The sequence below is a fragment of the Lynx rufus genome, unplaced genomic scaffold (assembly GCF_022079265.1).
Source record: "Lynx rufus isolate CCGP_SWC_20201006 ecotype Redwood Valley unplaced genomic scaffold, mLynRuf1.p SCAF_15, whole genome shotgun sequence".
Lineage (NCBI taxonomy): Eukaryota > Metazoa > Chordata > Mammalia > Carnivora > Felidae > Lynx > Lynx rufus.
The window spans coordinates 2,376,838-2,448,926 of NW_025814829.1; positions in this window are offsets into that span (position 1 = coordinate 2,376,838).

The following is a 72,089-nucleotide window of genomic DNA, read 5'->3' on the forward strand; positions in this document are numbered from 1 at the left end:
TATTTTTATTTTTTTAATGTTTCTTCATTTTTGAGAGAGAGAGAGAGAGAGACGGGGGGAGGGGCAGAGAGAGGGGGACAGAAGATCCTCTGAAGAGGGCTCTGTGCTGACAGCAGTGAGCCCGATGCGGGGCTTGAACCCACGAACTGAGAGATCATGACCTGAGCCAAAGTTGGACGCTCAACCAACTGAGCCACCCAGGTGCACCAAAAATTCAAATTTTAAATACAATCCAGGTAATTCTTTTTTTTTAATCTTTTTAATCTTTATTTTATTTTTGAGAGAGAGGGGGAAACAGAGAACGAGAAGGGAAGGGGTAGAGAGAGACAGAATGTGGAGCAGGCTCCAGGCTCCGAGCTGTCAGCACAGAGCCCGATATGGGGCTCGAACTCACAAACCGTGAGATCAGGACCTGAGCTGAAGTCAGACACTTAACCGACTGAGCCACCCAGGCGCGCCTCCAAGTAAGTCGTCACCTCAGTTTGTAACAATGTATGTGGCTTTCCCCAGCTGTCCTCTCAACTCCTCCGTGGAAGGGGCTGGATCGTCTTCTCCTTGTACCCTTACTCTCTGAGTATGGAATGCACCTGCTATGTTTATGAAATGAACGAAAATTCACCCTCAATTACATCTTTCAGGTTGGCATAACTACATGCATTTTTGCATTCCATATCTTACTGCTATTTAAGAAACCTTTAAAAATATTATCAACCTTGGGGCGCCTGGGTGGCTCAGTCGGTTACGCGTCCGACTTCGGCTCAGGTCATGACCTCACGGTTGGTGGGTTCGAGCCCCGGGTCGGGGTCTGTGCTGACAGCTCGGAGCCTGGAGCCTGCTTCGGATTCTGTGTCTCCCCCTCTCTCTGCCCCTCCCCTGCTACTCTCTCTCTCTCTGTCTCAAAAATAAATAAACGTTAAAAAAAATTTTGTTAACCTTAAGCAAATTTCATAAATGAATGATGAAATTCCCTTCGGTCGGCCCTTCGGCCGGCCCTTTCCATTTCTTACCCACAGCCTGTTAGCTAACCTTGCTTCCGCATCACCAAATTGCAATGCATTGATAACGCTGCCCCGTAACCATAGAAATGCTTCTCAGGGCTCCATGCTCTGTCACTTCCAGACCACGAACAACACCCACACCAAAAGCCACCCAGGCACGTGAGCAAAGGCAGGTTACTTCCCCTCTGAGCCCCCCAATTCCTCATCTATAAAATCAGCAATAACAATACATACTCTTGTTGCCGAAGGTTCTTCCCTTCTGAGTTGAACCAACAGGTCCCTGAGGTGTCCCAGCAGAAACAGTTGGGCCACCAATCTGATCGTGATCTGATGCCAGCTCTTTGCATATTGAACCATCATACATACTGAAAACTGCTTACTGGTCTAGATATAATTAATGATATTCTGCAGCCAAATTTACTTACATGGAATTTACAGACGATCACCTGCTGTCCTTTCCACAATCTCTATTTCGGAGAGATTCATGAAGTACCTAAAAAAAGTGTGCCTCACCTAGTAAGTCCTACATAAGTGTTGACTCAATATATAAGATTTTAAAATTCTGTAAATGCCCTCTATTCAGATATTCGTGGGAATTAGTGTTCGTGAGAAAAGTTGCCTAATCACAATGCAGAAAATTTGGGGGGAAAAAAAAAGGAAGGAAAATCACCTAATCCCACCACCTCTAGGATTTTGTGATATTGCCTTCCAATAATTTTCATCGATGTTATACAGGGTAAGACCATCATCATCATCTCGCTTAACATTCTTTTAGCACTTAATGCTGTGGAGAGATTACTTCATATAATTCTCACAACATTCCCCACTTAACCCTTATGGTCTGATTCCAGACCCTGGGTAATGCCTCCATGATAACTGTGGCACAGACAGTTTTCCCAACAAAAATGTGCGTTTGCTTTCCTTAATGTAGCATTATTGCCACAAAACAGCCTTCCGTCCAGGAAGGCTGCGGTTCCCACCTTGCTGTGTCTCGGGGGGGGGGGGGGGGACGTGAACTAGCTTTTGCCAACAGAATTTGGGAGTGATTTGTGCCGCTTTGGGCCTGAAGTGGTTAAGCTATAGGTTAGCTTTGCATCATGATTCCCATTTCTGTAACCTGGAAGCAAAAGACCCCGGGGTCCCACGGAAAATGGTGGAACCACAGGGCAGAAGGAAACTTAGTAGTCCCAGAATCACTAGGAAAGCTCTCCTCCAAACACCAGCATTGAAGTATTGTAGTCTGGCACAAGTGAGAAATGACCTTTTATTACAAAACCACTGAAATTTCACAGTTTATCTGTTACCCTAAGTAGTGTCTTAAATAATTCACTAATACTACATACTGACTTGCAAGAGAATATAGTTGTCATCATACTGATACCCAAATCTTCAAATTACTTTTTTTAATGATTATTTATTTATTTTGAGAGACAGAGACAGAGGGATTGAGCAGAGGAGGGGCAGAAAGAGAGACACAGAATCCGAAGCAGGCTCCAGTCTCTGAGCGGTCAGCACAGCCCGACGCAGAGCTCGAACTCCCCAACGGTGAGATCATGACCAGAGCTGAAGTCGGACACCTAACTGCCTGAGCCACCTAGGCAGCCCTCACGTTACTTTTTAAATTTTACATCATTTTGTGAATATTGCCCCATGACGCTGCATGATTGTAATTATTAATCGATGTAATTACCTGCAAAAATGGCAAGCCATTCACGGTTTTATAATAATTTCTTATTTGTAGATTTCTGTATTATTTACTTTTTGTCAATATCTATGAAATAATAGACTACTTAACTTCTCTTTTACGTAATTGTTTCTGTGTATGAATTAGGTAATGGCAAAATATTCCTACAAGTGAAATTACTTTCCAAAATGTATAAACATTAGTGTATGAAAATGTTTTCCCAAAATATTTTTACGAATTTTCTTGCAAATTCATTTCTGCACCAGAATGTGTGTTTGATCATAACTTACCAGGACTGAATAATCTTTTGGAAAAAAGATTTTCAAGTTTAATAGGTAAAAATGATGTTAGCCTTTTGATTCGATTTAGGACCCCTACTAGTGGCTGCATTTTCTTACCCTTTATGTGTTCGACTAGTAACATTGTGAACATATTTAGCATCTGTAAATGTGTGACGGGATAAAGCCCTGCAAAGGTCAGCCTGCTTGGGATTCTCTCTCTGCCTCGCTCTCTGCTCCTCCCCCACTCATGCCTGCATGCACTCTCTCTCTCTCTCAAAATCAGTGAGCAAAACTTTTTTTAAAAAGGGCAATATAAAATCTATAGGTAGAAAATACAAAGTCTCTGGCATTATTGAAAAAGCAGAAATAGTGAAATTGAAGAATCCCTCTGTATGGAGCTAGTGACACTGACACAAGGCTTGACAATGTTTATCCAGGATTTACGCAAGGGCTTAGCTGGGACTCAACATTTTGGCAGTTTTACATTGCCATTATCTAGAAGGCCAGCTGATATATCCAATAAACCCACTATCTTTTTACCTGATTTAAGGGGACAGGAACAGGAAGCTTAGAGTCCCAGAGAACCACTGCTCCCACCTTGTTGGGAACCTACAAGTATGCAAGCTGAGTTTGGTGATCCTTGCTTCTGACTTGGCTTCGGAGACAGAAAAGGCCGGAAAGAGCTGGTATTTTCAACTAGTGAAAAAGACTAGGAATAATAGGGAGGCAGGGAAAAAAAAAGCATAGCATTACCACTAAATTTGATTTCATGTGATCTCGCTGGTCACTAAGGACAAAAGAAAGCAAAGGAATGAGGCTATCAGATGGTTCAAACCCAAAATATCAAACATACCACCTATTTCTTGAATGATTTTAATGGAAGTGTAATTTTGGCCTGATTTATTCTGATAATGGTCAAATATTCCCACCCCATTTGGTTCCATAGACACAATCACAGATCTGAAGTCACTTTTGAACAGTGAGCGTAGAGAAGAAGGAAGCATTACTACATTCTGTGTGTCACAGAAATTCTCCTTACTGACAGTTCCCATTAGGAGACACTACAATACCGATTTAAATTAAACTTAGGTCAACTGGTTGCCTAGCAGTGGGAACTAACCTCAACATCAATCTGAATATAAATCTTAGTTGATATTTATTTCAAGCTTGAGCAACTGTGGTTTATTGGTTTATTTCAGGGGTCTTTCAGTGGCCTTCATATCTCTTTAGGTAAGACACTGTTCTGTAGGTCATCAACTACATTTGTTCTTTCCTAAATATTAATGCTAAATGCTCTAGAAATCCTAACATATCTTTTTTTTTTTTTTTATCCAGCACAATTGTCAAATCAAAGAAACTCTGATGGTTTAATTTTAGTTAAACCAAATCCCTCAAAGGGGGCAATGCAAGTCTCTGAACCACTGAAACAGAAGATATTTAGAATTATGGGGAAGGGTATTCATTTCAATTAATCACAAATGAGTCAAGAGTTTTAACCCAAATTGAATTACTCCGAACTTGATATTTATACTAATTCTACCACATATCATTTTGAATCATTTGCAAAACTAGGAAGGAAGAAAATAATGGGGGGACTTGGACTTATTATGGATTTTCCACATAAATATAAATGACCAGTCAACTAATCATTGATTTTCCTGCCTTGTCCACGTTGCTCCAAAACAATTAACTCAGTATAAAAACAGAAGAACCCACAATGCAGTCATTCTAACTTGCTAAATGTCATTAGAACCTCATTTATCAGAAAGAATCAAATATTCCCAAATCATGCCCCATGGTAGATGTTGTCTTTGAGATTTAAAGATATACATTTGTTATGATTTTCAAATTGTGTGAAGTTCACAACAGCAGGTGCACTATCTTGCCACCTACTAGAACATAGGGCCTCATGTTTATTGGCTTGTGGTGGGGATGAAATAATCTGTTGAATTTTAAAAATTTTACTGATATGTGGATACACATTCTAGCTTCAAAGAGAATTATAACTCTGCAGAGTTCAGAAGCCTAGATTTTGCTTTATACTCCAAATTTTATGAATTTCGAAACTACGTAAGACCTCACCAGCTGGTAAGTGACGAACATATTTTCTCGCACGTTAGATTAGAAGACTATGGCACGTTGCAGAGCTTCAACGAACGTCTTGTAATTAATTTACTTCCTGAGAGTGTTTTCATAATTTTTAACAATTCAAACTCAAGTCGAAAATGTGATGTATTGGAATTAAAGGAGAAAATCCATGCCAAGGATTTAGAGAAAATCCAGTCCAAAGATATAGACAAAAACCTGTGCATCAAAATCAATAAATATTTACTTATTGTAAAAGATAATAAAGTTTTGGGGTGCCTGGGTGGCTGAGTTGGTGGAGCATTCAACTTCAGCTCAGGTCATGACCTCACACGGTTCATGGGTTCGAGCCCCATGTCGGGCTCTGTGCTGACAGCTCAGAGCCTGGGGCCTGCTTTGGGTTCTGTGTCTCCCTCTCTCTCTGCCCCTCCCCTGCTCGTGCTCTGTCTCTCACTGTCTCTCAAAAATAAATAAATGTTAAAAAAGAATTTTTTTTTAAAGATAATAAAGTTTTCTTCTGTGGCGGGCTTTAGAAATAAGATTGAACTTAGATTTTCAGACAGATCTATAGTGGAAACTCAGCTCTTCTGCTTATTCCAAGGTATTTATATTCTTGGACACTCAATTTCTTCATCTAAAAAATTAGTATACTAGACTCTATTTCACGTGGTTGCATGAGAACGAATTTAAATAATGCATGTAAAACATTAGCGTAATGTTTGTCAAACAGGATTCCTACCATTGAACACTGTATCTTGAAATACTCAGGTCCATTTTTGTAGGAATGCAGGTAACTACATGAATTTAAAAGTAGCTTCCAAGCCCGAGACTTCTGAGTGCTTATTAAGAATTAAAGTCCCGGGGCGCTTGGATGGCTCAGGTGGTTAAGCGTTGGACTCTTGATTTTGGCTTTGGTCATGACCTCACGGCTCATCGGTTCAAGCCCTGTGTCCAGCTCCATGCTAACAGTGCAGAACCTGCTTGGGATTCTCCCTCTCTCTCTCTCTCTCCTTTGCGGTCTTCCCCTTCCCTTCTTTTGCATGCATACACTCTCTCCCTCTCAAAATAAATAAGTACACTTAAAAATAAAAGAACTAAAGTCCAGCTGAACCACTACATGTAGACCTGATCAACTCTCAATCGCATTGGTCCTATTTATTGGCTTTGAACTGGTCCATGAGGTTTCAGATTGGAATGTAAAAGTCCAGATCATAAACTGTATTCTTTATGCTCACGGAATAAATGTAAACACTTCTTTGAATCAATGTAAATACTATTATAAATACAAAACAAAATGTACCCTTACAGCATTAAATAATCATGGAAAATAGAACATAAAGCATAATTTTTTTTTTTGAAACTTTCATTTCACGATGATTCCTCCCTGGGAAAGCTCAAGTTATAAGGATATTTCTGGCACCCTGCCAAGACAATCGGAAAGCCATGATTTGGCTGGAACAGAAAAAAGAAAGCACTATTAGCTATAAGGGATCAGCACAAAAGATACTCTGCTTCCAATTCCACAGATGTGGGACTTGGGGAGCAGTTACTTGCATTCTGTGGGGGGGTCGTTAATTGTTTTCATAGTTTACAGAAAGAACGCTGATGTGCACAGGTGTCTGTATGCCAGTTACAGAAGTGTTGGAAGCTGGACCATCTCACTATGGAATAAATCCGTGATCACTTCCTGGTCTATAGACAGACCAAGATAAGGTCCTCCTACCCGTTGCTTCACGCTTGCGTAACCATCTAGAAAGATCATGACCGTGTGGTGTATCGTTAGGCCCCGTTTTCATCCCTGTTAAACTGCAGGCTCCCACTGTCTGCAGCTTCAAGAGGGGCCGGCTGCTGTAGTTTTTAAGGGATATTAAGTCAAGACAGTTGGGCACACCAGTTCTGCCAGCCAAGCAGTAATAAGGGTCAGAGTGTAGCCACCTGCCTGTTCCCTCGCCCCCCCCCATCCCCATCATGGATTGTGACACTTATGGCTAAGCTGGTCTCGACTCACTACAAAAGACTGCTTCCTATGTTTCCTTAACCAATCTGATCGTCATCAAGTAAAATTCAAGCTCGCTTCTACTACACCCAGCACAGTTGTTACTAGGTGGGCTTTTCCGACTCTTGATTTTTTTCTGTCGACCTTTGGAATGGTGCAGAGCGATGAGGTTAAAGTGTAGGCCCTTGCACAGGACAAAAGGGAGGGCACTGAAATAAAGAGGGTGCGGGATCCAGCTAATTTCAGTGGTTCTCTACTTGGAAAGGGTGGATACTTCCTGTCTACCTCTTGAGTGATTAATAATACAGTGGCTGATTCTTCTTCACCCAGAGGGTTATTGTCATCCTTGGTAGAGTTTGACATTTTACACTTTAAGTAAGCACACCCTTAGGCGAGGAGACACCAAGAGACAGATTTCCTTATTAAAAGAGGATGTCACCAAAAGAGCAAGTCAACAAATATGCCATTGCCAAGAAACAACCAACACACTAAAGGGAAAGAGGAAATAAAGCAGAAGGAAATAGGAGATTAAAGAGAGAGGGGGGAGGTGTGTGTGGATGGAGCACAACGTGGATCAAAGACAGTGATGAGCTCTTCTCAGCCATTAGGATACAAGGCAGCATACTCAACCAGCTTGTCACTGTGCAGCCTGAAAACGGGGCTTGATATTTGTATCATTTCTTTCATTTGCGTGTCAGTGGCCCTCCATCAACCCTGCTGTCATGGCCAGTTTAGGAAACAAAAAATAGATGAAACAGTTTCCGGGGTCAGGTTGTGCAGATTTAATCTGCAAGGTTTTTAGGTTGGTACCTAGAAATCCAATGGCAGTGAGAAGCTCAAGTCCATGGCACCGAGAGCAGAGCAGCTCAGAGATTTGAGGTGAGGTGTCTCGGGAGGTGGGGGGGCAAGGGTCGCACTGCAAGCTTCCCAGGAATGACTCGCCTTGACCTGTTGTGACAATCCTCTCACTGAAACGACTGCTCAGGAGTTGCTATTGGATCAGGACCCCAGCTCCCAGTCATAAATGAACTAAAATGTGCAAGGACACAAATTTGGCCACCGTGGCTTCTGCATCCATATACGTGATATTCACTGACGTCTTTCACCCTCACTGAGCTTACAGTCTTGTAAGAAAGAGATAAATGAAAGAAGACAAATAAAGAGAACATATATAATATTAGACAGTGATTAGCATCGAAGAGGGAAATAAAGCAAAGAATGAAGGTAGGAAATGCTGGGGGTGGCGGAAAAGAGACCCGAAGGATAAACGAGCAAATCGTGTGGATTTCTGGCTCAAGAGAAAAGGGCAGAAGTTAAACTGGAGACAGTAAGCTATGCAGCTCCTCATAGACTTTTATCCCAAGGAAGGGAAAGGACACAGTGGTATTTGGAAAGTGGGACAAAGAGGGTTATTGGTGTGTTTTTGCTTTGCTCTGATTTTTTTTTAATATGGGAGAAACAGCAGCAGCTTCTTGAATAGGCAAGAGTGGGGGAGGTCTGAGGGACAGATGGAGGGGATGGCGTTATGCGGGAACACAGGCAGCTCAGGGAAGCGAGATTTCATAGGCACAGGTGCTAACAAGACTGTAGACATGACAGCAATTGAGTAGGGAAGGTCTGTCGCGGTGAAGTAGAAAACAAAGTCATCAGTAGAGAGCAAGGACAGTGAGAAGGTATTAGAGATTTCAGAGCAGAGGAGAAAGCATGAAAAAATGTCCCGGTATCTAAAAAGGAATGGATACGAAAGATACAATACGATTTCTGGATAGCAGTAGGGGCCCGTCTGAGGTTAATAACAACAGTGATTTTGAGCTGAAACCAATCGACGTAGCCGGGGGTTCTCCTCCGGCCATCTCAGCTGCAAGTGAGCAGGTCCAGTGTCTACCGAGGGCTGAATTACTCACAACTGTGATTTAGCCAAAGAGATATAACAAGGAAAGTGCGAGACAATGGAAGGTTATTCAAAGGAGTGTTTGCAATGAATAACCTGAGAATTTAAGCGGGGAAGGAAGGTAAATTTACAGGGATGAGGAGGGAACATGAAAATCTGTTAGCATCAATGGATTTTCTCTATCTTCACTGGGTTCAGTACTTATAAGACTTGAGGAATCCAGGGGCGCTGGGTGGCTCAGTCGGTGGAGCACCCAACTTCAGCTCAGGTCATGATCTCACAGTTTGTGAGTTTGAGCCTCGTGTGGGGCTCTGTGCTGAAAGCTCAGAGCCTCGAGCCTGGTTTGGGTTCTGCATCCCCCTCTCTCTGTTCCTCCCCCACTCACGTTCTGTCTCTCTCCTCTCCCTCTCACCAATAAATACACAAAACAATAAAAAAAATAAAAAAAATAAAGATTTGAGAAATCCAAAGGGTCAGGGAGGCTAGGAAGATAAAAAGTAGTGATCAAAAATAGCCTACATCAAATTGAGATTGTGGAAGTTAAAATTCTAATTGATAATGACAAGATCTAGAGCATGGCCTTGGAAATTAATGGCCGGAACACAAAGGAGATCATCAAAAGAGAGGAGGACACAACTGAATAGTCAGGGCGTTAGAAGCAACATCAGCGTAGATATTGAAATGACCAAGAAGGATAAAGAAGTCGTGCTTCAGTGAGTGACGATAACACAGAAGCAAAACTTCCAGGAGTGAGTATGAATTCAAAAGAATTGGAGGGGCACCTGAGTGGCTCAGTCAGTTGAACGTCCGACTTCAGCTCAGGTCAGGATCTCACAGCTCACAGGTTCGAGCCCCGCGTGGAGCTGTGTGCTGACAGCTCGTAGCCTGGGGCCTGCTTCAGATTCTGGGTCCCCACCTCCCCCCTTTCTCTCTGATCCTGCTCCACTCAGGTTCTGTCTCTCAAAAATGAATAAATGCTAAAAGAAAAAGAAAAAGAATTGGAGCATAGAAAATATTAGTAATTGGGCTAGGAACTTCAAAATGCAGGATAATTGGTGTCAAAAATCTAAATCCATTTGTTTTCTCTTTGGGGAAATCAATTTTCACATATGTTACGATCATTTTGTCTGTATTGGGGAATGCAAAATATGCAGGCCTTTTATGTCTCTAGTAAAAGATAGAAACGGGCTTTCCTCTCCCAGAGGTGTTCTCTGAACCTATCCGTGGTGACAGACAAGAGCTTCTCAAACTGCTCTATGGGAAGTGTTCCAAGGGCAGAAGATCTCAAACATGTTCCCAGAAGTAAATTTATTGTTCACTTATCTATTTATTGATTCATTTATTTATATATTTATTTAAAATTCACGTTGCTTAACATATAGTGTAGTATTAGTTTCGGGAGTAGAATTTAGTGATTCATCTTTTGCATAAAACACCCAGTGCTCATCCCAACAAGTGCCCGCCTTAGTGCCCATCACCCATTTAGCCCATCCCCCTCCCATCTCCTGTCCAGCAACCTTCAGTTTGTTCTCTGCATTTAAGAGTCTCTTCTGGTTTGCCTCCCTCTCTGTTTTTACCTTATTTTATTTTTCCTTCCCTTGTTCTGTTACTAAACATATAATCTCCTAAATCTAAATGTTTAGTTTGTTTCTTACTCATGTCACAGTCCAATGGCTTCTTTTTAGTAGCTCCACCATCTTGGAGGGGTTTAGAATACCCCATGGGACCATCTGCCTCCAGCCAGCGCTTGGAGGGGTGGCGGGGAGAGGAAGTAAAAATTGAGAAACTTGTAGAAGTTACAGTTCATGCATGGAAGTGGTAGGACTGACAAATTCCACCCCCATTCCATTGTCCTGTACTGAGACACATGATACGCACAGAACCTCTGTGCAAGAGGAGGCGGGAAAGGAGTAGTGCTGTGTAACAAAATTGATCAAGGTATATTTCATCGTTGGTTTTGTAGACAAGATACTAGTATATGATATTCAAAATACAGTTTAAGAAATCCTTTAAATTATTCACGCTGGAGCAAGGTGGAAGTTCCAGAAAAATAAGACGTGCCGCGTTTATAGTGTGACCCTCTCATACCTCCTTTGCAAAGTCTACAGGAAGATCAGAGTGTGAGAAGAAGACAGTAATCTTCCAGGGGAAATGTCTCCCTCCGTAAATTTTCTCGGTAGTTATGATAAGCCCTATTGTGCTTCAGTTCACCTCTCTGCAAAATAGAAGTAACTGAAAATTTCATCCTCTCTAAGAGGTAATAATCCATTTATAATACAGAGGAAGTCTCTAGGAAGTCGTACGAACAACTAAACAAATTACTTACTCATTTTATACATGTGCCATAGAACTGTTGTAGCCTTTTTGTTGTTGTTCTTTCTTCTCCGGAAGTGGCTTATCTGTCATTGTCCCTGAAATTAATAACCTCCCTTTGTTTATCAGTCTGCCTTTTTCCAGATTATTGAATATTACTAGTAATACTTCATTTCCTTGGATCTGTAAGATTTGTTTTCATTTGCAAAGTCTGTTCTCTAGGAATTCAATATAAATCTCAGGGATTTTTCAACACTCATAAGGTATTTCCCTTTACTGATCTACTGTGCATTGGATAGTTGAAGCAGTAACACTTAATATTAAACAATGATAGGAAGTTGACTTCAAAATATTCAGGAAAGGTTATTTAATGAGACAACTGAATCTTCCTAATAACTGGATTGTTGGAGTGAGACTTGTATGTGAAAATCTAGGAAATGCGCTTATCATAGATTTAATTTAAACAAAAATTTCTTTTTAAACAAGAATTGGAGATAATTTCTACTTCACCCTGATTTTTAAACCTGTCAATTGTCACGATGGCGGATATAGATGTGAAGTACAAAATGATAGACTTTTGGACTCCTGGTAATCTCCCTCTAATATTTATTCTCTCTTAAACACTTACTGCTTGAAAATATTCATTTCTCACTTTCGCTTCCATTGCCTGATCCTTTCTTTGAAGGAAAGAGTGTGACTGACGGCCCAGGTAGCAGTGGGTCCAAGAGGCAATAGCAGAATCAGGGGCTGAGGAATCAATGAGACAAAGGAGGTGGCAATGGGACTAACGGCCATGGAGGCAGCCAAAGTGATTGAGGGATTAGTTACCTACAGGGGATCGATAAAATAGTAAACATATTAAGGATATGAGGGTCCGTTTTCACTGTCCAAAAAGAAATATACACATATAGGAAGGGGAAAATCTAGAAATTTCTAGGAGGTGTTGCATTGGAGTTACTGGCATAAACTTGATTTTTAAAATATATGTGGAAAGGTATGGAAGTACAAATATGTGTATACATGCATATGTATATGTATATGTTTGCATATCCATACATATAGCTCCTGGTGCTGTTTTCTGAGAGCAGAGGAAGCCATAACATGCCAATAGCCGCTTAGTACTAGAGTCTTGGTTTCTAAGCACCAGAACCAAGGTTTCTGGGGGAAATGTCTGACTCAAGGGCAGGAGCAAGGAAAGTATAAAATGATCCTTGACTACCATGTCGCTCTGGAAATGAAGGAAGTACTCAAAGAGTGATGGAGATGTATCAAAAGGACACGGAAGTAGCTTGAATGGGCCCGTGTCAATTCTGGGACAATTTGTGCATCACACAAATAACGTTAAAAATAAACACAACAAAATGAGTAAAAGAGGAATCAAGGGTACATACAGATATAAACAAATAAGAAAGACATGCAATAATAGGATGTCTTTACATAGAATGCCAACTAATGAAGAAAGAAGGAGGAAAATGATTTCCTAGAAATAGAAAATGTATCAGGCAGAAGATACCAGTGTTTGCTAAAACTAGTGGGTGGATATTTAATGAGGAAAATGATACTCACATGTTGTCAGTATCTTCTCACAAGGTAAAACCAGTTACAAAGGCAAAAACGGTGACTTCAGGGTGCTCAAATATGGCAGCCATCACCTGGATCAGGTGAGCAAGTTTAACATCACCGGTGGCGGAATGGATCCACATCACGGGCATCTGGAGGCGATACACTGAGAGTAAACCATCATTTATGGTGGTCATGCCCACTTTGCCTGATCTGAGTCTGGTCGTGAAGACTCAGCTGAGGGACACTCTACAGAATGAAATGCCTGTGATTTTTAAGACTTCCAAGGTCGGGGCGCCTGGGTGGCGCAGTCGGTTAAGCGTCCGACTTCAACCAGGTCACGATCTCGCGGTCCGGGAGTTCGAGCCCTGCGTCGGGCTCTGGGCTGACGGCTCAGAGCCTGGAGCCTGTTTCCGACTCTGTGTCTCCCTCTCTCTCTGCCCCTCCCCCGTTCGTGCTCTGTCTCTCTCTGTCTCAAAAATAAATAAACGTTGAAAAAAAAAATTTAAAAAAAAAAAAAAAAGACTTCCAAGGTCACGGTATCTATAGAAAAATTGAGGAACTAATCCAGATTGTAGGACACTGAAGAAACATGACATCTGAATGCAAAATGTTCTCCTGGATTAAATCCCGGACCAGACAGGAAAAAGAGACTTTACTGGGGCAGTATTATCTCGGTACTGACTTTACCTGGAAGATTATATCGTGGTTGTGTAAAAAGGTGCCCTTATTTGGGGACAAATGAGAGTATTAGGCAATTCTTACTGCAATTAGGTGCACGATGGGACGTTACGCTTGTAAGTTGCTCTCGACCGGTTAAGAAAAAAGAACAGAAATGCTCAGTAGTTGATTTATTCTCTCTCACCTTCAAATTCAACTTTTGTCGCCTATTTTGCAAAAGCCAATCCGGGCCTTTTAATTTTTTTCTTCGCCGGCCGGCAACAAGCTTTATCAGTAAACGGAGCTGGAGAGATAAGGCAGAAGAAAGGGGTTTTGTTTCCTGGTTCCATTGTGCTCCCTTGGCAAGGCCTTGCAAAGCAGGTGACTTCTCCAGTGCCTGGTTCCTAACCACACAAGCATTTCCTTAGCGCCCTGCTCCCCAGAGCTCAGATTCCCTCAGCCCACACCTCTTCTCCCGCACCTGGCGTCTGCAGTGAACCACAGCCATGACCTTTGCGGTGAGGTCTGGATCTCAGCCCTCCATTCTTCCTTGGGCACCTTATGTCCGCTGTAAGACCAGCGGCTGCTCCTGATGCCTGCTGTTCGTACATCGTTCCCAGTTCTCTCTACTTTTTACCAATTTCTCATTCCTACATCCCCCGTTATAGTCAGTGATTCTTCCTATTAAACTTTTTCTCTTCAAATGACTGTAGAGTCCTCTATCCCGAATGGATCTTGACACACCTATTTGGATATCCAGACCAAGGAGATGTGGCTGAAGCAAATGTGCTAAAATGTTAACAAGCGAGAGAACTCCAGAAGGTAACCTGGACATTCCTCGTCCCGTTGTTGCAACTTTTTAACATAATTTCTTAGGGGCGCCTGGGTAGCTCAGTCGGTTAAGCATCCAACTTCAGCTGAGGTCAGTGAAGCATCCAACTTCGGCTCAGGTCATGATCTCTCGGTTCATGGGTTCAAGCCCCGCGTCGGGCTCTGTGCTGACAGCGCGGAGTCTGGAGCCTGCCCTGGATTCTGTGTCTCCCTCCCTCTCTGCCCATACCCCACTCTCTCTCCCTCTCTCTCTCTCTCTCTCAAAAATAAACATTTATAAATAAATGCATACATACATACATACATACTTAATTTAACTCCTGGTGTTCTGAAATTTCACCGATGCTGTGCCTTGTTGCTATTTGAATGACTTTTGGTGTAAAATGAAAACGAAGTTTCTACCATGTTTGCTCAATGGAAAATCATTTATAAAAATGAGCATTTCCATAATATCTATCGTAATATGTAGTGTAATCAGATAAGTAACTAACAAATTCTTATTTTCATATCATATCAGTGCCACCAGCTCCTGTACAGATAAAAACAAGTGTTTACTTTTTTTTTTAAGAAATGGCCAGAACCCCAACTATGCTCCCTGAGCCTCCAGAATCTTTCCTAGAATTAGAGGCTGAGCTCTTAGAGAAGGGCAGACATTTTACTACAAATGGTTCGTAGGGTAAGAAGGAGCCTATATCCGTGACATTTGGCTAGAACCCCAAATACGGGCTTCAGAAAGACTCTCCTAGAAAATCCACTTTGATACAATATCTCTAGCCTACCACAGTAGGTCTATTATGGATCTCTCAGTGTCCCAAACTCCTTCAGCACTCAGTGCTCTCCCTCCTCGTCTCTATCTTTGCTACTAGGGCGGGGGCTTCTTGGGGACAGCTGTATCTTTCACCTCTATGTCCCCAGAGCCTATACTGATGTCTCAGAAATAACAGGCACTAGTTAAAGGTGAGTTGAATTTACAGTTATTTCATACTGCCGTGTAACTTCCTCCTGCAGGAATCCCAAGAAACTTAACGTGGATTTGCCTATGAAAAATAACCCCACCTATCTCATTCTGCATTATTACTTCCCTCTTGGAAACAAAACGCGGTTCCTCGGGGACATGGTCATATTAATCATTTGAGAAATTAAAATTTGAAGCCATATCACATATACCGATTCAACTGTTTCTGCTCCTATATTTTTCTCACAACTGGAAGGCTTTGATCACTCCCTGCAGCCTATTAAAATGCCTGGGAAGTTGATCTCATTCTATTATTTAGAAGAGTAGAAACACAGAGCAGACTATCTGTTCCAGATGGACATTTTCATCAGGTGGATAGAGGCGAGTTATTAAACTGATAGATTCCTGTGAATAGCAGCTCTGCTTTGCATGGGATGAATACCTCCGGCCATGTCTATTTTCCCCACATTGCTGACGGAGGTATTTTGCTCCGCTTTATGGAGTATGAGTATCATATACTTAATAGCAGTTAGTGATGTCAGTGCTCTTTGCTATAGTAAATCTCTAGTGTGAGATAATCTTAGTTAATAATCAGCATAAAGCAGAGAGAGGTCATTTTTTTTAACGTTGCCATAAAGCCTGCGTTTACTATGATAGAGTTGGAAGGAGGCAATCCCATTAACCTTTGTATTGTATTGATAAAATTATATACCCTCCTGAATATCAAGGGTAGTGACTACCGCCAGTCTTTACCTTTTAATGTTCTCCAATCACATCCCAACTGGCCCAGTGGCATAGGATTTGACCTCAGGTGACCTAGGCTTGAGCCCAGCCTTGTCATTTCTCTAGGAATGTGACCTTGGGCGAGTCTTAACCTCTTGAAGTCTCAGATTTTTCATCCATATTTTTTCCTTCTTTCTAAATGAAGTATATGGGTTTACGTGTGGCTTGCACATTTTTTACAATTATCCAATCTGGCTTCTATATGAAGGAAAATGAAGGATTTTGAAAGCATTTCTTTAAAAAAAAAAAAAAGCACTCCTGGGGTGCTAGGTGGCTCAGTAGATTAAGCGTCCGACTTCAGCTCAGGTCGTGCTCTGGTGGTTCATGGGTTCGAGCCCCGCATCAGGCTCTGTGCTGACAGCTGGGAGCCTGGAGCCTGCTTAGGATTCTCTCTCTCTCTCTCTCTCTCTCTCTCTCACTCTCACTCTCTGCCCCTCCCCTGCTCGCATTCTCTCCCTCTCTCTCTCTCAAAATTAAATAAACATTAAAATAAATAAAATAAAATACAAAGCACTCCTTTATATCATTGCATATAAAAATAGAAGCATAAAAAGCACTTTGAAAATGTGAGTTAATATTATTACCACTCTATGCACCAAAAACTGAAGGACTTTCCTTGAATTTTTCAAGGCACTGTGCACAGATGTTGTCGGGCAAAACGAGCGGTAAACCGGGAGGGCTCGAACCGCTCTTTCTTGCAATCTGTAGCCTAATTCAAGACGACGTGAAGTAATGGCAAAGCAGTTTTCCCAGGGCATATGAAGAGATGTAACGGAAGTGGCAGCTTGGATCCCCCTGCAAGGTACCCCGTAGACCGGGCAATGCCATTTGGCTGTCACCTAGGAAACAAGAAGTGACTGTCCTGTTGACTCATGCAAGGGTGCGGTGGGTCAGGCGGTCTCGTCCCCGCACTGTGGGACATGGGAGAGCTGTTCGGGCTGTCTACAGGCCCACCAGCAACCCAAATCTAAGAGAATGTTCGCACGGCGCAAAGGATGATAATGCAAGGCTAGATCGTTCAAAAACTTTAAAGGTTACAACGCCTACAGAAAAAAAAAAAAGTGGAAAAGAGAAATGAGGTCAATTAGCAGAAACCCTGCTACTTAAGCAGCATGCCTATAAATTGTCTCAAAGGTGGCCATGCATTTGAAATGCTTTCATAGTATAGGTTAATTCTTCCTCTTTGTAATTAAAGAGAACGGTGACAATAGTGTCGGATCCTAGGTCACATTCCCCACCATCAGAATTAATTAATTCTCTGAATTAATTAATGTGGCGGTCACTTTAACTATATGTAACCCATCTTTCAAGACTCATTTCAAGCGCTATCATTTTAGCAAAGGCTTCTCTGACTGTTCTAGGTCTTAGGGACAACCTGCTTCTTCCTTATCATTCTTCTGATCTCAAACACACAATTTAGGATTTATTCTAAACTGCCTCTTATTATTTTCCTCTCCCCAATTAGAGCATAAATTCTTGGAGGGCATGAATTCTGTTTTACACTTCTTTCATTATCCTACCATAGCCCTGAGCACAATTCTGAAAATAGTGCTTAATAAATACTTGTTGATTAATGAATACCTCCCGAATTGCCTCTAAGGCACCATTCACACTTTCTTTCACCCTAGGCTAAGGGCAATTTTTCTGCTTAAGGAAATATGCCAAGATCCTCTCTCTTTACCTTTTTTTTTTTTTTTCTTTTTGGTATGTAAAAACAGATCTCGCAGAGAACGGGGGAGATCTGATAATGTGGCAACATCCAAGACTACCAATTGCTTTCCTCCAAGAAAATGTTCTCTCCGGATCATTAGGCCTGCAGATAAATTTCTAGAATTGGAATCAAGACACAGCAGGTTCCTCAATGGGCTACTGGATCGTAGCTTTCACGCCCTGAGCAGAGACAGGAGGGAGAGTTAGCCAGAACCCCCACCCACACCCACAGGAGGTAGCTCTCTCTGCTCTGTACCGCCAGCCCGTCACAGCATGACATAGATCTTCAGGTCCCCTGCTCCTCCCTTCTCTAATTTGGCGACATACACTGGAGGAAAATTTAAAAACACAACAAAACAGGGGGGCCTGGGTGGCTCAGTCGGTTAAGCATCGGACTCTTGGTTTCAACTCAGGTCAGGATCTCACGGTTCCTGAGTTCGAGCCCCACATCTGGCTCTACGCTCCGCGCTGACAGCTCAGAGCCTGCTTGGGATTCTCTCTCTCCCTCTCTCTCTCTCTCTCTCTGCCCCTCCCCTGCTCACTCTGTCTGTCTGTCTCTCAAAATAAATAAACTTAAAAAGAAAAGAAGAGCAAAACAAAACTGTGTGCCCCCTGGGGCTGTCTCTGCATGCTTTTAGCAGCACTGGTAAATTCCAGCTGCATGACCCTCCCGGTTCTCCTAATGGATGCCTGGCTGCTCATGTCCGATCCAAGGTCAAGAACTGAGATGTTTCGCAACGAAGGTCAGGAAGTGGGGAGCACAGACCATTGGCCACTAGGGAAGCCCGGGAATAAGTTCATCAGGTGAGAACAGGAAGAGTAACCCATGCGGTTCCTTGTTACTCTAGCAAGACCCTGATGTAGGAACATGGCCAACCAAAATAGAGATGGCTCCTATGACAAGGGACCCGTCTCTGGCACGTGAGTTGTTTATTTGTTTGGTTTTTTTTAATTCACTTAACTTAAAAACTGACAAGCTGCGTATCAGACAATGTATCAGACAATGATAAGTTCACGAGGCTAACAGTGAATCAAGTGAAAAAGAGTAAAACAGTGAATAAAGAGTGCCAAAGAGAAAACTAAAAAGGTAATTTTAATTACCTTTTGGAAGAAAGTGCTTAAAGGAACAAGGGCACTAAGAAGCAGAGGGTGGTTCTGTGGCTAACGTATCTTCGAGAGAGGGAGAGAAGGGTGACGACAATCATATTTTAACAGACCTTAAGATTCTACACCGTACTTCAGATCACCTTCCCCCATCAAATATCTCATGGATGATGGGAAAGTAAACAAAAGGACCTTCCTCTCTCTTTAATGACTTTAGAAAGAGGGAGAAAAGAAAAGATGGTGGATAAGAAGCACCTCCCATGTCCATCCAAAGCTTCCTTTCTCCATCAAAATTTCCTATGGAGGTCACAGCGTCAACCGAATTGGCCTCTTCACCAGCCTCACAAATGCCTCCTCTAAAAAATTTAAGTTACTGGTCACTGGACAGGTCAAAGACTGGAAATCAGACCTTGGCAGAAATATAAAATCTAATGTGTCCTTTGTGCCACCATTTGGATACAGAAGCCAGGAATAAGCTCAGAGTTTCCAGGCTTGAATGAAGGCGAGATGTCCACATCCCAGTATGCATTTTCTCCTCCTAGCTAACACTGCACACTTTCCTGTCTTCTGAAGGAGAGAGACCGCAGTTTACTACGGTTTTGTCCAGTGCTGGGGTCTCTCGTGACTCCAGAGATGAGATCGCCACAGCCGTTCTAACTCTTTCTAATGGCTGGTGCTTTAACCGAAGTGACAAAGATGGCTTCCCTGCTAGAAGCATGGGCGTTTCAGGGTTGCTCGCCTGAGTTATGCCTAGAACTAAAAGCGAGGTATGGTCACAAAGGTAGGAATGCCATTGAACAATCAGACCAGAGCAATGAAGAGCCCTTGTAATTATGGGGATATCACCAGGCAGCCCTGGTCACTACTCAGGTTTGGCTATGTCCCAGGGGGTCCCTTTTGAGCAAGAGGAACACACTAGGAACATTTAAGATGGAGGTAAACACGATGCTGACGAAGTTGGGTGAATTCAGGGTGGCATTGATTGATGACATCGCAGTACACAGGCAGACGCTACGTGGTGCATGTAAAACAAGGATTTGGGTAGCTTTTACAAACAAGCCTGACAGTGGGGCCAAGGCATGTCAGCCCGGCATGCCGAGGTGACATGTTTAGGATGAAAAGAGAAGACGCAAACAGCCACCACTCTGATGGCGGCCTGCTCTATTTCCCAATGGGCCATTTCATGAGGAGATGTTAGACGAAGATCACCGGACATTACTGACTAATTGCTAGACGTTTATGATTTCTCAGTTCCAATGCTACTTGACTAACAAATAGAGCCTGCCCCCAAAAAGGTGACAGGGCAGAAAATTTTACGGAGCTTTCCCTTCATCCGGAAAGGCGTTTTTCTGGTATTAATAGAATTGAAAAAGTACTTTGGGATAATACTCTCTTGCTTCCAAGAGGGTGGCATCCCAAAGTCTTCCAGCGGCTGATGACCTGATGTACACATTTCCGTCTCCGACAAGGGGAGGTCTGGAGGGATGAGGTTACACTCTGCACAAGTATCCTGTTTCCATCAACCAAGCCCTGTGCAAGCAGATGTGTCTTCCACTGCCTTACTGCTGGGCTGTTTTTCGTAAAAAATTCTAACTTTAGAGCCAGAATGGGGTCAGCAACCCAGCAGCCCAGAAATCATGTCCAGCTCAAATGAAATTAGCCAGTTCCATAAAGATTTTTCTGGCATAATTTGTACTGCAAGTCTCTGTTCTCCTGGGGGGAAAGGATGACCTCACATCTTCTCATTATTCTTTCCTCCCCTTAAGGTATTTCTTGTCATCTATTATCATATAAGTCCTGCGTTGTTAGTTACCCTTGATGCGCGCATCTTACCGGCCCAACTGCTTTCTACAGTCCTTGAGGGCAAAGCCTGTTTCTTCCACATCTTGGAACCTGCTATATAGCAGAGCCCGGTGTCAGGGATAGAGTTGGTATCGATAAGGGTTTGTTCATTTATTGAGCCACGGACAGCTGTGTTTAGTTCTTCTGTGAACCATTTGTCTTCATATATAATCTACCGTAGCGGGCCAGGTAGTATTACGAGTTGTGACTGCCAGGATTTCTCAGTCACGCGAAAGGCAGGATAATGTACGAGTTAAAAGAATTCGTGGGCTTTAGGGAAAATGCACCTGAATTTAAATTCTAGTTCTGCCACTTCCTAGTTATGTGATCTCAGCCTCTGTGAACTTCAGCCTACTTATCTGTAAAATATATATGGCAAAACTTCTCCCAGAGGATAATAAAAATGCTAAGGGTGCTCGGTGCACAGTAGATACTCAACAAGTGGTGGCCAATTCCGCGTGACTTCGTCGTACTCCCCTCTACTCTTACGCACTTTGTCCAAAACCCATTCAGGTTCGCCAACCCATTGTTCGATCATTTCCCAAAGCACAGAACGATGATGTCCATAGTCACGCAGTGGCTCGGTTCTCCCTTTGTGCAAAAGGCAAATGAGATCGGTTATGCAGACTCGTGTGGGGCAAAGGTGGTATAAACAGGATACCAGTGGTGATTTGTGAATGGTTATGACACCTTGCCTCAGGCAAATCCTCCAAGTTGAATTTACAGGCTTTTTGCTCAATGGAAAAAAATACGCTACGGGTGACAAGTCAATTAAAACTCAGCCATCGCCAAGAAAACAGCTTCATGGCACATACAATGCAAAGAAACAGAAATGTGAAGCATAAAGCTGAATTTTGACTTTATTCAAAGTGCTTAGCTTACATTCTAGAAGTGCAACCTACAGCCGTGGCCCGTGGGCTATTATTTCTGCCTGAAGTTACTCTTTATCAACTTCATGATTATGGAAAATTTGTGAGTACAAGACAACATATTTCTATTTAGTGAGAAGATTAGGTTCTATCTGGGCTTAAAGGTTGATGTGCACCGGGGCTCCTGGGTGGCCTAGTCGGCTGAGCTTCCGACTTCGGCTCGGGTCATGATCTCGCAGTTGGCTTGGGTCACGATCGCGCAGTTGCCGAGTTCGAGCCCCGCCTCGGGCTCTGTGCTGACAGCTCAGCCTGGAGCCTGCTTCTGATTCTGTGTCTCCCTCTCTCTCTTCCTCTCCACCTGCTCATGCTCTGTCTCTCTCTGTCTCAAAAATAAAGATAAACATTAAAAAAAAATTAAAGGTTGATGTGCACCAATTTCTAAGATATAAAAAGGGTTTTTCTTTATTTTTTTAATTTATTTTTGAGAGAGACGGAGAGAGCGAGTGGGGGTGCAGAGAGAGGGAGAGAGAGAATCCCAAACAGGCTCCACACCACCAGCGTGGAGCCCGATGTGGGGCTTGGACTCACAAACCCACCAACTGTGAGATCATGACCTGAGCTGAAACCAGGAACTGGACACTTCACTCACTGAGCCACCCAGGCACCCCTAAGATTTAAAAAGTTTTAAAGGCTCAAATCTGGACAGATTGTGTTTTTATGTCCCCTCCTCTAACATTCAGATTACCAGAGAATCAAAGAACCATGTACCTAATTCTCTACTGAACCCCGAGGCCCGTGTAATACATCCTTCAGTCCACTGGGAAGCCTGCAAGCTAACTGCTCGATAAAGATTCCCAAGCAACAAAGTTGGTTTCTGGATAAGGAGGGAAGCAGACAGCTGGTTTCCGTTTCCTGCACTACTCTTTATTATCAGCGGTCCTTTGGAAATCCATCAGCTTTTTCCGTAAGTGACAAGGTAGGACGAAGTGCTCACTGAGATCCCACGAGCTCTGAAAACGTATGGCCCAAAAGCAGCCTTCATGTCACATCCCCAACAACCTTAAGAAGCATCCTTCTGTCTCATTTCATTTATAGCCTTCATCAGGACCTTCTCCCCCAGGCCCTCCTCAACATCACAGTGGGAAGGAAATAGCTGTGTCCTAGGAAAAAAAACACTCCTGTTCGTATGAACACACTAATTTGAAAATATATGAGCACCTCGTGCTCAATGCAGCGTTACTTACAGTAGCTAAGATATGGAAGCAACTCCGGTTGCTACAGAGATGAATGGATAAAGAAGATGTGGTTTCTATGTGTAACGGAATATTACTCAGCCATGAAAAAAGAATGGAAGCGTGCCATTTGTGACAACATGAATGGACCTAGAGAGTATTATATTAAATGAAACCAGTCAGACAAGGAAAGACAAACACCATGATTTCACTTACATGTGGAATCTGAGAAACAAATGAACAAAACAAAACAGAAGCAGACTCGTGGATATGGAGAACAAACTGGTGGTTTCTAGAGGGGAGATGAGTGGGGGAATGGGCAAAAGGGGTGAACAGTATGAAGAGGGACAATCTTCCAGTTACATAGTAAATAAGTCACAGGCATGTAACGTACATGGTAGGGAATGTAGTCAATGACATCATAATAATTCTCTATGGTGACAGTCATTAACTAGACTGCTCGTGGCGATCATTTTGGAATGCATACAAATCTTGAACATCTAGGTTATACACCTGAAACTAACATAATACCCTATGTCAATTATACTTCAATGAAAGAAAAAAAGACATTCTTTTTCATATTTCTCATGACCCTTTCCTATAAGCTGACCCCAAGAAGTAATCTGAACTATAAAGCTGTAGTGGCAGGACCCATGATCAATAGGCCAGAGAGAACGGGTGTTTTCACATTGGTATAGCTCCTGATGAAACCAAAACTATGCATTGGGCTCCCATATTTCAAATGGTATTTTCTGGGGATTATGGTAAGAGTGATTGGAATTTCAAGCAAGGGAGACACATTCAAGCTGCTTCCCAGAATGGGTGAGATACGGAGACCTCATAGAAACCTCACAGCCATCCCACCCACAGGAATCGCAATGGGAAGCTGGGGCACGTGCTCTGGCCACCACAGCATCTCCATCTCGTGGTACCTCTTCTCTCCGTCCATCTACCTGGGGCTACTTTATGCTTGCTCACCATATTTGCTGCCTCACAAGTTTGGTTTAAGCCTGTTGTCCATTTCTTTAGACCTAATTCTCGGTCACCTCTCTGAATATCTCCGTTCATCTTCTGGCCCCACCACTACCTACTTTCTCCTCCTGGTATTCTAATTGCAAATGCTTGCAAAGAGAAATTTTATGAGACTGCCACATCTTTCTGAAAGCCAAACCACACAGGAGACACGTGGCTGGCCAAGCTATAACCAGACAGCCCAGAATCTAGTGCCTTCTCCCGGACCAATTTAATTGGACCACATTGTAAAACTAGCTCCTACCCATCAGAATGACTGTGTGGAGTAGTCTTCCTGGGGTTGGGAGATAGAGAGTCACTGTTGCCCAGGACTTGACAGAATAGACTTCTCTAAGAGGCAGCTCCGGGCATCTAGAACCACGAATGTGTCCTTACTTTTTATATATTTTCCTATTAAAAAAAAAAAAGGCTGGACTAACATACAATCTAAGAGTCATTTCGTGAGTGTCCTATATGTGTGGTCCAGCAGATACAATACCTCATTACTGTTGGCCTCTAAACTCAATTTATTGGTTCTCTTTTCTTATCTGAAAATAGGTCTTAATTTTTTTTAACGTTTATTTATTTTTGAGACAGAGAGAGACAGAGAATGAACAGGGGAGGGGCAGAGAGAGAGGGAGACACAGAATCTGAAACGGACTCCAGGCTCTGAGCTGTCAGTACAGAGCCTGACGTGGGCTCGAACTCACGGACCGTGAGATCATGACCTGAGTCGAAGTCGGACGCCTAACCGACTGAGCCACCCAGGTGCCCCTGAAAATAGGTCTTAATGATCTACCTCTGAAGGCTATTTGGAAGGACACCTAACAAAATATCAGAAAGCTACTAGTAAGTGTAGCTACATGTTGGTAGAGTGGCATTTTTCTTATTAATACTACAAATAATAATAATAATCTTAAACCTCTTATGCGTCTTTTTTTTTTTATGTCCAAGGAGGCTTAGTTGAGAAACTGACACCTACTTTGTGAGAAATGTGATCTTTTTACACTACACCAGGGCTTTCATAAATCCTCAGCTACAACTCTATAATTTGTTTTACACCATCAACTCCCACATCATTCCTATATTATTATAAAATCCAAGCCGCTACACTATAAATTTTAAGATATGGACTTTGAAACCCTCAACTTTCCAGTCATCAGGGCTTCAAGCATTTTAAGAAACCAATCAGAACTGGCAGGAAAGACAGAGGAAAACAGAAGCGAATTCAGGCCTTTTTGATTTCTTGTTCCTTGAAAACAAAAAGGACCTGTGTGCCAAAAGCCTGTATGAAAGGAAGAGAGACAAATGGAGACAGTGGGGAAATCTGGGAGTTAGTGCAGCCAATCCTCCCAAATGCTCGAAGTCCTATTCTAAATGTTAAAATTTAAAGTCCATATAGTTTTATAAGATGTTTCCAGGAAATTTAAAAATTTCCCAAGTAGACTCAGGAAAATCTCAAGAGATTTTCTACCAAAATATTCCAAAGCAGTAAAGCCTTCAGACTCACTTGGATTGAAGAAGCCATTTGGGTAGAAGAGTCCTTTCCACCTCTGAGAGTTCAGGAAGGCTCTCTGGGGAAGTCTGTGGAAGCCTCTTCAACACGTCTTCATGGAGAGGCAGCCCAGGCTTGGCCCAACCGTCTTGAGGCTGTTCCAGGAAATCCCGATTTAACCATTAGAGTCACGTCAAGCTTTGCCCCAGAATCCGTTGTATTTGGTCTTGTTGTAATCAGAAACATTTATAGAAAATCCTGATAAATCCAAATGAGATGTAAAATACCTTATTACTTCTTTTGAGAAGAAAAAAAATTACCATGATAACATCAGCTATTTGCCTATTTAAAATGCCAAAATTCCAGGGGCACCCGGGTGGCTCAGTCGGTTAAGCATCCGACCTCAACTCAGGTCATGATCTCGCGGTTCATAAGGTAGAGCCCTGCGTCAGGCTCTGTGCTGACAGCTCAGAGCCTGGAGCCTGCTTCGGATTCTGTGTATCCCTCTCTATCTGCCCCTCCTCCACACTTACTCATGCTCTCTCTCTCTGTCTCTGTCTCTTAAAAATAAATAAACATTAAAAAACAATTTTTAAAAAATGCCAAAATTCCAAAGCTATGGTTGAAGTCTTTACATGATCTGCTAATGTTCTGAACCTTCTCGGCTTACCGTTTACCCAATTATCCCATTACTTAATTCATGTTCAGAATTATCTCAGAGAAAGTTCCATGTCTTCCGAAATCCAAGAAAGATGTAATTAAGCTTGCTGTACTCTCCATATTAAAGCAGGGACACCTTTTATTACCACGTTATAAGTGTGAGTTTATAAGCTCTCCAGAGACGAATTTCTCACATCTGAATGGCCAGCTGCCTGTAACACAGGCTGCTTAGCCAGTGGACAAAGTAGTCAGCTTTTCAACTCAATTTTCCTCATGGTTTTTTTCTCATTTAAAAAAAAATCCAGTTTTACTGAGAAATAATTGACACACATCTCCGTATAAATTTAAGGTGTATGAGATGGTTTGATTTACGTATACTGTAAAATGATTACCGCAACGGGTTCAGGTAACACCCATCTTCTCAGGTATAAAGAAAAAAGAAGAAAAAAAGGAAAAAAATGTTCTTTTTGTGATGAGAACTCTTAGGGTTTATTGTCTTAACAACTTCCCAGGTACTGCACAGCAGTGTCAGCTGCGGCCATCATGATGTTCCTTTCATCCTGGTGCTTATTTATGTTATAACGGGAAATTCACACCTTTTGATAACCCTCTTCCAAATCTCCTTTCCTCACTCTCTCCCTCTGGTGGGTGGAGGAAGGGGGAGAGGAGAGAGTCTGATCTCTTTCTGAGTTTGTTTTGTATGTTTGTTTGTTTTTAGAGTCTACATGTAAAGTGAAGCCATACAGTATTTGTCTCCCTCTGATTTATTTCACTCATCATAATGGAAGTTTATAACTTGAGGAAGTTCCATCCATGTTGTTGTCAATGGCAAGATTTTCTCATTTTTTATGGCTAAATAGTATTCCTGTGTGTGTGTGTATATGTGTGTGTACCACAACTTCTTTCATCCATCCATCCATCCATCAGTGGACACATAGGTTATTTCCATTTCTTGGTTATTGTGAATGCTGCTGCCATGAACGTGGGGGTTCAGATGCCTTTCAGAGTGAGGGGTTTTATTTCCTTTGGATATATTCCCAGAAGTAGAATTGCTGGGTCAGGTGGTAGTTCTATTTTTAATTTTTTGAAGACCTTGTCTACTGTTTTCCATAGAGGCTGTACCAACTTACATGCACCCTAACAGTGCACAAGCGGTCCTTTGCTGCCATATCCATGCCAGCATTTATCTCTTGTCTTTTTGATTATGGCCATTGTAACAGTGAAGTGATATCTCATTGTGATTTTAACTTGCATTTCCTTGAGGACTAGTGATGCTGAGCATCTTTTCATGAACCTGTTGACTTCTTGTATATTTCCTTTGGAGAAATGTCTGTTTGGGTCTTTTGGCTATGTTGGAATTAGGTTATTTATTTTTTTCTACTCTTGAGTTGTATGAGTTCTTTATGTATGTTAGATATTAACCCTTTATCTGATATAGAGTTTGCCAATATTTTTTTTTCCCATTCTGTAGGTTGTCTTTTCACTTTATTGATGGTTTCTTTTGCTGCACAGAAGCTTTTTAATTTGATTTAGTCCCACTCAGTTATTTCTTATTTTATTCCTTGTGCTTTAGGGGTCATATCCAAAAATAACATTGCCAAAAGAAATTGAAGAAGATCTAAATAAATGGAGAGATCCCCTGAGCTCATGGATAGGAAGACTCCATATTGCTAAGTTGTTAATACCAGCCAAAGTGATTTACAGGCTCAATGCAATCCCTATCAAAATTCCAACAGCTTTTTGCCGAAATAAAAAAGCCAATCTTCAAGTTCATATGGAATCACAAGACACTGTGAACAACTAAAACAATATGGAAAGAGAAAAACAAAGCTCGAGGACTCACATTGCCTGATTTCAAAAGTAGGGGTTGGGGGCGGGGATGGGTGGTTGTGAGTTAGTTTTTGATGGTTACAGAATTTCTATTTGGCCTGATGAAAAAAACTTTGGGGTAGATGCTCACGATAGTTGTACAACTTTGTGAATGTAATTCATACCACTGAAATGTCCACTTAAAAATGGTTCAAATAGCAAATTTTATAGTGTATATTTTTTACTTCAATGAAAATGTTTTGGTTTTTTTTTAATTTTTTTTTCAACGTTTATTTATTTTTGGGACAGAGAGAGACAGAGCATGAACGGGGGAGGGGCAGAGAGAGAGGGAGACACAGAATCAGAAACAGGCTCCAGGCTCTGAGCCATCAGCCCAGAGCCCGACGCGGGGCTCAAACTCCCAGACCGCGAGATCGTGACCTGGCTGAAGTCGGACGCTTAACCGACTGCGCCACCCAGGCGCCTCAAAAGTGTTTTTTAAATAATTTAATGTTGCCACGAAAGAAAGTTAACCAAGGAATCCAATGCCTTAGTATAATTAGGGTTTTTTTTTTAATTAGTCTTCAAAAGTTATCAATCTGTGTTTACTCTAAACTTGCTTTATACGAAATGTTGAAAAGGTCACTTTCTACAAATTTTTATATTATGTCAAAATTCCTCCTAACACTGTTCTAGGATTTCAGCCCAGATTGAGGTTAAATGACCTCCTGGCAGCCTCTACCAGCTTCTACTCAACTGTCAGCTGGCTTTTGTTTCCTCAATTATTTGTCCGCTCTTTAGATGTATGTCAGCCACCAACTCGTCCCCACTCATTTAATAAAGCTAAATAAAAGCATGACCACCTATCCATTCTTTCTGACGTTTCTGCTCCTGTCCTTCCTATTTTTCCAGCCACCAAAAAGGAAGCAGAAAGAGAAAATTGAGTTCGAAGTAAGTTCCCCTGTCACTGGAACCCTCTGTGATTAACTGTTCGGCAATCAAAATGTTTCCTGTTTTATATCAGGCCTCCACGTCTCCGTTTCAGCAAGAATTGCAAGCTGTTAGATTGTGCTTTAATTTGCTAGTAATTTAAATACATAAATACTACTTTCACGCAGAGTTACTCTGTTTCTTGTGACCCGCATGTGTAAGCACAAAAAAATCCCACTCTGCTCTATAAATGTTACGCAATATTTAAAACAACATAGCAAGGACGCTTGCATACTTTTATTTTTCTTATTGTACAATAGATGTGTAAAATATGTAAAAAATAGAAAATATCGGAAAGTGTAAGGAAGAAAATTAAAACCATCAAAACCTCACTACCCAGAAGGCATAAAGCTAATATTTTTGGTCTATTTATTTACAGTTGTTTTCTGTACACACAGATACACAAGTAATTTCGATCATAAAGGGCTTTCTCTCAGTATTAAAATCATGTATTAGTCACAAAAAATTTGGAAATACAAAATTAAAGGATAACAAAACTATTTTTATCATCATTTAGATGGAATAATTGTTACATTTTTGCTACGTAAGCTTCCAGATTTTTTCTGTTAATAACTTTGTTTAGAGAAGATGTAAAAGCTATTTATGGAAACTTGGAAGATATAACAACTTATTTGGAAAACCTACCACTGGTGTAGAGCCTTTGTGAAGTATAGAAATAGTTAGAGTGTCAGATAAAATTACTTTAGGGGCGCCTGGGTGGCTCAGTCGGTTGAGCGTCCGACTTCAGCTCAGGTCACGATCTCACGGTTCGTAAGCTCGAGCCCCGCGTCGGGCTCCGGGCTGATGGCTCAGAGCCTGGAGCCTGCTTCCGATCCTGTGTCTCCCTCTCTCTCTGCCCCTCCCCCGTTCATGCTCTGTCTCTCTCTGTCTCAAAAATAAATAAATATTAAAAAAAATTACTTTAAAGCGGTTCTACATATGTCATTTAGTAAGAGAACATGGCTATTTTCTCAAGTCACCAAATATTCTGCTAAAGCATGAATTTTAATACTTAAAATAAAATGTTGTGGTCTGTATCTATCATAATTTAATTATCCCGGTTTATGTTTTTTAATTGTCCTATCTCCTGTTCAGATTATGAGGATACTAACTTTTTTGCACCTTCGCCAAAAACAGAAATTATTATTATATTTTTAAATCTTCACTAATTTTATGGATAAAAATGCTGTCATTAAACACATTAAAAAAAATTTTTTTTAATTTTTAATTTACTCTGGTTTGATTATTAGTCATAGTAACGTTGTAAAAATATCTATATCGATTGTTTTAATTCTTTTGTGGATGGCTGTGGTGAGTCTCATTTATCTTTGCTTTTCCTTCCTACTGACTTACAGCTTTTTCTCTACGAAAACTTTCTAGTTCATGAAAATTATACACATTTTGCAAACTGGTTGTGTTAATGTTCAATTTATAGGTATTCTTATAGAGAAAATCTTTTTAATAAAATTGAATCTACCATTTTTCCATTTAGTTCCCCTTTGTAGTTATTCTTAGGAAACCATCCCTACTTTTCAGTTATTTAAATTTTCACCTATATTTTATTTTTAAATGATTTTTGTTTTCTTTTTGAACTCTTAATAAATCTGCATTCAATTTAGTATACTATTTGAAGTACACAGTTGAGTTTCCTAGTTTTTCCAATTACTTAACACAAATAATCAAGTTATTGAAATGTCTACCCTTATCTGAAATGCTAGCTTTGCCATATATCACGTGTCCTATATGTAACTTGGTGTGTTTCTGGACTTTTTTTCTATTCCACTGATAGATTTATCAGCATTACATTATTGAAATTATTACAACTTTATAAACATCTTAATGCCTCTCAGTTCCAGTTCCGGTGGCCTCCTTGTTTCTTCTTCAAAAATATTTTTGCCCACGTTATGATTATTATGTTTCACAAAACTTTAAACTCATTTTACAATAGTAGGAAAGTGACTCTCATAATTTAATTGAAAAAATTCCCCCAAAGAATGATACAAAACTTTTAAGTAGTTTTATGACCGTGAACGAGACACTCAAAGCTCAACTTTCCACAGGAGGGTCTTTAAGGACCTCCCTTCTGTGATACTCTTTAGATCTAAACAAAAAGGGATTTTTACCACTTTGTAGAACAACTCTAACGGCAGCCAGAAGCACTGTTAATCATGTGCATAAGATGCAAACATCAACAAACAAGGATGCTTCTGACTTTGACTTCTACCTATGCGTGGAGAAGATTGAAAGGATGAGTAAGTAGTGATTCTCCTAAGATCCTCAGCCACAATTTCTAGATCGTAGTAAAACAACGAAACTCTGTGCCCTTAACGAGTCACAGTATGGACAGTGGTGGCAGATAAATTAGTGGCTATAAGTTGTCTGCAATTTGAAATTTTGCTTTAGGGTCAAGTGGGCATTTTCATGGAAGGTTACTCTTTCTTTCTTTAGGTTCTTAAGGAATCACACACTGTGTATTCTTTGCAAAGAAGAACCAGGCTCTAAAAAACATTGCTTTAAGTAGGTTAATCTGATAAGAAACCCTCAGATAGAGAAATAAACAAGCAAACACTGCCATGATCATTCCCAGGAAGTTTTCTTGTCAACTGTTTGCGAGTTCTGTGAAGAACTTTTAGGTTTCCTTTTCAAAAAAGGGAGATTTTTTGCAGTTAGATTCAGTAACTAGAAAATCTGTTTAAGTGGCTAAATTTGAATCTGTCCTCTTCTCTCCCAGTCTTATTATAGGCAACTAAAGTTTTGTCAGCTGACTTGTTAAAGATGAGTTTATTGCTATACAAAAAGTTGATGTCTGAAAAATCAATTGCATTGCAAAATTTTCTGAAATGTATGATAGGGTTGATAACGCTTACGGGGCATTCAAGAGAAATAACTCTTCATTTTCTTTGAGATTCTATTACCCACTGTGTGTCTACCACCCCAGTCTCCCCCCTTCTCTCTCCCTTAGCTAGAGACAAAAAGGCATTTCATTCTTTGAGATCCTTATATTTTACCTGTATGTAAAAGAAAGGAGCCTCTCCATCGGGTCTACTAGACTCTACAACTTTGACCCCTTCATTCATGTATCCATTCTTCAAGTATTCATTGAACGTCTACATCACACTAGATATTATGCTAAACAGTGAATTGTAACTTTTGTAATAATCTTTTATTTGGGGTACTGAAATACACCAATATGAGGTCTACAGTCAGGGTCTAAGGAGAAACCAGAGAAACAAAACTACGTTTTAATATACCCTTATGATCATTTATCATTTTCAGCCTTTATCACTTGACCTTCTCTTATTTGTCTAACTTTCAAAAGGTGAAAATATATTAACTGTTGGGTTCAGCAAGTATATTTTCTATTTAAAAAAATTTTTTAATGTTTATTTCTGAGAGACAGAGACAGAACATGAACCAGGGAGAGGCAGAGAGAGAGGGAGACACAGAATCCAAAGCAGGCTCCAGACTCTGTGCTGTCAGCACAGAAGCCGACACGGGGCTCGAACTCGTGAACTGCAAGATCATGACCTGAGTCGAAGTCGGACGGCCAACCGACTGAGCCACCCAGGTGCCCCAACAAGTATATTTTCTATTGATGGCCTCTAATATTTACCTGCTGAAGCCCACATTTTCAATGCATTGTTCTATCTTCTGCCTTGTTCACTAATCCCATCCTACCTAAACATATCTGACTCAGGATATAAGATGTCGTATCAAAAAGACCAGTTGATAATTATGTTTCCATGACCTATGCTAATAGATATGTTAAAAGGCATTCTTCATGAAGGAAGAAAAAGATCCCAGATGGGACTTTCAATCTCCAAAAGGAAAGAAATGTTGTGAAAATGGCAAATATGTTGCACATAAAAGATTTAAATATTTTTCTGGTAACGTTAAAATTTCCATTAAAGGTCAGCGACTACATAACGCAGCATATTCATGGGTCTGTACCATATGTAGACACAAAATGAAGCATTAAAATAACACCAAGGATGAAGGGATAAGAGCGAGAAACCCATACACTGTAGTAAGGGTTGTGTATTATAACTAAGAGGAGGTGAAGCCAATAGAAAACAAATCAAAAAATGCAATAGTTAAGCACATCAATATTAAAAATTACAGCTGATGATATTAACTGTAAATTATCTGGGACTTCATCCACATCCCCAACCCGTCTCCAAGTCCCTCCTGTCAACCACAGGGTCTCCTAAAAGGACCAGAAAACAGAGATGCAGAGCTTCATCTCCTAGCTCCTTCTGCTCCCATCTTCTGGTCACAGCACTGCAAATCCACTTCTGGATCATCTCTCTCCTTCCACTCTTGGAGACTAGCCCCAGAAACTCTGTGTCCAACCAGTCTGATGGGAGACCCAGGAAGATCACCAGACATGAAAATAAATGGCTGAAGCCTGGGGGAGGCTTATAATATGGGAATCACTAGATGTGATGTGGCCGGAAGTTTGGGCATATTTGGGGAGATTTTCCAAAGGATTTTATCCAGGTAGTTCGTGAATATATATAAAAGAAGACCTGGGCTTCTCATTAAATAATTGGCAAATGATTTCAGTAGACATTCCTCCAAAGAATATATACAAATGACCAAAAATACATATGAAAACATGCTTAACATCATTAGTAACCCAGGAAAAGCAAACCAAAATCACAGGGAGATCTCACTCTATCTCCACTGGTATGGCAATAATAGTAATAATCATCAGCAACAGCATCTATTCAAATATTGGTTAAGATGTGGAGATGTTGTAACCTCATACATTGGTGTTGGGAATGTAAATGGTGCAATGACATTGGGGAAAAAAATTTTGGCAGTTTCTCAAAAGTTAAAGATAGAGTTACCATACAATAGGCAATTCCAATCCCAGGTATACGCCTAAGAGAAATGAAAACACATATCTACACAGAAACTTGTACTTAAATATTCATAACACTTTTATTTGCAGTAGCCAAAGAGTAGAAACAACCTGTCCATTAACTGATGAATGTACAAAAAAATGTGCTGTATCTGTACAATGGAATATTAGTCATAAGAAGAAATAAAATACTGGTCTATGCTAATACACAGGTGAACCTTGAAAACACTAGGCTAAGTGAAAGAAGTCAGTCACAAAAGTCCACATATGGTACGACCCCTTTTATAGGAAGTGTCTAGAATAGGCAAATGCATAGAGACAGAAGTTGGGTTAGTAGTTTCCAGGGGCTTGGTAGGAAAAAGAATGGGAAGTGCCTTCTCATGGACATGAGGTTCCTTTTTGAGTGATAAAAATGCACTAGATTCAGAGAGCAGTCATATTTGCACAAACTTTCTAATATATTAAAAGACCATTGAACTGCATACTCTAAAAAGGTGAATTGTATTATATGTGAATTGTATCTCAGTAGGGCCATTATAAAAAAGAAACATGCAGACGATACAGATATTATAGACACAGACTTTAAGACTTTTCATGTACTTCACCAAATAGATGACAAGATGACATCTATAAAAGAAAGAATAGCATAAAAATTTGGGGGCTAAAAAGTAAAATTTAACTAAACCTACTGCCTCAGAACTAGGTGAAACAATAGTTAAGCACAACAAAAGAAAAGATTAGTGAACTGAGACATATGTCAACTGAAAATATCCTGATAAATGCAAAAATAAAAAAAGGGATAGGAAATTCAGAAGTGGGGAAAAGAGAAATCTGGAGTGTGGTACAAAATTCAAATAAATAGTATTTAATTGGTTTCCCAGAAAAAAAGAAAAGGGGGGATATGGTAAAGAAATAATAGAAGAAGAGATACTGACTAAAAAAAATGTATACAGACAAATGATAGTGGACATTATACTGAAGAATTTCTACAAAACCCAAGAAAGATAAAGACAAAGAAAACCACATTTTGGCAATCAGAATGAAATTTAGAAGAGAAAAAGAAAAGACTTGATCTTGTCTCAGTTTATGATCTCATGGTTGTGAGATCGAGCCCCATGACATGCTCCATGCTCAACATGAGATTCTCTCTCTCCCTCCCTCTCTGTCTTTCTCTCTCTCAAAATAAATAAACTTTTTTAAAAAAAGAAAACAATTTAAAAGCACCCAGAAAAAAAAAGACACGTACCTTCAAAGGAGCAAGAAGATTAAAAGTTGACTTTTGATAAATGAATTATAGAATTCAGAAGAAAATAGATTGGTATCTCTAAAGTGTTGTAGAAATAGCAGCCAGATGTCTAGGTAGCCAAGGTAATGGATGTGGTATAAATCTCAATTTCTTACTATATCTTCCAAAAGAAAATGAGTAACAATAATAATAAATAAATCTGCATAATCCCATGAAATTAGTATAATTAGACCTCACCGAAAATTCTGACTTCAAGGCTCCTATAACCAGAAAAATGCACACCAAATCCAATGAGCTCTCTCTCAAAGTGCTGCTACAAATCGTCCCTAAGAGCAAGTGCAGCTCAAAACAAAACAAAACAAACAAAAAAAAAAAAAACAAAACTCTACAGAAGAGAGAAGAATGGAAATGTCATCAGACATGACATTAACGTAAATCAACCTTTATAAAGAAAAAAAATCCTTCCTAGGTGTGAAAACAATAGAAAATTACACTAATAGATAAACTTACTACCTGCAGAGAAAGGACTCAAATAGTTCACATGAGACAAGGTTGAAATAACACTTTGGATAATAAGATGGTAAAAAGAAAGAGGGAAGCCCGTGAAAGTCCTCCTGGTGAGGGAAAAAGCAAGAGGAAATAAAAGGTTTCACAGGACAAAAGAAATCAAGCAAACTAACGTTAAAGGACACACCATCTTTCCCACTGAAACAAACCTCCGTAAAACAAAGACACAAAGACTATCCATGAAGAGCTGTATTTCACTACATTAATGAAAGAGGATGTCTTAAACTATAAATGCTATAGAACACCCTAAACTACCAGCCCTCTCCATGGCAACACTAAGAAACGGTCTTCATCTACTGAAAATTACTCTAAAACATAAAAAGAGAATAATTCAGTCAATGAAAACCTTCATGTCTCTAAAGACAAAAGAAAAACAACAACAAAAAAAGGTGATGCCTCATATGTGGAACTCGAGAAAGACCATGGGGGAAGGGAAGGGGAAAAATAGTTTCAAACAGAGAGAAAGGAAGGCAAACCATAACAGACTCTTAAATACAGAGGAAAAACTGAGGGTTGATGGGGGGGGGGGAGAGGGGAAAATGGGTGATGGGCATTGAGGAGGGCACTTGTTGGGATGAGCACTGGGTGTTGTATGTAAGCGATGAACCACGGGAATCTACCCCCAAAACCAAGAGCACACAGTATACACTGTATGTTAGCCAACCTGACAATAAATTATATTTTTAAAAAGTGATGAAAAAGGACACAATCCTCCAAACTGAATTAAAATATCCATCAGGAAGTATTTAGGGATATGGGAGAAAAAAACAGTTTGCATGAGAAATTTTACAACTTAGAACACACAAGGAAACATAAAAAGGGCAGGACTGAAATAAGAGTCAGTTGAGCTGAGAGGAAAATAGAAAGAGAAAGGACAAAATCACTTCAGAGGAAAACACTAAGTGAAAACTTAAAGAAGAAGAGACTAACTTGAAAGTCTATTAAGAAGCATTTAAGGAAAGAATGGAAATGAGGAAAATGAAAAGATTTTGAAAGATTTAGAAAGAATGTAACAAAGAGAAGCAAAGAAGACAAAGGTGACATAAAATTGGAGACCCAGAAAAAAGTTATTTTAGAAAGTAGATTGAAATTCATATTTAAAAGTCTACACTGGGAAACCTCAGTGGCTCAGTTGGCTAAGCAACCGACTCTTGATTTCAGCTCAAGTCATGATCCCAGGGTCGTGAGATCAAGCCCCAAGTTGGGCTCTGTTCTGAGTGTGTAGCCTCCTCTCTCTCTTTCTCTCTCCCTTTCCCTCTGCCCCTCCCCCACTAGCCCTTGCTTTCTTTCTCCCTGTTTCTAAAAATAAAAAAAAAATAATAATTAAAAAACAAAAGTGTAATCCCAGAAAGTTCTCCATAAATAAAAGAGGATTCAAATCTTTGTAAAGAAAGGGTCCACGCAGTAGGAGGGAGCGACCACAGCAATCAGGTCTCAGACTGATCCCAGGGAAACCATGAGACTTTAAAGATAAAGAAAATGTCCTCAGGATTCGCAGGGGGGAAAAAATTAAGTCAATTTATAAGGATACGAGAATTAGACCATAATTAAACTTACGTAAAATAACATACAGAATAGGTAACTATGCAACAGTATTTTCAAAACACTCAACTAACAAAAGTCTAAATCAAAGACAGTATACCCAGTCACACTGGTCTCTAAATATCAAGGCTATAGAAAAACAGCTTAAAGCAGGCAGTAACTCAAGGAATCCTGAGCCCCTTATCCCTTCTTGAATAGAAAATAATCTGTACTCAGCCCAAGAGATGACTAGGGAACTTCAAAAAAAAAAAAAAAAAAGATGGCTGGTGGAATTTAATGTGAGAAAGTATAGATACAAAATTAAAACAAAATTGAGAATGAGGATGGAAAAATAATAAACCACATCTTACATGGTATATGCCTTATTTTTTCTTTTTAGAGACAGAGAGTGTAAGTGGGGGAGAGGAACAGAGGGAGAGAATCCCAAGCAGGCTCCACACTCGACACTGAGCCCTACGCAGGCTCAACCTCATAACCCTGGGATCATGACTTGAGCAAAAATCAAGAGTCGGTGGCTTAACTGACTGGGCCACCCAGGCACCCCTATGCTTTCTTTTGTATTTGATGTTCTGACAAATTTGAAATTAGGCAACTCCTAAATCAAAGGCAATGAGGACAATAAATGGATATAAGTACAAAGATACCTAATAGAACAAAAATACAAACTTTCCTATATATCAACAAATTGTATAAAGAATTTTTAAACTATCATATAAAGGAACATGACAAATACAGTGCACATGATAACTATAACATAAAATAATATGGCATAAATGAGATAGGCTTCACTGACTTTTATAAAAGAGGGTTTTTAATTTAGCTGATAAAAAAAACAATTCTTTGCTATATATACAAGCTATGTCCCAAACTGATGGATTCTGAAAGGCTCAAATTAGATGGGCAAAATAAGACAAATTAATAGACAAAAATTAAAGTCATAGAGAATCTAATGATATAGCCAATAAGTAGACCACAGGGATATAAATAAATATACATAGTATATAAAATCTACCCTAGGAATGAAGAATTCACTTTCTTCTGAAGTGAACATCGGGGCGCCTGGGTGGCTCAGTCCATTGGGCATCCGACTTCGGCTCAGGTCACGATCTCACAGTTTGTGAGTTTGAGCCCCAAGTCGGGCACTGTGCTGACAGCTCGGAGCCTGGAGCCTGCTTCGGATCCTGTGTCTCCCTCTCTCTCTGCCCCTCTCCCGCTCACACTCCGTCTCTCTTTGTCTCTCAAAGATGAATAAACATTAAAAGTAAGCGTAAAGTGAACATACACAACACTGCTCGTGTATGAGGTCACAAAGAAAACATTAGTAAGCTTCATAACTTGGAAATATCTCAGTCAATACTCTCAGATCACAGTGTAGCCAAACTTGGAAATATTAATAAACTTTTTAAATGGGTTTCCTAACTGTTAATTTAAAAAACTTCTATTAAACAACTCTTGAATGACAGAGAGAAATGAAAAGTGCAGTAAGGAATCCACAGGATCTATTTTAAGCAGGCCTGAGAAAAGTCTATAACCTTTAATATATTTATCAATATAAATGAAAGGAGAAAAATAAATAAATTCTCAGCTCAAGAAGTTAGAAAAAGAACAACAAAATGAACCAAACACACACACATACAGACACGCACACACACACACACACACACACTCACACACACACGGAAATAATAAAAATAAAAGTGGGATTAATACATTAGATAATAGAAAAATAGATTTAATTAAAAATCTAAATCCTGAGTTTTTAAAACTTAACAAAATAAACAAATTACCTCACTTAATAAAAAAAAAGAATAAAAGGGCAATGCATAGCACGAGAAATATGAGGGAAATCCTGTAGAAAGAAACAGGACAGAAATAAAGGAATACATAAGAAAAATTAAGAAGCCTACAGTCGTACTTGGAGATTATAATACACTTCTTTTACAAACCAAAAATTACTAGAGGAATAAAATATTTGAAAACAAAATTGACAAACTTAACCAAATTGACATTAATAGAATCCTGTATCGAACAGCTGCATGAAACACATTGTTTTCAAGTGTAAACTAAACATTTACCAAAAGTGACCATATGTTGAGCTATAAAGCAAGCCTCAAAAATTCCAAAGTATTGAAATCATACACAGAGTACTCTCTGACCATAGTGGCATTAAACTGGGAATAAACACAAAACATAACTGGAAAACCCCCCAAATGCTTGTAAGTTAGGCAATTCCTATTTAACCCATGGGCCAAAATAGAAATCCTAAAGGAAACTTAAAAAAAAATTATTTTTGAACTGAACGAAAATAAAAACGTAAGTCAAATTTTATGGAAAGAAGCTACAGGGAAATTTAGGAAGAAATTAGTAAGTTTTTAAATACATACAGAAGGGGAAAATGCCTGATCTAAGTATCAATCTCAGGGAGTTAGGAGAAAAAAAAAAGAGAGAGAGAGAGAGAGAGAAAATTAAACAAAAACCTATTTAACAAGGAAGAGAGAACAAATCACTGAAATCGAAAAAAAAAAGGTACATTTGAGGAAAATCAAGATCAAACTTAATGTAAAAAAAAAGTAATAAAATTCATAAATGCTTAGCAAGATTGATCAAGAAGACAAAAGGCATAAATTAGTCGTATTGGGAATGAAACAGTGGGCATGCTATAGGTTCCATACGCCTCACAGGTATTTTAAAAATAATAAAGGTTTGGAATGCCTGGGTGCGTCAGTCAGTTAAGCGTCTGATCTCACGGTTTGTGAGTTCAAGCCCTGCATCGGCTCTGTGCTGACAGCTCAGAGCCTGGAGCCTGCTTCGTATTCTGTGTCTCCTTCTCTCTCTGCCCCTCCCCAACTTGTGCTCTGTCCATGTCTCTCAAAAAATAAATAAATGCAAAAAAAATTTTTTTAATAATAAAGTTTTATTAGGAGTAATTCTATGCCAATAAATTTGAAAATTCAGCTGAGATAGATAAAGTGCTTGAAAAATGCAACTTTGTATTCACGAAGAGAACTTCTGGCCCAGATGGCTTGCTGGTGAAATCTTCCCAGCATTAAAGAGAAACATAATATTACTTTGATTACACATTAAAAACAATAGATTTTAGAGAAAGAAAAAGAAAACATACTTACCAACTCATTCTATGGTTTCTTGACACTTCAACTAAAGAAGAACCTTTAGATGAAGGAAAAAAAATCAATTTTAAGATGGGCCAGTAGCTTTTATAAAAGTAGATGTAAAATATCCTATTAAAAAAACCCCGACAATCAAATCCAAAATATAGAAAAGGACAATGCATCTTGACCAAGTTTAATTTATTTTAGGGCTGTGATATTGACCAAACTTTTGGAAAAGAATCAATACCATTCACCACATCGTTAGCATGAAGGAGAAAAATCATATGATTTTCTCAGTGGTTTGCATTTAATAAAATGCAAAACCTATGAAGAACTAAAAACAAAACTTTTGGCACACTGGAAATGGCAGAAAACCCATAATCTGATAGCACATATGCACAAAAAAGCTGACAACAAATACCTATATCATGGTGAAATACTGAAAGTACTTCAAGACAAGGAAGCCCACCACTTCTATTTATCATTTTCCTGGAGGTCTTTGCTGATCAAGTAAGAAAAAATAAAAACTAGAGAGGGAAAAAAATACAACTATCACTATCTGAAGACAATGTTTTTGTCTGTGTAAAAATCCTTATAAATCTACATAAAAATTACTAGAATGAATAAACCAACTTAGCATGTTCTCCAGCTATAAGGTAAATATACAAATGTTAATTTTATTTCTATATTCTAGAAATAAACTTAAAGATATGTAAGATCTCCACATCATAAAGAATGAGCCATTATTGAAGGAAATGGAAAGAGACCTGAATTAATGGTATGATATGCCATATTCATGGATAGAAAAATCCAATAGAATAAAAAAGTCAACTGTCCCGAATTTATGTAGAGATTCAATACAATCCTAGCAGATTGTGTGTGTCAGTACATTTGTGACAATGGCGATATGTAAGTTGATAAGTTGATTCTAAAATGTATATTAAAATGTGAAAGGATGGTAAAAACGACAACAATCTTGAGGAAGAAAAAGTTGGAAAACTTACACTATTAGATATCAAGACATAACAAGCCTGCCAGGAATAAAACAGAGTGGTATTGGTGCAAAGAAAGACAAACAGACCAGCAGAATATAAGAGAGGAACCAAGATACTCAAATAGATACAGTCACTGAAGACAAAGGTGTCACTGCTATTCAGTGAAAAGGGACAGTACTTTCAATAAGTAGTGTTCACTGAATTAGATATTCATTGTACAGACATTTTCTGCTACCATTATGCATAGCAACAATCAATTGTAGGTGGCATATAGGTCTAAACATATATAAACATCTTCATGACTTTGGAGTAAGCAAAGATTTCTTAATCAGGACAAAAATGATTTTTTTAAGTAATGTCTACACCCAGCATGGGGTTCAAACTCACAGCCCCAAGATCAAGAGTCATATATGTTCCACCAACTGGGCCAGCCAGGTGCCCCAGGACAAAAATTATTAAAAATAAAATAACCATTGATAAGTTGAAATTCATTAAAATTAAGTAATTCTGTTTTCCAAAAGACCCTAATCAAGGTGTAAAAAAGAGACAAATATTGGGAGAAGATTTTTGAATGCATGTATCTCATAAAGGACTTGTATCTAGAAAATCTTTCTCTCTTTCATTCGTTCTTTCTTTGTCTATTTCTTCCTTCCTCTTTCTTTCTTTCTTTCTTTCTTTCTTTCTTTCTTTCTTTCTTTCTTTCTTTCTTTCTTTCTTTCTTTCTTTCTCTCCTTCTTTCTTTGAGACCAAGACAGACAGAAAGCATGAGCAGGGGAAAGAAGCAGAGGAAAAGAGAGAAAGAAAGAATATTAAGCAGGGTCCATGCTCAGTGTGGAGCTTGTTGCAGGGCTCGATCCCACAATCCTGGGATCATGCCCTGAACTGAAATCAAGAGTCCAACGTTCAACCCACTGAGCCACCCAGGAGCCCCAAGAATTTATTTTTAAATTCTGGTCATCAGTATGGAAAACAGCAATCAACCCAATAGAAAACAGGCTACAGACTTGAAGAGTCTTCACGAAAGAAGGATATCAAAGGACTAATAAGTATGTAAAATGATGCTCACCATCATTCATCATCAGGGAAATACAAACCAAAGCCACCGTGAGATTCTACTACATCTTACAAAATGGCAGTGCAAAGTGGTGGCCAGGATTAGAGTTTCTAGAAATCTGTGACACTTCTGATGATAGTATAAATTCACACAATTTCTTCAGAAAATCGGTTACCAGCATTTATTAAAGCTTAGGTTATGCATCTCCTATGACCAAGCAATTCTACATTTAAGAATATGCTCTCGTATGTGCTACAAGAGAAATATAGAATGCTCACAGCAGCGTTAATCACCCCAAACTAGAAATAACCCAAATGCTAATAAGCAGTAATAAGTAATAATACATTGTGTTATGTTCATAAAATAGAATATTATACAATGATAAAAATAAACTGTAACCACATGTCACAGCATGACAGAGTCTCACAAACATAAGGGTGGCTTAAAGAATGACAAAGCCAGACTAAAAACGAAGACATACTTTATGGCTTCATTAGCCATCAAATCTAATCTACAGTGGTAGAAATCAGAATATTGCTATCATGACGGAAGGGGTACAGAATGACTGAAGGGACACGGGGGCGGGCTGTTTGAGGTGCTAGAAATATTCTATTTCTTGATCTGAGTGGTGGTTAAACACTGGTATGTGCACTTTGTAAAAATCTGTACAGCTCTGTACTTCACAGTGCGTGTAAAACTGTCAATACATAAATGTCTATATTCCCAGTATCTATAATTATATAGGTACGTATATACATGTATTAACATATATAAGTCCGTATGCATGTGTATACATATTTGCATATACAAACTTACCCAAGTAAAAAGGATCCCCTAAATGAAATGATACAGAGAATACCCTTCTAGGAGGTATTTGAGCTTTATATGGTAAAACGAATAACCCACAAGATTGTCATTTGCAATCTAGCCTTGACCCATGACAGACATTTGTTAAACGATCTCGCTACTCTTTTCCGATGATGTTTTTAGCAGTGCAACAATCTTAAAGATGCGGTTCCAGCAGCCACTGCCAACCCAGGAAAAGGAAGTGAAATCTATGGCCGTCCCCCGCTCCAGCGTAAAAAGAAATCATTAACACCAGGATTTCAAACTCTGTAGTAATATTAGCTTGACGGGAGAGGGCTCTGGGTTGTAAGACTCCTGTGCCTCTGATCACCCTGGTAGGCAGGCACCTATTTCCACCCCAGAATAAAGGCGGCTTTGCCCCAAGCTATAGGAACCTGCCAAGCCAGACAAGCGTGAACTTTAAGCAGGGCTCAGGGCCATCATTTTTGCAAAAGGTCCTATCAGAATGACCTTACAAAAACAACCACTAGAGTTAAGTTTTGATTAAGTGTATTAGGAAATGGAATTTTCTCTTATAGAGATGATAAACAACAGGAACTCTCCCTAGAGGAAAAAAAAAAAAACAGAACTTTTAACATTTAAGAGAGACCCTCAAAGAAAAAAAATTATCATCTCTATTTTAGTGGCCGTACTCAGAATGCTCTTTTTGAATTTCTGTAGCACATATCTCGGTATCAAATAGTTCAGAAAAATCCTCATTTGGCTTACCAAACAATCTTTATGTTACAACTTCATATTGTGACTATACATTTTAAAATTCACATTTCTTTTGGCAAATTGTTTCCTTAGAGGGAAAAATCATAAGCAAGTGTTTATTTTTGTGTTCAGTAATTATTTGTCTTATATTTATATATGATACCTTTCTCCGTTTCAGAACACAGCTTCTTGAAACAATGTCTACTTTCTCTTACACATTTAATCCTTATGAGCCACTTACACAATGGATTACAACATTAATCATGCTCCCCTTTTTATGAGCAGATGAGGTTGGAAAAAAGTAATTTACTCAACATTTGGAGAAATGAGCCACAACCCTTTGCACAAAACTGTAGGTTTTTGTTGTTTTTGAAAATGAAGGAAAAAGGAGTATTTTCCCTTCGGAGATTTTCATGTGTACCACGAGAAAGAGGAAACCTAATTTTTGATAAGACATTCGTGACTATGCTGTCTTCTCTGCACGTTGATGGACTTATCGAGTGTAGGATCATGACCTGGATTATTACGAATACCCAGAACATTAATGCACGCTCACAAATATTTGTTTAGGGGCTCCTGGGTGGCTCAGTCGGTTGGGCGTCTGACTTTGGCTCAGGTCAAGATCTCACAGTTCGTGAGTTCGAGCCACGCATGGGGCTCTGTGCTGCCAGTTCCGAGCCTGGAGCCTGCCTCGGATTCTGTGTCTCCCTCTCTCAAGTGGAAAACATAATTTTTAAATTAACACATCAATGACCCGATGAAACTGTCTTTCCCAAGAAACCTAACTCGGTGGCAGCCATAGAAATTCTTTTCTAGGGGCGCCTGGGTGGCTCAGTCGGTTGAGCGTCCTGCTTCGGCTCAGGTCATGATCTCACAGTTCGTGGCTCTGTGCTGACAGCTCAGAGCCTGGAGCCTGTTTCGGATTCGGTGTCTACCTCTCTCTCTGCCCCTCCCCCACTTGTGCTCTGTCTCTCAAAAATAGATAAATGTAAAAAAATATTGTTTTTAAATTTTAAAAAAAATTCTTTTTCTATATTCTACAGAAAAAAGCAGATCACATCTCCTGATGTCCTGAAGACAATGCACTTCCCTCCCGAAATCCTAAGAAGCCAATTGTTTACAGAAGACCAGAGCTTAAGTGTTGCTCCAAAGGAAACTCATCCTCAAGGTCACACAGATTATTTGTAAGTGTATTTTCTTCCAACACCTGAACTCTCCTAAGCAGGTTATCTTTTTACATACAACGAAACCTCTTTACATACAATTGTATTTAATTGCTGTAATAGCCAGTTAAGTGCTTATTTAAGAAGGTCAGAGGGACCTTGAGCATTGGTACCAGTAAGATAACAAAAGACCTAGAAGATGGTTAGTGAAAAATCAAATGAAATAGAGAAATCTCAGTCTAATAGGCAGAGATTCCGGCTCAGTGTTCTCTGTGAATTAATTCTTTTATCGGGAATGGTTTTACGAGCATTTTCCTTCTATGCATACCAATTCCAGAGAAGTGCTAATACCAGACTGGAAGGCATTACATCCAGCCAACTCAGAGCCATGTATTTATTGAAAAGTTTATCTCTGTATTAAATTCTCGCTGAAGAGGGTTTCATTAGACCCACAAGACCAGTATAAACAGGGAGCGGCAGAGTGATTTGGAAAATGAATCGGGATCTAACTTCCCGGTCTGTTTTTTGTTCCCATCGCTCATACACCAGCACTGCCAACCACACCGAGAGAGAAGTGTGGATTCAAGTTGGATTTTTTTTTTTTATTTCCTGCATTTGAGCAGGCCACAATTTATATCACTCAGGTCTCTTTAAATTAGTCCAAGAGGATTTCATTTTACTGGCCTGCTTGACTGGGATTCTTTTGGCACGATGGGTTCAGCTTTGTATACAACTGAGATTCATATTTTATGTGTGTGTAAAAACCCCAGCCATGAATCTAACAGCTCAGAGTTTCGCCTTCCATTCTTTACAGCTCAGTTCAGAGCCCGGCACATTTCCATAGACCTAGTCTCAAGGCAGCTCCCGGCTGAGCCAAAAGGACAAAAGCTAAAAATAGATTCAGAAACTCGGGGGCGTCGGGAAGGGAAAAAAATGGGACTCTTTCAGTTCTCCTTTACATAGAACAGCCCAAATTAATATGATGCGGACATAATGCCTCCCTTTCACACATTTAAATTGAAATAGCACTTTGGGCCAGACGCTGTTTTCCGCTTTTAAGTTAAAGAAAGCCGGTGAATTGTCAGAGGCTTCTGAAATCCTATCACCCCCACGGCCCTCTTTGGCTAGGCTGCCGGGCTGCAACCTACTCTCTCTACTCCTTTTCCCCGGATACCACCCACCCCCCCCCACACCCCCCCCCCCCCAGCTCCCAGTTGTATCTTTTTTTTTCCGGTCTTGCTTTCCTCCTACTTGACTGAGCCACAAACCTAAACAGCTAGGAAACAGAGCTAGGAAACTTTGCCGTGGGACGATTCTCATGATAATATTGCGAGCCGTTGGCAGAAACCCACGCCAGCGTGCATCCGCCAGGACATCGTCCGTTAGAATACGAGGTTGGTGGTGCCACGTAGAAGGATCTATGTGCTAGGGGTAGGTGAATGGCGCCGAGCAAAGGCGCGCATGTTCCAGGTACTAGAACAGAGAACAGTGTCCGGAGGGGTGAAAAGATCCAGAAGAGTTTTGTTTCCATTTCTGTTGTCATCTCTGATCATTTGTGTATTTGAACTCAAGCTGACTGCCTTCTCAGCACTTCCTGGCCCTACTAATGTCTCTAATGAGGTGCAAAGCCCACAGGTCCATAGAATTGTCAGTGTTGTAACAAAATGAAAGTTGCCATCGCAATACCACGTCCCTCTTAAAATAAGAGAAATCTTGTCTCTGAGGCTGGGATTCGTGAATTTTCTAGTGAATTCCTTCACTAGGGTGAGAGTCTTTAGTTTCCATCGCCACGTAAATATGTGAAAGCATTATATAGTCATGACAGGTAGGAACCCTGTCCCCTGGTAACAATTACAGAAACCCATTAGGTCTCTAGCACCTAATGACTGAGAAGATACTTTCTCAGTCATCAGGGAGCTTTCAATCTAGACAACAGAAATCTAGATACACAGAAATGAGAATATCAAGCAATATAATATATTGCTAATTGAGAAAATTATTAGGAATAGACAAAGTGTGACATTATAGAGAAAGATCAATATGTACTGAGATTATTTATGAAGATACTATGAAGTGAGTAGGATTTGAGTTGACATTAAGGGAAAAAAATTGTATTTAAAAAAATGTAGAGGGGCGTCTGGGGTGGCTCAGTCAGTTAAGTGTCCGACTTCGGCTCAGGTTATGATCTCACTGTTAGTGAGTTCGAGCCCCGCATCGGGCTCTGTGATGACAACTCAGAGCCTGGAGCCTGCTTCCCATTCTGTGTCTCCCTCTCTCTGCCCCTTCCCCGCTCACACTCTGTCTCTCTCTCTCTCTCTCTCAAAAATAAAATAAACCCATTAAAAAAAAAGATAGAGAAAATATTTTCTTAGAGGAATAAGAGTGATATCTCCCAGGAAGAATAAGGGCTCAAAAGGCAGAGTAACATATTCTAGGAACGGTGACCTGTGGGATATTGAGAAATGTATTTGGTCTTTTTCTCAGTTCCTGACAGAGAGCTCTGAAAACCCTTAGAATACGCCCTGAGTGATAGGAATGTCTTCTGTTGTTCGTAACAAAGCCTCCCCCTTTTTTTTAGTGTTTATTTATTTATTTGAGAGAGAGACAGAGACAGAGAATCCTAAGCAGGCTCCACGCTGTCAGCAGAGAGCCCGATGTGGGGCTCAAACTCACAAAGTGTGAGATCATGACCTGAGCCAAAATCAAGAGTCAGATGCTTAACCAACTGAGCTGTTCATGCACCCCATAAGGAACCCCTTTTGACCACACCGCAGCTTATGCTCATGAAGTAGCTTAATGTGGGGCCACTAGACAGCCTTAGGGGGGGACTGGTCACCAGAAAGACCCAGAAAGGGTCTTCATTAGAAGACTGGTACTTTCAGCCAACCCAGCCTCTGGAAAGGGAAAGGGGAGAGTGGAGGCTGCAGATAGGATCTGCAAAATCTCCTGAACAACCAGACTTGAACTTGTGCCTTGGTGAACACATCCACCTGACCAGATGGGGGTGCACTCCAGTTCCTTGGGGACAGAAGCTCCTGCCCTTGGGACCTTTTCAAACCTTGCTGTATGTACCTGTTCATCTGGTTGTTCATCGATACCTTTAGCATATCCTTTATAATAAAATCATAAACCTAAGTAAACATTTCCTTGAGCTCTGTGAGCCCCTCTGACAAAGGATCAAACTCGAGAAAAAGATGACGGGAACTTCTGGTTTATAGCCGATCCGTCAGGAGCACAGGTAGACTTGCAGTTGGTGTTTGAAGTGGGTCAGTCTTTTGGGACTGAGCCTTCAACCATGGGATTCAACGTTTTTTCCAAGGAGTGTCCGCATCAAGTGAAATTTGTAGGACGGTGTTCACTAAGAATTGGATAATTGCTTGGTGGTTGGAAAGCATTCCAGTGACCACAATGCACTGGTGTTTAACGTCATTTGAGGAGTATCCCTCCCCGCGAGCCACAAGCCAGAATGTGTACAAGATCCGGGACATGTTTCCAGAGGTAGGACTGGTATAAACACAGTAAGTCTTTGTCCTTATCAAAATGACATATTTAAACACCAGTCCTCCCCACCCCTCTCCTTCCTTTATTCTTTTCCCCCCTCCCTCCTTTCCAAATCCCCTCTTTCCTTCCTTCGTTTGGTGATTTCCATCCTGGTAACATCCACCACTTTTATTAAAATGTGTGGAGATGAAAGGAAAGCCCAGTACGATGATATTTTCTTTGAAATAAACAATACCAGCTGTCATAACAGAGATCCCACTCTCAGTCATTGAACACAATAACCATTCCCTTCTTTTTATTCTTGGCAGTGCAATGCAGACGGAGTGAGCTTAGACTCCTCCAATGGCCCTGCCATCCCTGAGGCCTCAGTCTTCCCTCTGCAAGTGGCACATGTCACTTCCACGTCCGTTGCGTTGACGGAACCTCATTCTTACGGCAAAGGAGGCTGGAAGAGGTAGTATGGCCAAGGCTCCCATAGAAAAAGTGCTTCAGTTTTGTACACAATTAGCTTGTCTCTCCCATAACTGCTAAGAGCTGGGATTTCACATGTGTGCCAGAACAATTTAGCGCGGTTCTTCATCCTGAGATGAAGCATGTGGCCTGAGGGAGCGTCGTTACTTTTTATTTGAACAAGTACCGGGAGGACGTGACCTCACGAAGAAGGTCCAAATGGGTCATTTGTCCTCCGCCCAACAAATCGTGACTGGGTGTGTTGGATCTGAAGATAAGGAATGCCCATGACTGGTAGCCGTTGAATTACTCTGCAGAGATCGCCGGCCAGGAGAACCACCCGTGAGAGGTCAGGACATCGGGATGGCGGGGGCACCGTCGGATCCACCAGGTGTGTCCTCCCGTGTTGCAGCCTGTCCCTCACACCCCTACACTGCAAGCACCACTCTTGTGTCTCCCAGAGTCACAGAGCACTAGTAGACCAACGGTGACTCTTAGCAGTACGCCACGATGAGAGGGAAGGCAAGATCTTCCAGGGCACTAACAGCACTGCACAAAGGCTCCAAACACTCCTCTTTCGGCCACCAACCCCCTTCAGCTACCCAGAAGCACCCCCCACCCAGGGCTCCAAGGCTTGGAGGAAGGCACCTCTCATAGAGGGTAACCTGTGGCAGATGAAAGCAGTAAGAGAGTGATGACTTTGGAGAACGAAGTCAGGCAGCACCATCGGAGAAAACAGAGCCTCCAAGGCATCAAATAACGAGGCAGCATGATATGAGAGATCAGATCAGAGTTGAGTCCTTGCTCTGGGTGTCTTGCTGTGTGAATTAGGGCAGCTACCTTATTGGATGGAAAGCTTAGGTCAGATAAGGCGCAGAAGGGGTTCTATGTGGTGCTTGACACACAGCAAGTGCTCAATTTAATGCCAGCTAATTACGATGGTTGTCATTACAGTAGACGCAGTCATAGTGGTGGGGCAGGGAGAGTAATTCATTTAGGAGATTGACTCTCTGTGAGGACTGTTGAAGTCCAGCACCAGTTGGACGTCTGGGGAAAAATAGACCCTTGGTTAACAAAAGTGACTGGCTGGGGCGCCTGGGTGGCTCAGTCGGTTAAGCGTCCGACTTCAGCTCAGGTCATGATCTTACAGTTCATGAGTTCGAACCCTGCATCGGGCTCTGTGATGACAACTCAGAGCCTGGAGCCTGCTTCGGATTCTGTGTGTGTATGTCTTCCTCTGTGCCCCCTCACTCTCTCTCTCTCTCTCTCTCAAAAATAAATAAATGGTAAAAAGGTTTTTTTAAAAAGAAAAGAAAAGTGACTGACTGGAGCTTTCAGGCTGCCGTAAAGAAAGTTCATACATACATGCAACTTTTTAAATTTTTTTTTAAATTTTTTTTTCAACGTTTTTTTATTTATTTTGGGGACAGAGAGAGACAGAGCATGAACGGGGGAGGGGCAGAGAGAGAGGGAGACACAGAATCGGAAACAGGCTCCAGGCTCCGAGCCATCAGCCCAGAGCCCGATGCAGGGCTCAAACTCACGGACCGCGAGATCGTGACCTGGCTGAAGTCAGACGCTTAACCGACTGCGCCACCCAGGCGCCCCTTAAAAAATTTTTTTAATATTTATTTATTTTTGAGAGAGAGAGAGAGAGACAGAATGTGAGCAGGGGAGGGGCAGAGAGAGGAAACACAGAATCTGAAACAGGCTTCAAGCTGTCAGCACGGAGCCTGACGTGGGGCTCAAACTCACAGACTGTGAGATCATGACCCGAGCAGAAGTCGGATGCTTAACCTACTGAGCCACCCAGGAGCCCCTGTACACACCTGTAAGTTTTCTGAGGACTTAGGTTTGAGGATGGGAATCAAGGAAGGTCATGTTTTGGGGCCAGATGCTTAGCCCCTCCTACAATATAGAATCAGGAGGACAAGTCCACTCAGGGAATATATTAGAAACACAACAGCGTGATGTTCGGAAGCTGCAAGAAGTCATAAAATGTTAAGTTGGGAGAGGGGAGGAGAGGCTTGCACCTGATTCTAATGCTCCCCTCTTCCCAGTTCGCCATCTTCTACATCAGATTCTGGTTACACAGATCTTTCCTTTACATGTACCTCTTTTCCCTCCTCCACAGAATTTAAGGCAATGGATTAATTGCCATTCTTTTCCAGGCACTCTGAATGCCATCTTTCCTGCCTTATGCTTTCAGAATTTCTTTCAACTGAATCAGGGTCATCCCATTTGATCCACTCAAGTCAAGCCAAGGGACCGTCTTTACAAAACAGTGCTGTCTCTAACAAGAAAAAGAAACAAGCAAAGTGATATAACGCTTCATTTCTGTTTATATAGGCATAAATAAAACATATCCTTCCTCAAAGTACAGTAATCCCTGCTTAACTAGCCTTTTTCGCTGTGTGTCTGAGGTCGTCTTCAAAGGCGCCTTCAACGTGGCTTTCTCTTTGAGTTCATCACGGCACATCCCAGCCCCACCCCAGCCGCCACCTTGCCAGCCAGTCCTATCCCTCCTCCCCTGCCCCCCCATCCCCCCACCCCTGCTGCCACTGCTCAGCTCTTGGCTTCCCTAGCCTTTCTGCCACATCCTTCCTTCCATCCCTTTCTACTGAACAGATATTCCCTGATTACAGTTTTACCTTTCAGTGAGATTTGTATGCATTCCTTCCCTTTTCATCCGATGCAGTAGGCAGACTTTAGTTTCAAGAGTCATATATTCAATTGTTTCCACACCCTCCCACTTTTTCTTTCTTATTGGACAGTCCCAAGGAAGCTAGAAAGGAATGGAAAAATACTGATGCCTTCAGAGATAATGGACTTTAGAGTGGAGAGAGTACACCTGTTAACGACCTAAATATTTGTTCAAATTCCACTGAGGGGACTTCACCGACCACAGAAGCATTGCTCTTTATCTTGTCAATTAAATGAAAATAAATATGAATATAGAAGCCCCTTTTTTAACTATAAAAGAAACAACCATTCTGATTTCTGTTATCCTGACAAATTGAAGATCTTAAAGCACTTTCAGAAAATTATATTAAAGCCTGGTTATCGACAACTGTTTCAGCTTGTAGGCAACAATTTCATGCAGCCATAGCCACATTTGAAAGTGTTAAGCTACGGTCAAGTGAAATGACAATTACGTACTCCTTAGAAATTACGTACTCCTTAGAAAATATATCATCAGGGGTGCCTGGGTGGCTCAGTCGGTTAAGCATCTGACTTTGGCTCAGGTCATGATCTCATGGTTCATGAGTTCTAGCCCCACCTCGGACCCTGCGCTGACAGTGTGGAGCTTCCTTGGGATTCTCTCTGTCTCTCTTTCTGTCTGCCCCTTGCCCCTCTCTTGTTCTCAAAATAAATAAATAAACTTAAAAAAAAATAAAGGCTGCCTGGTGCTCCTCTGTCTAGGAAAGGCAGAAAGTCACCTCAAAGTAAATCTTATTGTTCTGTGTCGTGTATGAATTTCTCCTCTTCATTATGCAAATGTAAGTTAATTTGGCTATCACTGCTGTGCTGAAGGGTGAACAGAAACCACGTATGCCTTGAAAAGCACTGCCCTTGGATGTACAGAGTCCCTCTCTGGAAAAAAAAGATGCTTGTGTTTCACACAAAGATTAGTGAGCCAAGCAGAAGGAGAATGCTTGGCATCCTGGATGCTTCTGTTTTGAAGTCCAATATTTTTAGACCCTTTCTGAGGAATTGAGATAGCTTCGGCCAAGATGCATTGGAATTAGAGAGCATTAGCGATGCCCACATTGAATCCATCACGAGGAGAGGAGGTTCTGGCAAGTGATCCAGTCTCAACCCTGTGGTGTAGGCAGTTGTGTGGGCAGGGATGGTCCTAGCACATGTGACTACTGCTCAAAGAGCCTTCCTATCCAGCCACCCTAATCTGGAGAGCTGTGCTTTGAGAACAGTGGCTTAGAATGAGAATATAAACTAAGGAATACCCTTAGCCAAGAGAATGGACTCCTGTCCCCCTCCCTTGAAGAAACCATGTTGTCTGCATTAGCATGAGTGTTTGTCACAGCAGTAGGACACTTGGGTAAGGCGCACGTTCAATTATGAGTGGCTATTTTCAACACCGACTCTCTGTCAGCAGCAAAGGCAATGGAAGTTAAAGCTGGGGGAATCACGTGACAAGATCAGATTGCCAATATTTGTCACCAGAGCGTGAGAAGCTTCACTCTGATGCCTGGGACATCCAAAGGGACTTGCCCCTGTCCATCATAAGCACTATCTTCACTGATTGCATCTCAACCCCTTCCGGCCACATCCATTATCAAAAAGGCACTGAAGGTGCCCCTTCTGAACCAATAGTAGGAAAGGCTGCTGAACCCCCAGTTGGGCACCGCCACGATGCAGATCCTGTTAATGTTTGAAATCTAGCCCAGGAGTCCCCAAATTCTCATCTGTGGCGAGTCCATACCTTATCTGCAATGAAATTTTCACCTGTTTACAATGAATGAGCGAAAAAAGACTACATGTTAAATTTCCAGACAGATTTATGTTATACCAGACAGTTTAGATCTTTCGCGATAATTTTGGTGCCCAAATACTGTTTGCTTCATGTGATGATGAAGGAATCAGAGAATTTTGTTTGTAATGACATTATTTTAGAAATAAAAAATTGTCAACTGCTGCGTTGCTAATTCGCAACATCTCTCTCTCCCTCTCAGCCACCCCTTCCTCCTAATTTGTTAACTACAAAAGAATGGAAACAGTGATGTCCCACACATGCCTAAAGGGTGTTTCAACTCAAAGAAGCATGCATCCCCCCCCCCAAACTTATGGTCTTTCGTAAGATATTTGGGAGGCCCCAAGAAACTGAATCAGCAAAGCCAACACGAGTAACAGAACATTACTTAAGTTTTTATTATGGACAATGTGTCCATGGAATTGTCAAATTGCCTGCGTGCATATAAACTCATGAACCTACTTAGAGGAAACAGGGTTTTTTTTTCACACATCTACCCCACCTACGAGTACACAATTTGCCCGGATCCAATATTCTGGTGCTACCACCTAGCACAGCACCTTTCACACAGTGGGTCAACGAATGATTAGGTCAATGGGTATCGGGTTTCTGTTAGAGAACAAAATCTTTCAAATGATTGATACATGTAGAGAAAAAGAAAAGAAAAAGAATGGGAAACTGCTCTCGTAATAAAGGTGGTAATTTACTTGAATAATAATTTGAGTTTTTTTAAAGACCCAACTCAACCCAAGAACCCATTTTTTTTTTAGCTTCGTGTTTATTTATTTTTGAGAGAGAGAGAAACAGAGCACAAGCAGGGGAGGGGCAGAGAGAGAGGGAGACACAGAATCCGAAGCAGGCTCCCGGTTCTGAGCTGTCAGCAGGGCTCGAGCTCACGAGCCGTGAGATCATGACCTGAGCTGAAGTTGGACACTTAACTGATTGAGCCACCCAGGTGCCCCAGGAGCCTATTTTTTTAAATAAAATTATATTTTATTAAATGTATTTGTATTTAACAGTATATTATATATTGCTAGTGTATTATGATTGCTTAGATGCAAATATACAAATATAGAGGTTTCATTTCTTTAGATCTAGGCTTTCCCAACTATGGTCCATGGGCCAAACCCAACCTGTCACCTGTTTAGTAAATAAAGGTCCGTTGGAATGCAGCCATGCCCTTGAGTTACGTATTACCTGTGGCTACGTTCATACAACAATGACGGAAGTGAGTAGTTGTTACAGACGTCTCTGGCCAGGCCCACAGTCATATTTATTATCTGCTCCTTTGCAGAAAATATCTGTTGATGAAAAGTTGCTAGGGGCACCTGGGTGGCTCAGTCGGTTGAGTGTCTGACTTCAGCTCAGGTCACAATCTCGCGGTCCGTGAGTTCGAGCCCCGCGTCGGGCTCTGTGCTGACAGCTCAGAGCCTGGAGCCTGCTTCAGATTCTGTGTCTCCCTCTCTCTCTGCCCTTCCCCCATTCATGCTCTGTCTCTCTCTGTCTCAAAAATAAATAAACGTTAAAAAAAAAGTTGCTATAGATCATCACTTCCCTATACCTCCTAACATTAATTAAATGCCAAGTTTGATTTCATATCTGATAACTAAAATGAATTTATTGTTCTTGTGGTTGTTAGTATCCTTAACAGATCCTCCCAAAGGCCATCCATTGGACGGGTCAGTAAAATGTCAGCTCACGCTCAAGCCAGCTCATCCTACTGGGAGGTGTTTGCCTGGGATCCATCTCTTAAGCACATACGAGGGTCTTCTTACTTCCCACAGAATTTTGGTTCAAGCCGAAGAGGGGGAAAGTAGGCCTTTCCCTGAGGACGTCATAAGATCCGTTGGTACCAAGTGGGGCAGTTGAGATACGAAATCTTACAGCAGTACCAAGGATAAGAGCTGCCATTTTTTTTCAAGTCCACTCTCTGCTAATCACTACGCATCTTTTCTTTTCCCGCTTCAGACTGTGTTGTCCTCTTAACCATTGCATATGAGGCCCATCTTCCTGGTTCCCCTTAACCACTGAGGACGCCTTAGCCAGTGAAGACACGGAGGCTTTAATACATTTCCCAAAGTCATTCAGTTGATAAAAGGAAGGACTGGGATCTGAAACTGGGCAGAGTGATTACAAATATGAGGTTCTTCACTGCTCTACCATGCCGCTACATCGCGGTGTGATGGTTTACTGGACCCAACTCGATATTCTTCCACAAAGCCTTCCAGTACATCTCAAGAGTTGAGCCAATGGTTTTCACTTGTTCACGGCAGAGTCTGATGAAGCACACCCCCTCGCTGCAAATGAGTTTGGACGGCAGTTGGAGAGTGAGCACATTCTTCCTTGATTCCCAGGGAATGACCTCTCACAACTCGCCTCCACAGAGCACCTGTGAACGGGAAACCAGTCAGCTTGAATCTGCTGGGCGGTGGCTGCCCTCGTTTGACACCAACATCAATTAGCATACGTTTCAGCTGAGCCAGCCCAGCTTCCCAGATGGGACCTTATCTCAGAAGATCACCCGAGGGATGGCCGGTAGTACCTCTCTCCCTATTTGTCCCACAAATAGCACAAATTATCTCCCTACATTTCGGTGATCAGAGCTTCTTGAAAACTTTAAGCCCTTTCCCAGGAATATTGGATGGCTCCCGGTCCCCTACCTGGCGGATCTGTGTATTGTGCCTCAGCAAGCCTACGTCTCCCAAATAACCGGATGTTCTCCATCTTGGCTCAAGCTACTCTAACAAATTTACGCAGACTGGGTGGCTTAGAGAACAAACACGTATCTCACGCAGTTCCAGAAGTTACGAGATCTGAGATCAAGGGGCTAACCGCTTTGGTTCCTGGTGAGACCCTTCCAAACTTGTACACAGCCACCTTCTCTCTGTGTCCTAACGTGATGGAGAGAGATTGAGCCCTGGTTTGTATAACGATGTTAATTCCATCATGGGAGGCTTCATTCTCATGACGTCATCTAAACCGAATTATCTCTCAAAAGCCCCACCTCCAAATACCATCACATTCGCGGTCAGGGCTTCAACATATGAATTTTGTGGGGACCCAAACATGCAGCTCATAATAGTGTCCACTACTCATTCCCACGTTGCAGCACCGCGGGGCAATGCCCTGTACGAATTACACAAGTGACATCATGCGTTCTCAAAACCAAAATGTCAGTCTGGTCACTATATACATGTAACTCAGATAAGGCCCGGCATTCTCTGCCAGAATGCTCCCACAACTAAAGAGACAATTGCACCGTATCGTATCTACAGACCACCTTTCAATCAAATGGTAATGAGACCAAATCATATCGGACTGGGAGCCACAATCGATTTCCCAGTTTTAGAAAGTACAGTCCTCTCCCAATGGCAAGTCCGGCCGACAGTACAACGCATTCATACCAATACGCAGATCAAGATAATAATTAGACCCTAGAGCAACACCCATCGGGTGTGGTTATATACACTTGCCTCTATCCATTCCTCCACGGATTCTGCTGTAGCAATATAATATAATCTCTCCACCCACAGTGTGACATTCCCAATAGTTTTATTGATTCTACCTCCGAAACTCTGCATTCGGACAACGCTACATATCCCAGCCAAGGCTTTTGCCACAAGTTACCATTAGCAAACTGCCTTCTTTACTCCACTAACCTCCACTTCCATCTGGCTGCCTCATGAGCTGCCAGATGGGTAATCTGGTGTGGATTATTGCACTAGCGTTATAAGTATAGTATTCGGCGATTACCTCGCTATTTCACCCTAGAAATGTGAGTTATATAATTAGTCTGGAAATGCAATTAACAGCCGAAGAAAGTGTTAATAGATGGCTGCTATCAGCAACATTGGTCAAAGCAATGATGTTAAATCAATAAATTTTATCGTGATAATAAAATTACGGAGACCAGTAGGTGAAAATTATAGGGATTCAAATTTAAACTTCAAGGGAAGAAATGCTCTTCTCACAATTGAAACTACTTTTAAAAATGTAATCACGTGTCCCACGAGGTAGACCTTCCGCTCTACTAAGAATAAATATACCAGGACGCCTGGGTGCCTCGGTCAGTTAAGCACCCGACATCTGACAGTTTGTGGGTTCGAGCCCCGCGTCGGGCTCTGTGCTGACAGCTCGGAGCCTGGAGCCTGTTTGGGATTCTGTGTCTCCCTCGCTCTCTGCCCCTCCCCCACTCGCACTCTGTCTCTGTCTCAAAAATGAATAAACATTAAAACTTTTTTTAAAAAAAAAGAAAGAGTCCTGAGTATACACTGGAGAGCTCAAATGTTTGGAAGTCAAGGCTGTGCTGAAGAAGCTAGAGAAGAAAAATCGTTAAGATGGAAGAAAAATCAGTGAATTGAAGCCCACAGAAGTGATTTTATCAATCATCCCAGACCTAAGACAAGACTGAAGGAAACAGAAATGCAGGCCAAAGCGGGACAGGAAGGAGGACAGAAGGGAGGCAGAGGTGGAGTGGGTTGTGAACGAAGAGTAGAAGGCTGGTGGAGAACAGAATCTGGGAGGAAGTACCACGTTCGTGCTGTGGTCCTTTCCATAGGAGTTAGTACAGTCAGTCCTCGTCATTCACAGATTACCTGTGTGAATTCACCTGTTCGTTAAAGTTCACCTGTAATCCCCCCATCAAAGCACACACTGCTTTCGCAGTTACTCACACGCATGTTCGCGGTGGTGAAAAACTTGAGTCGCCCAGCGTGTGCGTTCCCAGCCGCGGCTGAGCGAGGTGACGCTCTGCCTCCTGGTTTCAGCCTTCACCCTGCAGCCAGGTGTCACCCAATCACGGAGAAGCGAGCTTGCCAGGGTGAGCCCTCAAGACGCTTAGGTGGAGGCAGAAGACAGGTGTCCAGAGACAGCCATCTTAAATGACTCGAGGAAGAGCAGGATCGGGCCCAGCCCGGGGGACAGCACGGTCAGTGTCCAGATGTCCCCCTGGGGTAGAGGAAAGGTCACGAATGAGAGATAGCAGGTAGAAAACCCAGTTAAGTCCTGTCAACGTCAACCGGAGATGGGCAGGTGGTTGGATAGGAGTCTTTTTTTAAATATTTATTTTGTTGAGAGAGAGAGAGAGAGCGTGAGCAGGAGGGGCAGAGGTGGGGGGGCTGGGGACACAGAACCGGAAGCAGGCTTCAGGCTCCACTCTGACATCAGCGAGCCTGATGGGGGGCTCAAATTCATGAACCGTGAGATCCTGACCTGAGCGGAAGTTGAAGGCTCAACCGATGGAGCCACCCAGGCGCCCGTCAGACCATAAAACCATGGAATCAAGCGGCCATTTTCCAGTACTACTGCGGAAAAGCCAAGGGAGAAGGTCATCATCCTCCAAAGGCCCACAGATGGGACACCGTCGGAAATAATAGTAACAGTTAATTATTATTGTGCTAGGAGTTTTTCAAAACCTTTTTAGATGACAAAAGGTAAGGATTAAAGAAGGTGTAATTGGCCTGGGGTGTCACATATATAAGGGGTCTCGGGTCGTTTTGAGAGTAAAGAAACTTTTAATAATTGGACGTAGCTGAGACTGTCCAGGGCATAGCAGACAAAAGCTGAGATTGTCCGGGGCAAACCAGGAGTACAGTCACCCCGTACATAAAGTAAGTACGGGGGCCTGGCATCCGAGTCCCAGCCAACTCCCTTTCACCCCTCTGCTCACTGAGGCAAGAACGCTAACATTATGCCCTGCCAGACCCCTTGGTACTGAGACAGCATGGGCCCCGTAGCCCAGAGGAGGAGGAGTGTGATTCTGTGACGAGACCCGAACCAGGCAGAGAGCAACAGTCTGAAGATGGTGAATTTCATAAAGAGATTTCTTCGGGGCGCCTGGGTGGCTCAGTCGGTTGAGTGTTCGACTTCGGCTCAGGTCATCGTCTCGAGTCTGTGAGTTCGAGCCCCGCGTCGGGCTCTGCGCTGACAGCTCGGAGCCTGGAGCCTGCTTCGGATCCTGTGTCTCCCCTCTCTCTGCCCCTCCCCTGCTCATGCTCTGTCTCTCTCTGTCAAAAATAAGTAAACATTAAAAAAAATGTTTTTAATAAAAAATAGAGATTTTTTTTTTTAAGTTGCAATATCCCCGTAATCATATGCCAAGATGCCTAAGAAGATGGTATTACCTACAGTTCTAGGGGCTGCAACAGAACAGAGACTGAAGTGTCAGACAAAAGTCAGGCAGTTCAACGATTAAACTGGTTCCACACACGCTGAAAAGGTACAGAATTGTCATACCCTGGCATCCATTAGACTCCTGCACAGGAAATTCAACGGCGGGAGGACCTCGGTTGCAGCCTAGTTTAGTCGAGACCCTGGGCTGAGAATCAGGACACTTTGGTTTCCAGCCCCAACCCCACTCACTGCTCTAAAATCCCCCAGTATCTATGTCTGGCTGTGTAAAATGGGGGCAACGGTCTCTGCCTCACTTTACAACAAGGTGGGATCATTACATGAAAGATGAGAACGGACGTTGGGACTTTGTACGACTCTAAGTGTTGCCAAAGAGTAACCAGGCATCATGGAGAGTCCGTGTCACAGGAGGAGAAACAGAGTCAGTTCAGGACAACGCACTTAGAGCCAGGAGTTGCAATGTCATACACACAGGGATGAATCAAGCCTTCTAGAACTCAAGCCCCTCCTCCCCGCCCCCCACGCCTCCTTCCACACAAGTCTCACCACCGTCTTGAAAGACAGACTCTGAGCCTGATTCCAGACCCGCTTCCTCTTCTCCATCCTTCACACGACTCCCTTTTACATTTTATCCCAGTCCTGGTCCTTGAGGTCTGTCTGCTGCATTTCCAGTGTTGCCTCCCCTTTGGAAATGAGCGAAACATTCTATGCAAAATAGCCCTGAGGGTACAAAACAAGAAAAATATTATAGGGCACTGACGTGCTCCAAGTCCTGAGCGGCGTGTCTTCAAATGCCCCCAGGATTTTTCGTTTTCCTCACTAAGCGATGGGAATTGTTAACCGCTTTTAGAATTGTAGTTCAGAGTGTGCTGTGCTTCCGTTCACACAAAGGGCCTGAGGTCTCCTCCAGATACCAGGAAATAGATCCTCGGAAATAGAAACAGTGAAGAGATACTCGGTTACCCAGTCTCATGGAGTTTCTGATTACAGAGGTGTTGTTCCCGGGGTCCCCTGTCACTTGTTGGGGTGCAAAACTCAACAGGAACAGAGTTTTGTCAGTTTGTGCATAGAAACTCTACTGTTTTTTTTTTTAAGTGTGTTTATTTATTTTGAAAGAGGGAGAGAGAGAGGGAGAGGACTAGTGGGGGAGGAGCAGAGGTGGGGGTCCAGAGGATCTGAAGCAGGCTCAGTGCTGACAGCAGAGAGCCCGATGGCGGGGCTTGAACTCACGAACTGGGAGATCGTGACCTGAGCCGAAAGCGGAAGCCCAACCAGCTGAGCCCCCCAGGAGCCCCAGAAACCTGGAACTCTTACACCAAGTCTTCCCAGTGATGGAAATGACTGGCGGGCCAGCCTATTCTGCTACCGTACTAGCCATGGGCATTCCAAAGCTGTGCACATTTCTGGATGAAGGAAAACGCAGTGACTGTCATCCCTCTGAGGACACCCTTGTTAGCATCTCCGCTAAAACTCCCCCTCTCGCTTCGCTTCACGGGACAGTCTCCACGGAACCACAATTAAGAAGGCTTGTCGTCTGCAGTTAAAACCCTCCACTTTCCTGTTGAGTATTCCCAGACCCTGAATCCATGCCCAAGAGAAGGAAATTTTGCCCAAATCTGGGCAACCCATTCTGAAAAACTGAGGATCCGTGAGTTACCTGTGTATACTGGGCATTATCTAAACACTCTAAGAGGCGGGGGGCGGTGCTCAGTCAGTTAAGCATCCGATTTGGGCTCAGGTCATGATCTTGTGGGTCGTGAGTTCAAGCCCCGCATCGGGCTCCAGGCTGACAGCTCAGAGCCTGGAGCCCGCTTCGGATTCTGGGTCTCCCTCTCTCTCTGCCCCTCCCCTGCTAGCGCGCACTCTCTCTCTCTCTCTCAAAAATAAAATAAACTTTAAAATTAAAAAAAATAATAAAGGTGAGGAAACAGAAGCCCTGGTGAATTAAGCCAATTTCCAAATGCCTCACAGCTATAGAACGGCAGGAAGGGACCTCCCACCCAGGTCTAATCCAAACGGAATGGCTCCTTCCACTTTTTCTGGAAAACTTCCCTGGAACCTCCATGTTCTGGGGTAGATGTTTCTGCTATATACCCCTATTGCACCTTGCACAGCTTCTGTCGGTGTAATTATCACATTGCGTTGTCATTGCTTAGCTGTCTGTAGCCACCCGCTAAGTTTCTCATGGGCAATGGCTTTGGGAGTCCTGTTTGCCTCAGTACGTAGCACGGTGGCTGGTACCCACTAAATCCCTAATACCTCATATTGACTAAAAATATCATATCATATTTTTTCACAATAAAAGTTCCACGAGCCACAGTCTGCCTTTATGTTTTGGGTAAGGGGACACCCCTACGATGTCCCCTGTTTCCCGTGAGTCCAAACGACCCTGCTGTTGGAGGCAGAGCTGACCCTCTACATAGCCGAGTCACCCTGGCATCCTTTGGCTGGCGTCTGTCCATTCTGGTTGACCGCCACTTTTCCGCGACCTTGAGTCTTGGGCTACCACCCTGAATTTGACCATTTAAGAAGAGTTTGTTTATCACCTCGAATGTAACAGATACTATCCCAGGTGCTGGGAATACAAAAATTAGCTAAGACCTAGTCCCTGCCCTCCCAATGCTCCCAGACTAGAGGGAAGCACACGGGCCACTATTGGTCCTGGTTTCTGCTTCAGGTACCAGGGGGTCCCCCTACTGGTCTGTCTCTGCTGCTTGTAGCCCTGCTGCGTTCCTACAACAACGCTTCTGCCAGGCAGCCCTGACGGCATTGCCACGGCCCATGACCTTCCAATACTGACAAGATGGCGCCTCTGAGGACGTGCCAGCCGCAACCATGGGGTCATCAAAGGCCCATTCACTGTAGGAACAATTTCTGTTGTTTGTGACATTGAAGCGGTTCCGGTTCAAGACGCAACTTGAGTCCAAATCTGAGCTCCAATTTCATAGCCAGATGATCTTAGGCAAGTCTTGCAACATTTTTTTAATGTGCATAAACAGGATAGTAACACCTCTTGCAGGTGTTCATGTAATTAAACAAGATAACACGTAAAAAGGACCCAGCAAAAATTTATGAATGTTATGATTATTATCACTATAAGTCATATTTCCTGCTGAGACACCAAGATATTACCTTCAAATTCCAAGTGCTGGAATTTGCCCAGTGTTCTCCGCTGGGGCCCGGGTCTATTGTTTTTGTATCCTTACCAATGGCACTTCCCCCAGCTCTAGCTGAGCCTGCTGCCTTTGGCTGTCAGAGCACGTTTGGCATGGCCAGGCTCTGCTCTCACAGGCTCCGTCTGTAGCAGAACCAGATGAACCGGTTTGGGGCAGCGAGCCAAAGGGACCAGGACACCATGTTGCACTGAGTGGGTCAAAATGTGTAAAAAACTAAACACTCATTACTTGCTATGAATCTTCCTAATCCAAACACTCTCCCCCTACAGCTGCCTTCTGCCATTTTGCTTTCGCCGCCATCTTCTCCTCAAAGGGTATCGTGTCTGGTCGGCATGGGTGCTAACTGGGAAACGTCATCCTCAGCCTTTCCAAAGTCCTCCTGTAGTCCGACCCAGGGACTTCTTCCTTGGAGCCTTCTTCCAAAGGGGCTCCTGGGACGAGTGATATCCCAGTTCAGTCTGGGACTGTGCAAATTAGCCCCTCAGCTATATTTGTGAAAAGAATGCTCGAGCATCAGATACGTTGGGCTTACAGCTAAATTAGCAGGGGAGAAGATAATTACAGCTTCTATATGTACAGCCCCCAGTCCTCACCTGTGAAGCTTTGCACTTGTTCACCTTCGTTAAATTAGTGTTCTATGTTGGTCCAGACCTGGCTCGTCACAAAGGAGTAATTTCAGAATCATCTAGCAAATTAAAACCATTGTTCACTTGTAGAATGGAAATGAGACCCACACAGAAGCTTCCGTTTAAGCAGAGCGAGGGTTTCCCATTTCTTGTGGTCACACTACTTACGTCCAAACCCATGAAGTGTATCTTAACTGGGGACTGTGAATTCACTGAGAGAGGTGTGACTGTTCGCACCCCCGTTAGAAGAGTCTGGAAAAGCAAAAGAGAATTTTGGTTGTCATCCTGGGTGATGTTCCTCTACGACCACCACCAGAGGAGGTCACAGGAGAAAGTTCCTATGACAGAAGCATTACAAAATAGTACTGCCGTCATGAGGCATGATCAAAGGGACATGACCTCAGCTGGAGGAAAGACTCATGAATACTCAGTTTCTACCTCTCTGGAACTGGAGCTGCTCTTGAGATGAATTGCAAAATGGAAAGCACCTATAAATTTGGTGGATTTTATTATCGCACCACAGCGGCCGTATTAACTACCTCTTTAACGTGGAAAAATAGAATTTTAGCTCCTTCTAGCAGGAAAATTACCTCAGATATTTGCTTAAGATTATTCGAATGAGTTAGCCACATATTACTTACTTTCAGGAAGATGTAGAGAGCCGTCAGAAAGTGGATGATTCTAGAACTGTTTATCTGACCGCATATATCTGAATTATTATCACTAAAATGAGTTGTACTGAATGAACAGCAAACAATTTGATGACAACATTAACTCAGTGAATCAGTTTCTGCCCAGACCGAATCAGGTATTTATTTTTTTTTTTTTTTACTCATTTGAAGATTTATGGCCATGTAAGTTAAATAATCCAGGTCGACCAAATTTTCAGACATTCAGATGTTCGGTCACCCTGACCAACTGTCTTGGAACGTCAGCAGATTGATAAGCAGTCTTAGCTCTTCTTTTTTGTAGTTTTTGTTGGTTTTCCAGAGACTGTATGCCGGGATTAAATTCTGAGATATTTAGGGGCGCCTGGGTGGTGCCGTTGGTCCAACTTCGGCTCAGGTCATGATCTCATGGTTCATGAGTTCAAGCCCGTCTCGGGCTCTGTGCTGACAGCTCAGAGCCTGGAGCCTGCTTCGGATTCTATGTCTCCCTTTCTCTGCCCCTCCTTTGCTCACATTCTCTCTCTCTCTCTCCTCTATCTCTCTCAAAAATGAATACACATTAAAACAATATTTTTAATTCTCATATACTTATGTACATAAAGTAGCAAAGCCAATACCAAAAGCCATTGTAGTATGAAGCTGATGGAGATAAGCACTCATTCATGAAGCCCATGAATACAAGCTCCGCTCAGTTCCGTGGTTCACAGGGTGAGACTCCCTTGGAGTTTCAAGCCCATCCAGTCTTTCTTCGGTCATCATCAAAGGGAAGTCAGCCTTGAGAAAGAATGAAGGAACCTCAGGAAATGTTTCAGCACTTCAAAAAGCCACATGAGGCATTTGTGGCTGTCCTTTCCTCATGGACACTGTCCCATGTGGCACAGAAGGCCACATGGTGAGCAAAGAATGGCCACCCAGCATGCAGCCATCTATGGTGGCATTCAGAGAATGAGCCAAATCTTAGAGCTAACACGTCTCTTAGAGATCTTCTAATGGACCTTTGCAATTTTAAAGATTCAAATATTAAAGCCAAGGTTGATTAAAGAAGTGGCCAAGGTCAAGCTCAGTAGCGGAGTCAGACTAGGATTCAGATCTTCCCGGTGCTCTACTTGCCAATTGCATTTAACCCACCTCCCCCACCCCAACACACACATTTTGTAATGACACAGGGCTGATGTCCTATCTACCCCTCTTTTGAAAATGCAACGTTTTCGCCCTCTTGCCAACTCCTTCCTCGTCACCTGCCTCCTCTTTCTCTCACCCCAAAGCTATTTATGTAGTTAGAAGAAAAAATGTCTGAGAGCCTCAAGGAAACCGATATTTCTTGCGACATTCAAACCCTCTACTGTTCTGATGGCCAGGAATTCCACAGTCAGCATTTCTGTGCTATTTCTATTGAAACCAGAAAGTACGTGTAGGAGAAAGTTATCTGAGAATTTATTAGCCGCAGGAAACATTCTAAAAAGTTCAGTTTAAATCCCATTCTGGAAACCATAGACTATTCTATAACAGGAGGGCTTTTATTACTGCAGAGATAGGCACGCACCAGGCCAGGCGCTAACTGACAAATATTAATCGACATCACTGGGCAATAAGGCTATCACCTTTCTGTGCCACGTGGGGGTCGGCCACTTAGCCCCTCTATCGGTCAGATTCCCTCTTGGAACCACTTCCTAGAGCTCCGTGAAGCAATAAAAGCCGTCTATGCCCTGGAGAAGAGAGCTATGTAAATATCAGGAGTGTCTTGATGATAATTCTTTGGTTTTATATGGCTTCCTTCCTCCCGAGGAGCAGTGCATCCACTGTTATCACTTACCTCCACCCTGTTCTGCAAGCAGAGACAGCAGGTAGGATTAACTCCATTTTACAGATGGGAAAGGTGAGACTGAATCTGCCTTGCCTGTGGTCATCCAAGCAACTATGAGTCAGAATGACGCTGACCGTTTTTTAAACATAGCGCTCTTGGCCTCTTAAAAACTGGGAATTGTTTTTATTTAACGCGGATTTGTCCACAGGAATGGGAGTCATTGATTTTAATTTGTCATCATTGGCTCCTCGGAGACTTTACTATTTTATTTTTCTGGCGCCTTCTGGCACTAACTCTAGGTATAAATATTGTAGACTGCACATAGGTGTTGATAACTCTTCTCCATTTACTCCCCAAGAGTGAAATAAGCCAAGAGCCTCTACTAAAAATATCCAGATTTCTTGCATTAGACTGTAAGTTATGTATGATACATTGGATGGTTGATAGATTGGGAAGCACACGGAATTTGGAGCCAGAGGGTCTCGGCTCAAGGTCTGGCTACGGCCTCCATAGATTACAGATTCCTGGTCTAGCAATCTAACCTTTGTTTCTTTACGATACAAATCTTAATTCTTATTTTTATCGTTATAAGGTTTCAGGAAAAATTTTTATAATAGATGTACCCACAAGCACTTGATGGAAGGTAAAGAAATGCAAATATTCGTCAGTGATTATAACTTAGACCCCTTGATTTGAAAAAAATATAATGTAAAGACAAACCGCTGACCTGTCTTTTAAAAAAATGTGGTTGAAAATCAGAGCCACACACAAAAAGTTACCGAAGGCCTTCCTGAAAAGGGTCTGCGGCGATTTACTGAGGAAACACACTGGTTTGTGTGGCAGCAAAGTGCAAAGTTGCAAAATCTGAGAGTTCGATTTGAAAATTAGTCTCAAACATTTCAGAACTTCTTCAGTATTATATGGCAAACCGGGTGACGGTTCTCTTAGATCAGGTGTGGTCTCCTCCCCAGAAAAATCCCTGGGTCCACTGGAAGCGACTTACTCTGAATCACACGTTCTAATAATAAGGCCCAAATTTAGCACACATCTCTCCTTAAGGGCACTTGATAAGTTTCCCCGTACTTTTTTTTTAAGTGTATTTATTTGAGAGAGAGAGAGCGAGCAAGTGAACATGAGAGAGAGCAGGAGAAAGGCAGAGAGAAAGAGAGAGAGAATTCCAAGCAGGCTCCGCACTGTCAGTGCAGAGTCCAACACGGGGCCCGAACTCCCGAACCATGAGATCATGACCTGAGCCGAAATCAAGAGTCAGACGCCTAACCGACTGAGCCACCCACGCGCCCCTTTTTCCAGTACTTCTTACACGTCCTATACATATATAAGGGAGGCTCCGAAAATATTCCAAAGGTTCATCACAATTTCCAAAAAGTAGTGGTTGCTGATAACTCCCTTTATTTGGCCCACTGCAAAAGTTCCTGCCAATAATTCACTCTTCATCAATTAGAAACTGACCTCCCTTTTGAAAATACTTCATGCTAGATCTAACGACTACACTCTTTTGTACCTTTAACCGCAAGGCAGGCAATGCAATCCTGAGCATCATATGGATTATTTAATATAATCAGATCATTCCCAGCCCAGTAATTCTCCGTCCGGACTAGCATCTCCCCTCTCTATACCCTAATTGCAGGTACATTCCTGAGAACTTCTGGTTGTTTATGTCTGTTCCCCGATCACGGGGAAGTGATACATCTTGTTCTTTTCCGTATTGCCCACAGGTCATAGGCTTTTCAGGAGACGCATCATCTCCATGGATTATTTCATGTATGGTATTTACAATTGATATTTCGTGAATTAAAATAGCCACAGGCCTGCCAACGAGAATCATGCAGTGGAGCGTACCTGCTTTAAAGAGAGAAAGATGCAACGAACATTGCGCGTGACATCCAGAGTCAGATCAGCGAATTGGTTTCGTCCCCGGTGTCGCTCCCCGCTGACTCGAGGCAGCAAAGTATGAAGCTGTATTCTGTGGTCAGTTGCTGGGACGGGACTGGAGAGCAATGGAGGCCACGCCATAGAAACAACGCGGAGGGACACACCTTTGAAAAATACTTGCCAAACTGAACTAGAACAGGTGGTAGATGTCACTGTTGGTTCATAAATTAGAGATTATGTGTAAGTCGTCAAAAAAAAAAAAAAAGTCAACCTAAGGAGGTTATAAGGGTTGGTTCTTATGAGCTGCCTCTTTGCGTAAAACTGAAACAACCCACTACTATGGAATTTAAGTAAATTCCATTTCCCTTGGCCTGATTTTCAGTGCTTTTCACCGTCTGACCCAAAGCTGCCTTTCTAGTGTCATCTGTAACAACTCACTTTATCAAATATCCCAGTGCAATAATTTGTTTATTCTTTATCCAAACACAGACAACAGCTCCCTAAAGGTTTTTCTCTTTGCTTTCTGTATATTCAGATCATACACATTCTTGCCAATGTGGCTAGAATTTCTCTCCTCCTTACAGTTTTTCCGTCTCTCGATTCTTACTGCATTTATCGTAGCATGCATCTGGCTATTAATCATACACTCGAGATTTTTAGTGTATATGTAATCAACCTGTTTGTTTATCTCTGACATTATTATTATTCAACACTTTGTGTTTTTCTGACATTTAGCCTTAACTAACATGGACACTTTGTGACACAGGGCATATGTCTTTTTTTTTTTTTTGCATGTCCCTGGAGAGATGGTTTTGTTACGTGCTCCTTGAAGCCCCGCAGTTCTAGGAAGGAGAGGCAGAGAGAGAGAAGGTAGGCAGAGCTCCAGGCCTCCATGCCTGATTCAAACGGGTCAATTCCAAGTTCACCTCATCTATATTTTGGTGTTCAGTGTCCTTGGATGCCTTACGCAAAGTTTTATTTTTTTATTTTTTTGTCATAGCACTGACTTCGCTTTTTGAGAAAAAACAGAGGTAGCAGGGTAATACTGGAAATAGATCTGAAGTGAGCATAAGACGTGCTCTGACCCAGATTCTCTCACTGAATATCCGGGTAACTGTATACATACAACTCACCTCTTGGAGCCTCAGATTTCCTATTTGGGAATTAAAGTACTTGGAGTAGATTATTTTAAGGCTTTCTGTCCTCACTTCTTTCCATACCCCCCGTCTTCCAAAACTGCCCCAACCCTAGAGTACAGAACATGTTCATTAAATATCAGAAGAATAAATCCTGCTAATCTGGGCAGTATATATATATATATATATATATATATATATATATATATATATATATGTTTTTCTGCTTTGTTTTGGAGTTCTGGTTTATGGTTATAATCATCCACTTTAATAATTCAAGTTACACCAGCCAGACCAGAAAATAAAGAAAACAAAGCATTCAAAGTACTCATCTCCAATTTTTCATAAATAATAACTAGTTATCAAGGGAAGGTTCAATGGCACCGGCTGAGGTCCTTTCCGTCTGGGCTGAGCCAGGAGGAATGCCAACCAGATCAGCGATAGCAGCCTCCTGAGTGTGGAGAAATGAAGGCTGTTCAATTTTGTATTCTGCTCATTTCTATTTTAGAAGAAAACAGGTGACACCGTCTCACGGAAAAGAAAATGCACTCAGATTTCATCATCAAATAGTATTTATTATTAATCCCCAGAGGGTGCACGAGGCTTGTGCTAAGCATGCCAATTTGCCTGCCACCTGCTAGTGGCATTTCTGTGTGTCACAATGTGGTCTCCTTGCCGTTGATGCTAGAGGTGAGAAAGGGCAGTGACCAAAAGATTAAAGGGGTGAAAAATAGACTCCGGAGGAGAGGTCCCAAGAATCGCAAAGGTGAGTCACAGAGGGTAAGGCACACAGGTTGCTTGGTTACTGGTTTGGAGCCCGGGGATGGGTTTCGGATGGTGCATTATCTATGAGCAGGTAGCCTCTAACACCACAGAATATCAAACAAGAGAGAATGCATTTAGATTAAGTGGGGGAAATGCTGCTGCGCTGGAAGAAAAAGACTATTAAAGACCGTGGAAATTCTGCTCCTCGAGATATTTAAGGAAGGACTGAGAATCAGATCATCCCGAGGACGGGATGTAATGGATCGAGTCTATTTGGAGGACCCTGGGCTCCTAGGTCACGCTGCCACAATTATCCTCAAACGATTGCCTTGACTTCCAGGTTCCAGGGTCTCCTTGATGTGGAGACATCACCCAGGTGGTGCAAAATCAGGAAAGATTTCACAGAGGGATAGGTAACGTTTGCAGGGGGCCCTGCGTGAGATTTTGACCAGCGGACATAGATGGAAAGGCAATTCTGGGGAAATGAAACAAAGGCACAGAGACACCGTCATGAGGGAAGCGATGACTCCACCTCGTAAGTACTGACTCAGACTGAGGTGCTGGTAAGTCCACTGTTGGAATCCCAGCTCGACCCCTTAACTACTCACAGGACCTAAGAGGATTTGCTTGGCTTCCAAGCCTCAATTTCCTCACCTGTGTCACGAAAAACCGGAGACGGGGCACATTTGTGCGACTCTGCTCCATGAGGACAGGCGGGTTCTGTAGAACTTTCCTGTTCCGTTTGCCAGCACGACGCCTGGCACCGAACACGAGCTCAGGGCATGTTGAAGGGAATCACTTGCTCTTTCTTTCCAGCCACCTCCCTGCTCCCTCCTGTGAGGACTCAAGAGAAGCCCTCGTGGTTTGACTTCCTGCAACACGGTTCAGGATACCCGGGAGAAGGGAGAGGGTGCCTGAGCCGGGCTGGCCTCTGTTCCCTGCAAACCTCTACGCCTCCAGGGTCCGGGTACCCATGGGGGCCTTGTGCCCATACAGGTACAACTGGACACTAGATGTAGCCACGTCTCTTTAGTAAGCCATGGGGTTACACTCGATGAATGCCAAACTTAAAAAGTGGCCACGGAATGAGTGACTCATTCTTTCTTTTCAATCCCTGCCCATTACCCAGAAAGGGTTAGTACCAAATACAATTGGCCAGTTTAATGCATTATCTAGTGAGCCTAGCTGATCTAAGGCCTCTTAACGTAACCGACCCGGTCCCAGAGAAAGACGCCTTTCTACTGTTTGAGAAATTCCATCCAAGGAATACGAGAGGAAGCAGCTTTAGGCCAGGTCACCCTGGCATGGAATTTGTCTTTGCCTCATTCTAGTTCTTTGGCTCTTCCAGGCCATCCCATGTCTCTCTCTCTCTCTGCATCCTCAGTCAACGGTAGAATGGGGATAATTGTGCCTGCCTTACAGGGTTGTCATGAAGATAAAAGCATTTGTTTATCTGTTCATTCATTCATTCACTCATTCATTTTCTGTCCGAATCAAGAAAGAAAGAAAAAAAACACACACACAGCAATGTTTGTGTGATAGGTTGAAAATTATAAGATATAAGGTGTTATATTACCCTCCAGTGTCTTCAAAGCGTTCCCATAAAAATAATTATTGTCCATTCTTATTAATGCAGCCTCAAGGAAGTGAGATTGTCAAAAAATCCAATACCCAATAAGTCACCGGCTCGCTGAACCGTGTTAATAGAGCATAATTCCCCATCCTTACATAATTTATTTCTTTATTTATAAAGATTTTATTTCTTTTTTTTAGAAAGAGAGAAAGGGCATGAGCAGGAGACAGGGTGGAGAGAGAGAGAGAGAAAGAGAGAGAGAGAGAATTCCAAGCAGGTTCCACAATCAGTTGGGCTAGATCCCACGACCCTGGGATCATGACCTGAGCCAAAATGGAGAGTCAGATGCTCAATCGACTGAGCCACCCAGGCACCCCTATCACGATGTTATTTCTAAGTAATCTCTACACCCAACAAGCGGCTTGAACTCACGACCCTGAGATCAAGAGTCACCCAACTCCACTGACTGAGGCAGCCAGGTACCCTCCCATCCTCACATAATTTAATATGAGCCACAACTTTAAAAAATAAATATATAAATCATCTTCTCTATTATGATCTTCTTAGTCTCGCTCAGCAGTGTGAATATTTTTTTTAATACTGTAAAGGATCTCACATCTTTGTGGGCTATATCCCATATAATAATTAATAATGCCACTTGCTTGAAGACAGTGATGGTCCTTGGGGTGACTATTTCTCAACCATCTGAATATTCCCCAGAAAGAAGAAATGGAAGAGAGAATCTGAAAATAAATATTTTGAGAAGCAGATACAGATCAATCAGCAGAATGGCATGTGGATAGGGAAGACTGGAGAGCAGTAATTTCCAACCATTAGAGAATTCATAGTAGCCAACTCTACTATAGTGTGATTTACCTGAAGATTTCTACAGACACACGTTCGCACACGGCAGAGTGTGGGATGGTTTAGTGAAAAGGTAATGGCACGTGCTGTAAGGAGACAAAAATCAGTCCCCCTTTTTAAGTTGTGAGTCAAGTGATCTTATCTGA